Source organism: Heteronotia binoei, chromosome 1, assembly GCF_032191835.1.
Source record: "Heteronotia binoei isolate CCM8104 ecotype False Entrance Well chromosome 1, APGP_CSIRO_Hbin_v1, whole genome shotgun sequence".
Classification (NCBI taxonomy): Eukaryota; Metazoa; Chordata; class Lepidosauria; order Squamata; family Gekkonidae; genus Heteronotia; species Heteronotia binoei.
Genome location: NC_083223.1, coordinates 274,809,106 through 274,880,705, shown reverse-complemented (window position 1 = coordinate 274,880,705; position 71,600 = coordinate 274,809,106). Strand labels below are relative to the sequence as shown.

Below are 71,600 nucleotides of genomic sequence, written 5' to 3'. Positions count from 1 at the left end.
CTGCCATGCAGCTCGGGATCTCTGACTCCTTGCGGCGTAGTGAGCGGCCTTAGCCCTTCCTGCGTCAATCAGCTACCCCCCGCGGAGGTGGTGATCCAGCCACCGGCAGTCATCTTGACGATCCCGGGGCCCATCCTCACTGCCAGCTGCGATCCTGTTTCCGTGGGCGGCTGCACACCTTGCATCCCCAGTTGTCCCCCGCGGTGCATGCCGAGACGGTCATCCTGCAACCCGTGTAAACCTTGCTAAACAGAAGACTCGGATAACCGGCTAGGAAACAACAATGGAAAGTTATCAGGACCGATTCAAAACTCCGTTCCCATTCAGAAATGATGAGCGCCCACAGTCCTGGCAGAAGTTAGCTGGCGCTTCAGGTGCTTGACAATTCTGCAAAACAAACAAAACACTCATAACCATAAATATGTATCTCTCTCTCATGCTTATGCTACATATAGATGTCTATTTTAAAAAACCGCTAGTGACATTGTGGTCTATTCCGGGGAAAAGATTTCTGAAAGATGCAGGGCTTATTTTGTCGCTGGAACTCCTTTGCAGTTTGGTGTAGCGGTTAAGTGTGCGGACTCTTATCTGGGAGAACCGGGTTTGATTCCCCACTCCTCCACTTGCAGCTGCTGCATTGGCCTTGGGTCAGCCATAGCTCTCGCGGGAGTTGCCCTTGAAAGGGCAGCTGCTGTGAGAGCCCTCTCAGCCCCTCACAGGGTGTCTGTTGTAGGGGGAGAAGATATAGGAGATGGTAAGCCGCTCTGGGTCTCTGATTCAGAGAGAAGGGCGGGGTATAAATCTGCAGTCTTCGTCTTCTATTAGACCATAGCACCCTGATGTAGCCAAACCTCCAAGAGCTTAAAGGACTCTTAGTACGGGGCCTACTGTAATCTCTTGGAGGATTGGCTACGTTAGGGGCATGTGGCCTAATATGCAAAGGAGTTCCTGCTACAAATAAAAGCCCTGGTAAAATGTATAGGTGGGCTTGGAAGGACGTTTCTGTCTAGCGCCCACTGAAATATTAAGAACATAAGAGAAGCCATGTTGGATCAGGCCTATGGCCCATCCAGCCCAACACCCTGTATCACACAGTGGCCAAAAATTTTTATATATACACACACACTGTGTCTAATAGCCACTGATGGACCTCTGCTCCATATTTTTATCTAAACCCCTCTTGAAGGTGGCTATGCTTGTGGCCGCCACCACCTCCTGTGGCAGTGAATTCCACACGTTAATCACCCTTTGGGTGAAGAAGTACTTCCTTTTATCCGTTTTAACCTGTCTGCTCAGCAATTTCATCAAATGCCCACGAGTTCTTGTATTGTGAGAAAGGGAGAAAAGTACTTCTTTCTCTACTTTATTTTTTGATTGCTGTAAAGGTCTAGGGAGCTACCAAGAGAGAGAAAAAAGCAATAAAAAAGCTGAGAGGGGATTCAAAAATATGGTAGAACATTGGCTTTGCAAGCACAAGGTCCCCGGCTCAACCTCTGACATCTCTTATTAAAGGACCAAGGAGAGGGTGATGTAAAAGACTGCCACAGACACCCTGGGTTGCTGCTACTGATTTTGATGGATCAGGGGTCTTCATCTATGTAAGGCAGTTTCCTGTATTCTTTTACCAGAAAAGCCTAATTTCACTGGGAACAAAACATCCTGATTCTTTACAGCTGCTATGGTTGGCTTGCTCTAAAGAGCTTCAGTGTTTTGCTCCCATACCAATTTTGAATCCATCCACAGACCTATAGCAACCCCTGTAGAGTTAAAAATAACTTTCACTGTCACTATCTGGGTTATTTCCGTTCAACTCACTCCAGAAGGCTTTCTGCCACACCTTGGTTTATTGCGATCCAATAGAGAAGCTGTTCAATTCTTGAGGTGAATTCTTATTTTGCGAAGTGGGAGAAGTGTACTTTGCCTTTGTCTCTTCTTTCTCAATAAAGTTCTCAGTGCATCATACTTACGCTGTCTTCTGCTTGATTGTGGAGTCCTTTTTCCAGTTCTGAAGGCCACTCAGGTCTGACATGTTGACAGAATTCACAATACCATAGAATCATAGAGTTGGTAGGGACCTCCAGGGTCATCTAGTCCAACCCCCTGCACAATGCAGGAAACTCACAAAACACATCCCCCCTAAATCCACAGGATCTTCATTGCTGTCAGATGGCCATCTAGCCTTTGTTTAAAAATATCCAAGGAAGGAGAGCCCACCACCTCCTGAGCAAGCCTGTTCCACTGAGGAATCACTCTAACGGTCAGGAAGTTCTTTCTAATGTTTAGCTGAAAACTCTTCTGATTTAGTTTCAACCCGTTAGTTCTGGTCCTACCTTCTGGGGCCACAGAAAACAATTCCACACCATCCTCTCAATGACAGTCCTTCAAGTACATGAAGATGGTGATCCTATCACCTCTCAGCCACCTCCTCTCCAGGCTAAACATCCCCAGCTCCTTCAACCTTTCCTCATAGGACTTGGTCTCCAGACCCCTCACAGGGGTAAAAACATATACAGGCTATACGACCTAATCCTGTTGGGTCCAGCCACAACTAGAAGATATAGACATGCACTGCGATGTGCCATGCCTGATGCTCCTCACTTAGAGTAGGGAGGGAGGAACAATCTGGTTACATATTGCTCAGGCACAGAGAGTGAGCATGGCTTTCTCTCTGGTTATAGTATTTTTGGAAAGGAAAAAGTCCTCCCAAAAAGGGGCTGGCTTTTTGGCAGGCAGTATCTAGTCTATTCTGGGTACCAGATTGGATGTCCACCTCTAGCCAATGAGCAGACCTGACTCTGGTCACCTGAATGGATCTCCAGGTATCAATGGGACAGGGGAGGCTCCAAAGTGGCAGTTTGGGCAAAGCATGGGTGGAAGCATGGGTGGAGGGGATTAAACAAGCTATCCAAACTTGTCTAAAGATGACAATAGAGGGCCAGGTTGGTATCTAAGGTGACACCCGATCTATACAAAGATCTTCTGGGGAAGACTCTTCTTGCTCTTCTGGCTAGCACCGTCCTTTGTCTGAAGTTCCGTTTGACAAAGACTCGGGCGGTCTGGCAGGATCCACGCCTAAGCTAAGCTTGATTGCCTTATGTAGATGTAACAGATGTCGAGTACGTGAGCCTCTCGCTTCTCTGCCATGGAATCTGGCACTGCAGGAAGATGGTCTCTGATGATGTTAGCCTACCAACATGGCTTTCCCTGGTCAAGGCTGGAAACCGCTTGCCCGGACAATTTCTGGCGACGCGACTTCTTCCACTGCAACGGCCAAGATGGTGAATGCACGGAGCGACTGGAAACTCATCTGTACTTCTGGCTAGCTCTCTTCCAGAGATATAGAGTGCTGTTGTAACACTGAGGCTGTTGGTATTCACATACGTCTCTTATAAAACGGTGGATAAAACCCAAGTTTCACAGCAGATGCGTGTGAGTTAAATCTCCAGTCACCCTGGCAACCAAACGGGTGATTACGATGTCTGTATATAACTCAAATTAGGGGTCTCTTGCTCACAAGAGTAATGGAAATATTAACTGATGTCTCAGCTTTTGGGGGGAAAGTGTAAAAGACTGGGGAAGGCAATGGCAAACCACCCCGTAAAAAAAAGTCTGCCGTGAAAACATTGTGAAAGCAACGTCACCCCAGAGTCGGAAACGACTGGTGCTTGCACAGGGAGACCTTTCCTTTTCCTTATCTGAAGTACCATGAAGCCATATTTGGAATACTGCAGTGTACACATCACCTGCTTTTAACGTTAGGCTTCAAAGGTATAAGGTGATTTCGAGATGGTACCTAACTCCTGCCCAACTTCCGCATTCGATTCCTGATATGTCCCCTCGCTGTTGGGAACGTTGTGGTTCTAAGGCTGCCTATTACCATGCTTGATGGTCATGACCGGTGATTGTCACCTTCTGGAAACAGGTGGTTAAGGAAATTTTCAGAATTACAGGGCTGAAGACCCCACTCTTTCCAAGTTTGATTCTTTTGAACCTTTGGGAATCTGGATTTGCTTTCATGCTCTAAGAGCCCGGTGGCGCAGAGTGGTAAAGCTGCAGTCCTGCAGTCCAAAGCTCTGCTCACGACCTGAGTTCAATCCCGGGTTGACTCAGCCTTCCATCCTTCCGAGGTTGGTCAAATGAGTCCCCGGCTTGCTGGAGGGAAAGTTGTCGATAACTGGGGAAGGCAATGGCAAACCACCTCGTAAAAAAAGTCTGCCGTGAAAACGTTGTGAAAGCAACGTCACCCCAGAGTCGGAAACGACTGGTGCTTGCACAGGGGACCTTTCATTTCCTCTAATATAATGAGAGCCCCATGGCGCTGAGTAGTAAAGCTGCAGTACTGCAGTCGGAACTCTCTGTTCACGGCCTGAGTTCTATCCCAGCAAAAGCTGGTTCAGGTTGCTGGCTCTAGGTTGACTCAGCCTTCCATCCTTCCGAGATCGGTCAAATGAAGAAGAAGAAGATATTGGATTATATCCCGCCCTCCACTCTGAAGAGTCTCAGAGCAGCTCACAATTTCCTTTACCTTCCTCCCCCACAACAGACACCCTGTGAGGTGGGTGGGGCTGGAGAGGGCTCTCACAGCAGCTGCCCTTTCAAGGACAACCTCTGCCAGGGCTATGGCTGACCCAAGGCCATTCCAGCAGGTGCAAGTGGAGGAGTGGGGAATCAAAGCCGGTTCTCCCAGATAAGAGTCCGCACACTTAACCACTACACCAAACTGGCTCTCCCCAGCTTGCTGGATGGAAAGTTGTCGATAACTGGGTAAGGCAATGGCAAACCACCCCGTAAAAAAAGTCTGCCGTGAAAACGTTGTGAAAGCAACGCCACCCCAGAGTCGGAAACCCTGGAAAAGGCTCTTCTATACTTTTCATACGTGATGTTCGATAAATATGGGGCTGCAGCAAATCCAGACCAAGATTTTAACTTGCTATGCATGCTAGGGGGGAAGCTACAATAAGAGTGGTTCAGCGATGGAGCCAGCTGCCGAGGGAACTGTTGAGCTCTCCCGCACTGGCAGTGTTCAAACAGTAGCTGGACAAGCACTTGTCAGAGATGCTCTAGTCTGATCCATGTTGGATCAGGCCAGTGGCCCCTCCAGTCGAACACTCTGTGTCACATAAGAACATAAGAGAAGGCATGTTGGATCAGGCCAATGACCCATCCAGTCCAACACTCTGTGTCACATAAGAACATAAGAGAAGCCATGTTGGATCAGTCCAATGGCTCATCCAGTCCAACACTCTTTGTCACATAACAACAGAAGAGAAGTCATGTTGGATCAGGCCAATGGCCCATCCAGTCCAACACTCCGTGTCACATAAGAACAGAAGAGAAGCCATGTTGGATCAGGCCAATGACCCATCCAGTCCAACACTATGTGTCACATAAGAACAGAAGAGAAGCCATGTTGGATCAGTCCAATGGCTCATCCAGTCCAACACTCTGTGTCACATAAGAACATAAGAGAAGCCATGTTGGATCAGGCCAATGGCCCATCCAGTCCAACACTCTGTGTCACATAAGAACATAAGAGAAGCCATGTTGGATCAGTCCAATGGCTCATCCAGTCCAACACTCTGTGTCACATAAGAACAGAAGAGAAGCCATGTTGGATCAGGCCAATGGCCCATCCAGTCCAACACTCTGTGTCACATAAGAACATAAGAGAAGCCATGTTGGATCAGGGTTGGAATAGATAACTTGCGTGGCCCTTTCTAACTCTGTGATCCTATGATTCTATGGACCAGAAACTAGTACAGAGACTCTGTTACGATAAAAAAAAAAAAGTGAAACAAATGAACTCACACTTTACATATAAATTAATGTTGTGTATGTGAACTGGAATGCGTATATTTAACGGTGTACTTGCCTGGCTGGTGTAGTGAGCCGGTTTGGTGTTGCGGTGAAGTGGGCGGACTCTTCTCTGGGAGAACCGGGTTAGATTCCCCACTCCTCCACTTGCACCTGCTGGAATGGCCTTGGGTCAGCCATAGCTCTCACAGAGCTATCCTTGAAAGGGCAGCTGCTGCGACAGCCCTCTCCAGCGCCACCCACCTCACAGGGTGTCTGTTGTGGAGGAGGAAGATAAAGAAGATTGTAAGGTGCTCTGAGACTCTGAAATTCGGGGTGGAGGGTGGGATATAAATCCAATATAATCATCATTATATTGGGGCTCTTAAGCTTGGGGCTCTTTAGCTTGGAGAAACGTCGACTGCGGGGGGACATGATAGAGGTTTACAAGATTATGCATGAGATGGAGAAAGTAGAGAAAGAAGTCCTTTTCTTTTTCTCCCTTTCTCACAATACAAGAACTCGTGGGCATTCAATGAAATATCTGAGCAGTCAGGTTGAAATGGAGAGAAGGAAGTACTTCTTCACCCAGAGGGTGATTAACATGTGGAATTCACTGCCACAGGAGGTGGTGGCGGCTACAAGCATAGCATAGCCAGCTTTTAGAGGGGATCGGATAAAAATATGGAGGAGAGGTCCATCAGTGGTTATTAGTCACAGTGTATATATATATTTGGTCACTGTGTGACACAGAGTGTTGGACTGGATGGGCCATTGGCCTGATCCAACATGGCTTCTCTTATGTTCTTATGTGACACAGAGTGTTGGACTGGATGGGCCATTGGCCTGATCCAACATGGCTTCTCTTATGTTCTTATGTGACACAGAGTGTTGGACTGGATGGGTCATTGGCCTGATCCAACATGGCTTCTCTTATGTTCTTATGTGACACAGAGTGTTGGACTGGAGGGGCCACTGGCCTGATCCAACATGGCTTCTCTTATGTTCTTATGTGACACAAAGTGTTGGACTGGATGGGCCACTGGCCTGATCCAATATGGCTTCTCTTATGTTCTTATGTGACATATAGTGTTGGACTGGATGGGCCATTGTCCTGATCCAACATGGCTTCTCTTCTGTTCTTATGTGACACAGTATGTTGGAGTGTATGGGCCACTGGCCTGATCCAACATGGCTCCTCTTATGTTCTTATGTGACACAGAGTGTTGGACTGCAGGGGCCACTGGCCTGATCCAACATGGCTTCTCTTATGTTCTTATGTGACATAGAGTGTTGGACTGGATGGGCCATTGTCCTGATCCAACATGGCTTCTCTTCTGTTCTTATGTGACACAGTATGTTGGAGTGGATGGGCCACTGGCCTGATGCAACATGGCTTCTCTTATGTTCTTATGTGACACAGAGTGTTGGACTGGATGGGCCATTGGCCTGATCCAACATGGCTTCTCTTATGTGACACAGAGTGTTGGACTGGATGGGCCATTGGCCTGATCCAACATGGCTTCTCTTATGTTCTTATCATCATCTTCTTTTTTTCTTCTTCTCATTGGAGCCCGTAGGACTGAGCTTGGGGACTCGGGAACAATGGACAGTAGGATCCAAATCCCTGCTGCCCTGCTCCAATCACGCCCCCCCTGCTGGTTTGAATGGTCCAATAGCATGCTTGCGTGGGAACCCTGAGTGTATATAAGTTGGCCCAGTTCTCCAGCCTTCGAGTTCAGCCCTATACTGTGTTGTATTGCCATAAAGAGCTATGATCACTACCTCCTCGCCTCTTCCTCGCGTTGAACCCGCTATATTAGAATTAAGAAGATATTTGCGTATAGATAAGTTTGTATTCTGCCTGAAGATATAAATGATTAGTCAACCTAGAAGGTGCATCCTTATCAAATGGGGCACAAGCTATTCTTAGGAGATGATCTCTAAAGTCCTATCGATAGGGTAGTCTGAATGGGTTGGAAGCTTCTACTTACAGGGTTCTTAGTACAGGGCCTCTTGTAAGTTCCAGGAGGATTGGCTACATTGGGGGTGTGGCCTAATATGCAAAGGAGTCCCTGCTACAAAAAAGCCGTGATCCTTAACCCTAACCATATATTCAAGGATTTTTAATGTACTCAAGTAATTGCTCTACTTTAATTGATGGGCAGTAATGGATGGCGTCATTTTCTTTCAACCCTTTTCAGTGTTAAAACGATATGGTGATAAAACAAATGGCATAGGGGTATGGAAATAAAAGGGTACAATAGAAACAAGGTTGTAAAATGGAAGCAAGGTTGCATCGCCTGAGTACTATACGCCCATAACAAACTAGAAACAATATTGAGGTGCACCTCTTGTCGGGAATTAAATGTTCTGATATAGAAATGCTGACTAGACATCCAGAATTGCTTAAGTGTTATATGCAGGATGGAATTCTAGCAGGAGCTCCTTTGCATATTAGGTCATACCCCCTCCCGCGATGTAGCCAATCCTCCAAGAGCTTACAAAAGAGAGCCTTGTAAGCTCTTGGAGGATTGGCTACATCAGGGGGTGTGGCCTAATATGCAAAAGAGCTTCTGCTAGAATTCAGCCCCTAGTGGTTACATGTATGCCTAAATCAGGCCAAACAGAGCCATCCATAACCTATGCCTGCCATAATAGTTCTCTCTGTGCACCATGTGCAGCAAGGTTAAGGACTGTATGGTCTTTCTCAGAGCTGTTCAGGCTCATCGGCAAAGAGGACAAACCACAGGAAACCCTTGTGGTGATACAAAGGACGCCGGAACCATCCCTCATTGTTGTTGCCTACACTTCTTCCCTTTAAAGGAGTTATAGGTCTCTTCAAGGCCAAATTAACTGATGAACTTCTAGAAGACCAAAGGAATTCTGTGCATGCTGCATGTAAGAGCCAGCTTGGTGTAGTGGTTAAGTGTGTGGACTCTTATCTGGGAGAACTGGGTTTGATTCCCCACTCCTCCCCTTGCACCTGCTGGAATGGCCTTGGGTTAGCCATAGCTCTAATAGGGAGTCAGTTGAGTGTAGTGGTTAAGTGCATGGACTCTTATCTGGGAGAACCGGGTTTGATTCCCCACTCCTCCACTTACACCTGCTGAAATGGCCTTGGGTTAGCCATAGCTTTTGTAGGCATTATCCTTGAAAGGGCAGCTGCTGTAAGAGCTTTCTCAGCCCACCCACCTCACAGGGTGTCTGTTGTGGAGGAAGGAGATAAAGGAGATTGTAAGCCGCTCTGAGATTCTGATTCAGAGAGGAGGGTGGGGTATAAATCTGCGTCTTCTTTTAAAAGCAAAACCAAGACACAAATGCTAGAATGCAGACTGAGCTTTAATGGGAAAAGAATCAATGGAAACAGTTACACAAGGAGAGAGAAATGAAGATGGCAAAGAATATCAGCATTCTTCACAGACTTGAAGCTTTCAGATGAAACAGTGGAGAGTTCACGCAAACGTTCTTCAGTTCAGTGGTGTTTCTGCAAGCCAAGGTTTTCAGACTTATTGATGGGTCTTATCTTCAGTTCCTGATTGTTGCCGGGACCATGCATAGATTCTCCTCAGATTCAATAGAGGAATCAACAGATGCTGCCACGACGTCCCAGAAGAGACCTTTTCCCAATCCATGAACCCCTCCTCAGGCCTAAACGGGAACCCCAGCCCCAGCCTCCATATTGGCCTCCGAACCCCCCATAGGAGCCTAGTCCTGCCACCCCAGTGCCGCTAATGGCACATGGAGCATTGCCTCCCACAGTAACTGGTTCACCCAGTGGCAGAGAGGATGGGTCCTGGAAGGGTCAGGACAACAGGTGGTGGCTGGACCATGACTTCTGCGGGTGGGATCTGGTTGATGCAGGAAGGGTTGACTCCAGCCAGGGTGCCCAGACTGCCGGAAGTTTCAGCTATGGCAGGACCATGGGCCCAGCCGAGACCGTAACCCAGACCTCCATGTGCAAGGCCGAGACCTCCATAGCCATAGCCAAGACCTCCATACCCACAGCCAAGGTTTCCCCAGCCAAGCCGTGCAGATCCAAAGCCAACTGTTGGGGTGGAGGCAACAGATGGAACAGCGAACTCTGGACCACAGTAGCCAGGCATTTTGGGTGGAGGTGAATCTGAAACAAAAGGTAAGGAAACAGCAGTTGTGATCCTTCTTCTTTTTCCATCCTTAATGCCCACCAAGCAGTCTTTGCTCATCTTCAGTAACTCTCAAAGACAATCCCACATTCCTTGACTTTTTACCGTTCCCTTATCCCATGGAGAACAATCTAATGCAGTAGCTGACTATATAGAGTCATGATAAATGAGTTAGGGTGTCCTCCTTCTCATCTAGCAGCCCCGTGGGCGCACCGTGGTGAAGCAGCAGTACTACAATACTGTGATCTGAACTCTCTGCTCATGACCTGAGTTCTATCCAGCGAAAGCTGGTTCAGGTAGCTGGCCCAAGGTTGACTCAGCCTTTCATCCTTCCGAGGTCGGTCAAATGAGTCCCCAGCTTGCTGGGGGGGGGGAGTGTAAAAGATTGGGGAAGGCAATGGCAAACCACCCCGTAAAAAAATGTCTGCCGTGAAAACGTTGTGAAAGCAACGTCACCCCAGAGTCGGAAATGACTGGTGTTTGCACAGGGGACCTTTCCTTTCCTTTCTATTCATTGCTCTTCTTACTTGAAGGCAGAAACTTTCAACATTCTACCCTGGTATATTATGAAGTTCATCTTCTACCAGTCTCAACCTCCATTTGTACCTTGACCTGGAACTGAGCAGAAAGCTGGGTCCCCAGTTCATGGGTCAAACAGTGGTATACCCAGGTTCTCAAATTCAGCAGGAGCTCACAGGAGCACAGTTCCTGAACCTTTCTGAGGGTTCCCCCCTCCCCACCTTGCCCATATGAATAGTAGGTGCAGCTGCATAACAATTCTGATGAGCTCCACCACGTTAGTTTTCTACAAACGACCTCTGGGTATACCAAACAGTAGGCTGTTCATCTAACACTACTTAACAGCACTATTTATTTCGATAACTCCTTGGTGATGTTTGAAGGAAGCAATTAGCCCATTTCCAACGCTGAATGGGAAATTCCAAGAGATTTGAGAGTGGAAGCTGGGAAGGATGGCGTTTGGGAAGGGTGGAATGCAATAAAAATATGGGTGTGGATGTGGATACCTTTCAGGCCTGCGCAGAGGAATTTTTAGGTGAAGCACAGTGTGCGCAGTACTGGCTCCACCCTTTCACCGTGGGGTCATCTGCCATGGCCCAGTAAGCCGGGACGCCGGCAGCAAGTCCTCCAGGTGGTAGATGTTACATTAACGAGCTCTGTCTGCCCGGGCTTGATGTTAGAGTTTTCCTTCTCTTGGCTGGCGAGGTTGGTGAGCCCAGCCTGCCCATCCGGTTATACCGCCGGACATTCGGTTCGCACCATGACGTGGCAAACTCTGTGAAAACGGGGGGGGGGACCCAGCGAGAAGGTGTTGCCACGGATGCAGTAATGTAGGAGAGCCATTGCAGTGACCATCTGCCAGGCATAGCCAGACAGTGACCACGCAGCGTTCACTACACCGGGAAAGGAGAGGCAATGAATTGCGCATGCACTTTCCCTGGGGGGGCAGGACACCCAGAGGGAGCCTACCCCCCACCCCAAATATGGGTGGAATGCAATAAAATCCGCCCTTGAATGTGACCACTTTCTCCAAGGGAGCTGATCTCTGTTCTAATTCTAAGCAATAACCTTGTCCCTCTTGGAGGTCAGCAGCTCCGGAAAGCATCCTTCCCACTTGTTCAGTAAAAGACATGAGTATAGGAACAGCACAGGCATTGGGTGCCTTCACACTACGCTAAATAATGCGTTTTGCTATCTTACACAGTAAAAATCCCACTTGCAAAACGCACTATTTAGTGTAATGTGAAGGCGTGCTTCGTCTTTACAAACTGAGAAAGCTTCAACATTTAAGAGTAAATATAATTAATTTAGCAGAGCGCTGGAACCCTGATTCGCAGCAGCTCGACAAAGATTTGTGAAATCCTGGCCAGAAGCTTGTCTTCTGATCCACTGTGATCGTTCTCCAAAGGATGACTATGAACCATCAAAACCCATTCATAGATAGTCGACAGCAGGGCTTCTTTTGTGGCAAGAACTCCTTTGCATATTAGGCCACACACCCCTGATGTAGCCAATCCTCCGAGAGCTTATAGGGCTCAGTACATGGACTACTGTAAGCTCCAGGAGGATTGGCTACATCAGGGGTGTGTGGCCTAATATGCAAAGGAGTTTCTGCTACAAAAAAAGCCCTGGTCAAGGGAATTTGAGAGTCATTATGAAGGGCCACTAAACTACCCTTCTTGGTCTCATCAGCAAAAGAAGACCCTTTCTCTTAATGTGTTGGTTATTGAATCAAAAAGCGGATACAAATATGGACTATCTATTAGGAGAAGAATCTGTGATGTTGATCCTACCCCTGTCCTACCACTACCCTGACTGAAAGATGAATCCTTCATCCGGTTTGAGACTTCCTCAAACTCAAGTTGCTCCTCAGTTGGAAAAGGAGCCCCTTAAATTGGAAAAAAAGGATTCTGTGAAGAAGGTTGTTTCCACTGCAATGGATTCCCAGTTAGACTAAGAACATAAGAGAAGCCATGTTGGATCAGGCCAATTGCCCATCCAGTCTGACACGGTGTGTCACACAGTAGCCAAAACAAACCCAATTGCCATCAGGAGGTCCATAAGTGGGGCCAGGACACTAGATGCCCTCCCACTGTGTCCCCCCAAGCACCCAGAATACAGAGCATCACTGCCCCAGACAGAGAGTCCCAACAATAAACTGTGGCTAATAGCCACTGATGGACCTCTGCTTCGTAAGTTTATCCAGTCCCCTCTTGAAGCTGTCTATGCTGGCAGCTGTCACCACCTCCTGTGGCAGTGAATTCCATGTCTTAATCACCCTTTGGGTGAAGAAGGACTTCCTTTTATCGGTTCTAAGCCTATTTCTCAGCAATTTCATTGAATGTCCACGAGTTCTCATATTGTGAGAAAGGGAGAAAAGTCCTCTTTCTCTGCCTTCTGTATCCCATGCATAATCTTGTAAACCTCTAGCAAAGGGGAACTATATTATTGAATCCTCATGTGCAACAGATATACATAGTTTAAGAGAAAGAACCTAGTCATCAAATTTAAGTCACCATGAATTCCACTGGAATTGTATTTTTTTTTAAATGTCACTTACCAACGTCTCTAAAGACCAGAAGTCAAAAAAGGAAGAAGCGTCTGGTGCAGTTGTTGGAAGTTCTGAGCGGAGAAAGCCTTTTTATACCATCAGATCTGTATCCCCAATTGGCCCCTGAACATATTTGTGTCCACCCCTTTGCGCCTGAGGCTTTCAAGAGCAAGCAACGCAAACTAATTCTTTGTATGACATCAAACTACTTTAATAAGTGACGAGCATCAACCCAAATAATGCCTTTTTATAATTCCGAATGCTTTGATGTTCTCATTTGCATTCTTCTGCAAAAAAAATTGGCTTGTTTGCTCCTTCCCAGCAGTTATAGTTGTGGGAATTCCGATGGCATTTGTCCTGCTTCAAAATAACTGAACACAATCTCTTTTCCTGCCCAGGAATTTGATGGATCATCCCATTCACACAGATCTTTTCCACCAATTTATGAGTGGCAAGGTGTTGTGCTGATGTAATTTTACGGCATTTTAGATGGTTATTTAGTGAATATACATACATAGGAAATGTATAAGCAACTGATGTGATAAAATGTTTAAGGCTGCGCATATTCAACCTGGAAATGTTTGCAAGGAGACTGGAAATGGTACAGATCTGAAGACCATGCAGTTTTAATTAACACAAGAAAAAAGGCATGATCATAAGGGGTCTTAAGAATATAAGAGAAGCCATGTTGGATCAGGCCAATGGCCCATCCAATCCAACACTCTGTATCACACAGTGGCCAAAAAACCCAGATGCCATCAGGAGGTCCATGAGTGGGGCCAGGACACTAGAAGCCCTCCCACTGTTGCCCCTCCCAAGCACCAAGAACACAGAGCATCACTTGCCCCAGACATAGTTCCATAAGAACATAAGAGAAGCCATGTTGGATCAGGCCAATGGCCCATCCAGTCCAATGCTCTGTGCCACACAGTAGCCAAAAATCCCAGGTGCCATCAGGAGGTCCATCAGTGGGGCCAGGACATGAGAAGCCCTCCCACTGTTGCCCCTCCCAAGCACCAAGAATACAGAGCATCACTTGCCCCAGACATAGTTCCATAAGAACATAAGAGAAGCCATGTTGGATCAGGCCAATGGCCCATCCAGTCCAACGCTCTGTGCCACACAGTAGCCAAAAATCTCATGTGCCATCAGGAGGTCCATCAGTGGGGCCAGGACACTAGAAGCCCTCCCACTGTTGCCCCTTCCAAACACCAAGAATACAGAGCATCACTTGCCCGAGACAGAGAGTTCCAACAGAGTTCTTCTAGGTGAAATGGTGGGTTGCAAAATTCAGTAGCATCTCTAGACTAGATCTAATGTTCACACCTGTGGATTGGCATTCCAAATATAGAAATGGTTATCAAAAGTTATCATGGATCTTTTCTTTCTTTCTTTTTTTAAAAGGAGGAGAATCACAACATCGTTCCATGTTGTCTCAACATTCATTGTCAGATTTATGAAATAGGTAGAGATGCCAGAGTCCAATTTTTTCAATAACAGCCAGGAACCATCCAAAATAATGAACTGCAATTTCTAGCCGAGGAACTTAAAATCTAAAATTTGATTCAGCGGAAAACTGCCAATGAAGTGAAGGAAGCTAGAGAAAAAGAAGATATTGGATTTATATCCTGCCCTCCACTCCGAAGAGTCTCAGAGCGGCTCACAATCTCCTTTCCCTTCCTCCCCCACAACAGACACTCTGTGAGGTGGATGAAGATATTGGATTTATATCCCGCCCTCCACTCCAAAGGGTCTCAGAGCGGCTCACAATCTCCTTTACCTTCCTCCCCCACAGCAGACACCCTGTGAGGTGGGTGGGGATGGAGAGGGCTCTCACAGCAGCTGCCCTTTCAAGACAACCTCTGCCAGAGCTATGGCTGACCCAAGGCCATTCTAGCAGGTGCAAGTGGAGGAGTGGGGAATCAAACCCGGTTCTCCCAGATAAGAGTCCGCACACTTAACCACTACACCAAACTGGCTCTCCATAGAGTCATAGAGCTGGAAGCAAACTTTAGATTAACTTCCTGCTGAATGCAGGAGTGTGCAACTACAACCTTCACCTGAGAGATGGTCTTTCAATGTCTGCTTCAAGATCTCCAGAAAATGAAAATCTACCACTTTCCACATCAACCTATTCCACTGTTAAATAGCTCTTGCAGTGAAGACATTTTCCTGAACTTTAGCCAACATCTATTTCACAGATGTTTCCTTTCATTAGTTCTACACCTCTCTGCCAGGGTGAGAAGGAACAGTTCTGTACAAATTCTTCAAACCTTTGGCAGTCATCTATCATATTGCCCTTAGTAGTCTCTTCTCCAGACACATCAGACCCAGCCCTTTACATGTTTTGCCCTCCTGCCCAGTCAGAAGAAAGACTCAGAAACAGAAAGTTGGGTAAACTATGGTCACTTTATTTAACTGTAAAATGCTTTAAATGACTATAGCCATAGGCTAAAAGAGAAAAACATGACAAATAGTTGTAATTTTAAGGATAATACTGAAAAAAAAATACATGTATGACTTATAGACTGAAGTCAATGAATACAGAAATAATCTGTGAAAAATAACTAAGACAAGTAATAATCAAATCTCAGCCACAATTAGTTGTAATTTTAAGGATAATACTGAAAAAAAAATACATGTATGACTTATAGACTGAAGTCAATGAATACAGAAATAATCTGTGAAAAATAACTAAGACAAGTAATAGTCAAATCTCAGTCACAATTCATATGAAAGCTCAATAATTTATATAAAAATAATTATTAATTTATGGGGAAAAAAAACAATTTATATATCTTCATAGTGCGCTCAAGCATTTACAGGTAAGTTTTACACATGCTGCAGTACTGTGATCTGAATTCTCTGCTCACAGACCTGAGTTCTATCCCAGCAAAAGCTGGTTCAGGTAGCCAGCCCAAGGTTGACTCGGCCTTCCATCCTTCCAAGGTCAGTAAAATGAGTACCCAGCTTGCTGGGGGGGAAGTGTAAAAAGGCTGGGGAAGGCAATGGCAAACCACCCTGTAAAAAGTCTGCCGTGAAAATGTCGTGAAAGCAACATCACCCCAGAGTCGGAAACGACTGGTGCTTGCACTGGAGACCTTTCCTTTCCTTTCCTTTCCTTTCCTTTTTTCCTTTCCTTTCCTTTCCTTTCCTTTCCTTTCCTTTGCTTTCCTTTGCTTTCCTTTCCGAAGTGCTGGTGCAATATTAGAATACAGTCCTCAACATTTCCAAGTTGCGTGTAGACGTCCTGAAGAGATCCTCAACGTGGATAGCCAGAGGTATTCTTCACGCTTCAGTGAGACCACATCTTCATCGAGGAGGGATATTGGACCATCCACCACAATTTCATACAGGTTTTTCACAGAGTGCCCAGCATAATGTCTCAAAAGTGGAGAAAGCTTGAGCACACTGTGAAGATATATAAGGACTGCTGTCGCCGTTCAGACCCTTTTTCATAAATTATTGAGCTTTCGTATGAATTGTGACTGAGATTTGACTATTACTTGCATTAGTTATTTTTCACGGATTGTTTCTCTATCCATTGACTGTTTTTCCATGATTCGCTTTCTACTTGATTTATAGATTGAGACTGATTCCACAAAGTTTCCATCCCCCCCCCCATTTCTTTCTTTATCTCCATCTCTTGCTCCACACAAAGAAATTTGAATAGGAAGAGGAACAAGCACATTGTTCTCTTTCTATTATTAAAAAATCTCTGTTCTGATTATTGCTGTAATATATTACTAACGTGCTCTAATTTTTTGATTCATAATGGGATTTACTGAATAATGTTACCATTTTCATTGAAACTCTTGCTCTGTTCCTCAACATCCCTTTAATATTTATCTCAGCTAACCCCCCCCCCCCCCGTTAGCTCAACTCATGTTTCAAGATTTGCCAAGTTGATCCACTTAATGAAGGTATTTCCACTGCATCTCTCAAAAAGATATCCAGGTGCAGATGACATACATAGAACATTTAGGCTATCCTGAAAATAAAGGTGTTTGTGTGCGTGTGTTTTGTGGCTAAGGATGGGCAGTGAAAAACAATTGATGCAGGAAATTAATTTATCAAATTCTCCTGGATTTACTTTGAATCCCTAGGAGGGATTCTCATGAGTTACAACATGTTGTCTTGACATGTTGCTTTAGGTCACTTCGACATCCTAACAGACCTGCTGGAACTATCTGAAAATGTATTTGCTACAGAAGACTTGTAAGAAACTTTGTGTCAGTACATGGCTTTCTAATTGTTCATAGATTCAATACATTGTCGAAGGCTTTCATGGCCAGAGTTCATTAGTTGTTGTAGATTTTCTAGGCTGTATAGCCATGGTCTTGGCATCAGGTTCTACAATGCCAAGACCACAGCCATACAGCCCGGAAAATTTACAACAACTAATGTTCATAGATTCCAATATTGTTTTGATTTGTAATTGCTCGTTGTATTGTATATTTAATCAATTGCAAATCTCCTCGGGATTTCAATAGAAGATGTCATAGAAATATACTCAACAAAATTCATCAGCTTCTATATTTCATGAATACTGCTCTAGGTTCTAGCTTGAGATGGGACAGGGTGGAAATTAGACGAAAAGGTGGGTCATCACAAGGACAAAAGAGGGAGAGGCTGAGGTCAAAAAGAAGACAGCCCAGAACTATGGACTCCATCTTGAGGAGCATGGAGCAGTTATTAGTCAGCGGAGTTCATTTTCATTGAGGGGGTAGGTCACATTGTACAAGACCCTGCCATAGATTTTGAGTGGGGAAAGTACTGAATCATGAAGGAGAATTCTATTGGGAACAATGATATAAGATGCGCCTCTGTGTGTCCTTCCTCCCAACCCCAGACTCTCACATGGAAACAAATACACATAGCCAGTCCATTTGATTGATGTCAATATATTTGGCCACGATTTACATATTTTTGATTTAGGTCTCCACTGACGTAATTCAGTTGAATAGTTTCATAAGGTTCTATGTCATATTGGACACCACTGATGAAGATGAGAGAAGTTGTGGAATAGAGCTTTGGATGGGAGTTTGGTTCACTTGGATGTGGACGTTTAGAGAACACAACCAATGGGTTGAAATTAAATCAAAAGAGTTTCCGGCTCAACATTAGGAAGAACTTCCTGGCCGTTAGAGCAGTTCCTCAGTGGAACAGGCTTCCTCGGGAGGTTGTGGGCTCTCCTTCCTTGGAGGTTTCTTAAACAGAGGCTAGATGACCATCTGACAGCAATGAGGATCCTGTGAATTTAGGGGGAAGAACTTCCTGACCATTAGAGCAATTCCTCAGTAGAACAGGCTTCTTCAGGAGGTGGTGGGCTCTCCTTCCTTGGAGGTTTCTTAAACAGAGGCTAGATGACCATCTGACAGCAATGAGGACCCTGTGAATTTAGGGGGAGGTATTTGTGAGTTTCCTACATTGTGTAAGGGGTTGGACTAGATGGCCCTGGAGGCCCCTTCCGACTCTATGATTCTATGATTTATCTTGAGATGTGATGCTATTCAGGAATGTCTGCATGAAAGGAAGCTGTTTAGGATTAGTCTAGTCTCACATAATTGCCCGGAGATTCATTCAGCGTTTAATCTGATAACAGCCGCAACATGATCAAGGTGTTTGCTCGCACCCAACAGAACAAAATGAGTTTCTTCCTCAAAAAGCTGTACGCTGATTTAATTTCTTTGAACACATGCCAGCTATGCAAGATACATATCAGTTTTGTTTTTGTTTTTTTAAATGATGTCCTCTTGTGACATAGAATTATTACCATAGAAGGAAGTGTTTTTGCGGCGTTCACAGAATGTGGTTTCAAAGAATGCCAAAACGGTGGACTCAACCTGCCCTCAGGTTTCCCACTTGAATTTGTGTAGGCATCTTTGCAAATGGTTTGCATGTCCTACATATTTCACTGTCCGGTATTCCATGTTGGAGGCCTTCTAGGAGGGACGGACCTCTCTGAGAGCATTTTTTCCCCAAGACCTTTGGGGTTGCCTCAATAATTCTCAGATTTACTTCCAAAGTGTCAATTCCCCCCCCCCCCCCGATTTCCTTTTAGATGAAATCCCATGCCATCTAATCTCAAATGCTGCCCTTGACTCAACTCCAAAGGCTGCAACTGGTGGAAAATGCAACAGCCAGGTTGTTATTGGAGCTACTTGTACGGGAGTACATCCAACCTGCGCTGGAAACGTTACACTGGTTGCCTGTGGCATTTCAGATTCGTTTCAAGGTGCTGGTCATAACCTTTAAAGCCCTATATGGCCTGGGACCTGTCTACCTTTGGGATCGCCTCTCCCCATATGTGCCCCAGAGAGCACTACATTCAGGGTCCCGAAATCTTCTTCAGATTCCTGGACTGAAAGAAGTTCGATTGTCTACCACTAGAGCCAGAGCATTTTCGACAATAGCCCCCGGTCTGTGGAATGCCCTCCCCGAAAACATCGGGGCCCTGCGGGACCTGCCACAGTCCCGCTGGGCCTGTAAGACTGAACTATTTAAGCTTGCCTTCAAGAAGAAGAAGAAGATATTGGATTTATATCCCGCCCTCCACTCTGAAGAGTCTCAGAGCGGCTCGCAATCTCCTTTACCTTCCTCCCCCACAACAGACACCCTGTGAGGTGGGTGGGGTTGCAGAGGGCTCTCACAGCAGCTGCTCTTTCAAGGACAACCTCTGCCAGAGCTATGGCTGACCCAAGGCCATTCCAGCAGCAGCAAGTGGAGAAGAAGAAGATACTGGATTTATATCCTGCCCTCCACTCCGAGGAGTCTCAGAGCGGCTCGCAATCTCCTTTACCTTCCTCCCCCACAACAGACACCCTGTGAGGCAGGTGGGGCTGCAGAGGGCTCTCACAGCAGCTGCCCTTTAAAGGACAACCTCTGCCAGAGCTATGGCTGACCCAAGACCATCCCAGCAGCTGCAAGTGGAGGAGTGGGGAATCAAACCTGGTTCTCCCAGATAAGAGTCCGCACACTTAACCACTACACCAAACTGGCTCTTCAATAGTTAAGGGGAGGTAGCAAATGCCCCATAGCACTGACAATCCCACTGGACAAATATAGATATTCAGAAACATTGACATGCAACTCGGATTTTATGGTTAAAATGTGTGGATTGATTTTATTGTATATTGTTTTTAATATTCGATGTGTTTTTTAACTGTTGTTAGCCGCCCTGAGCCTGTTAGGGGAAGGCGGGATAGAAATTTGATAAAATAAATAAACCAATAAATAAGTAAACAAATGTTCCATATCATAAGTGCCCGTTGTTTTTCTCACTGATTCCGGACTACAAATATAACATTCACTTTTCGTAAGCAATTGGTGTCATTCGCAAGGGATGTGACAATTGAATCTGAGCTGGAGACCACAGTTGTTGTTTTACTTGTTTTCAATCCCACACAATAATTTTCAGAAGCCCACCTGTGCAAATTCACAAGTCTGGCACATCTATTTATTTATTTTGAAAGGGATTCATGAAAGTTTGCTACAGTTAAATCTAACACGGGAAATCAGGTGCATTCCATGTAGATAGATAGGAGAGCCAGTTTGGTGTAGTGGTTAAGTGTGCGGACTCTTATCTGGGAGAACCAGGTTTGATTCCCCACTCCTCCACTTGCACCTGCTAGCATGGCCTTGGGTCAGCCATAGCTCTGGCAGATGTTGTCCTTGAAAGGGCAGCTGCCGTGAGAGCCCTCTCCAGCCCCATCTACCTCACAGGGTGTCTGTTGTGGGGGAGGAAGGGAAAGGAGATTGTGAGCCGCTCTGAGACTTTTCGGAGTGGAGGGCGGGATATAAATCCAATATCTTCTTCTTCTAGATCCAGGGGGGCAGCCATGTTGGTCTGATGCATTAGAACAAAGCTGAAGTCCAGTAGTGCCTTTAAGACCAACAAAGTTTATTGAAAATGTAAGCTTTCATGTGCTGGAAGCGCACTTCATCCGATGATGAAATGTGGTATTGTTAGCAGTTGCTTACATACAGCTTGTGGGTAGGGCTGTTAAGCGAAATAGCACAAAGTTAGTATCCAGAGTCAAAACAGTGAAATGAACAAATTGAAAGAATAACAGTTTGGTCTGGATAGTATGAATTGTGTGGGAAAACAGCAAAAGGCAATAAACATGTCAGAATGAGAGAATGATAGAAAGGATGGCAGTGAATGTGGAGTCTGTTGAATGCTCTATTTCCCCACACAACTGATACTATCCAGACCAAACGGTTATTCTTTCCGTTTGTTCATTTCACTATTTCGCCACTGGATTCTAACTTTGCTCTATTTTGCATGCTTAACCCTACCCACAAGGTATATGTAGGCACCGCTCGCTGTACCCCATTTCGTTGCCTGATGAAGTGTGCTTCTAGCACATGAAAGCTTACATTCACAATAAAACTTTGTTGGTCTTAAAGGTGCCACTGAACTCCAGCCTTGTTCTACGGGAAATTAGGGTTGTGCTTAGCAAAGGATCATAGACATGTCTGTGGGTCTTCAACAAACAAACTTGCACTCTACAAAAGTTGTGCCAGAATCTGAGGTGAATAATTTATTTCAAAATGTAAATAGCCCTAAGATACAATACGTTTGAACGACCCTGTATCTTCTGAGATCAAAATGATGATTAACTCATGAAAGAACAATACAGCCCCTCATTATGATTGCTTTTCTAATTAGCTCTATAGAATAATGGTAGGAGAACTGGCTCTATATGTAAAGAGGCTGCTTGATTCCCTTTAGAGGGAGATGATTTGTAAAGGTACTTGGCTAGAGAGCAATATAACTATGATCCCCAAAGAAGCGAAAGACCTAAATAATATATCTTCTTATAGACAAATATCACATTTACAAATGTGTGTATGTATTTTTTGTATATCATCTATCTATCTATCTATCTATCTATCTATCTATCTATCTATCTATCTATCTATCTATCTATCTATCTATCTATCTATCTATCTATCTATCTATCTATCATCTCAGCTGTTTCAGTGAAAGAAAGAAAGAAAGAAAGAAAGAAAGAAAGAAAGAAAGAAAGAAAGAAAGAAAGAAAGAAAGAAAGAAAAACTATTTTTCAGAACTATGTATGGAATCAGCCAAAATAGGATTCTCAAAAGGAGGAGATAAATAAATCTCTTGAACGTGGTACATGTAAATAACAGCCTCACAGTTTTTTAACGTTAGGATGGTGAAATAATTTTCAGTTGGATTAGCTGTTCTTCTTGTTTGTTTCATTTGCCACGAGTTTGAGTCTGGAGTGAACGTTCAAGAGTGGATAAATATATGCTAAATTGCCCCTGAAGCTGGTCAACGGATTCCAATGTGCACCATTTGATCTAGAGTGAGAAGTCAGGTGTGGATGCCCATTTTTGCTACTTGTCTTCAATTTAGGCATTGAAGTTCTTGCTTGGGAGTGTAAAAACAAATTACAGGGATTAGGCAACAAAGCCCACAGACAAAGCTCATTATGTATGCTGATGAAGTAGGTTTTTGTTTTGCTTTGTTTTGTGTTTAATTGCAATAACGCCTGGAAGCTTTCTTTGCTGTTCTTCAGGATTTTACTACACTTCAGCTAAATCTCAGGATATAAGTTCAGCTCAGACGAATAAATCATTCCAGGCGCTAATATCCTGTAAGATGAAAAAATACAAATCACTAAAATCACAGGATTGAAATGGAAATCCAGGCACATTAGATCATTCGGGGTTGATTTGGAAGAATCTATTAGAGATCACATCCCTTAGAACATAAGAGAAGCCATGTTGGATCACGCCAATGGCCCATCCAGCCCAACACTCTGTATCACACAGTGGCCAAAAATTTATATATATACACACACTGTGGCTAATAGCCACTGATGGACCTCTGCTCAATATTTTTATCTAAACCCCTCTTGAAGCTGGCTATGCTTGTAGCCGCCACCACCTCCTGTGGCAGTGAATTCCACATGTTAATCACCCTTTGGGTGAAGAAGTACCTCCTTTTATTCGTTCTAACCCGACTGCTCAGCAATTTCATTGAATGCCCACGAGTTCTTGTATTGTGAGAAAGGGAGAAAAGTACTTCTTTCTCTACCTTCTCCATCCCATGCATAATCTTGTAAACCTCTATCATGTCACCCCGCAGTCGACGTTTCTCCAAGCTAAAGAGCCCCAAGCGTTTTAACCTTTGTTCAAAGGGAAAGTGTTCCAAACCTGTAATCATTCTAGTTGCCCTTTTCTGCACTTTTCCCAATGCTATAATATCCTTTTTGAGGTGCGGTGACCAGAATTGCACACAGTATTCCAAATGAGACCGCACCATCAATTTATACAGGAGCATCATAGCTGGTCTTGAGGACAAAAGGAGATTGAGGAAGAATCGCACTGCTACAGCACCAACCCCAAATCAGACTTTTCCCTGCAGCCACTGTGGCCGGACCTGCCTGTCCCGCATTGGTCTTGTCAGCCACCAGCGAGCCTGCAGCAAACGTGGACTATTGCACCCTTCTTAAATCTTCGTTCGCGAAGCCAAGCCGAGAGAGAGAGAGAGAGAGAGATTATGATACTGGCTGATTTGTTTTCAATTCCCTTTCTAATAATACCCAGCATGGTGTTGGCCTTTTTTATTGCAATCGCACACTGTCTTGACATTTTCAGTGAGTTATCTACCACGACTCCAAGATCTCTCTCTTGGTCAGTCTCTGCCAGTTCACACCCCATCAACTTGTATTTGCAGCTGGGATTCTTGGCCCCAATGTGCATTACTTTGCACTTGGCCACATTGAACCTCATCTGTCGCGTTGAAACCCACTCACCCAGCCTCAACAGATCCCTTTGGAGTTCCTCACAATCCTCTCTGGTTCTTACCACCCTGAACAATTTAGTGTCATCTGCAAACTTGGCCACTTCACTGCTCACTCTTAACTCCAAATCATTTATAAACAAGTTAAAGAGCATGGGACCCAGTACTGAGCCCTGCGGCACTCCACTGCTTACCGTCCTCCACTGAGAAGACTGCCCATTTATACTCACTCTCTGCTTCCTATTAATTAGCCAGTTTTTGATCCACAAGAGGACCTGTCCTTTAACTCTCCCATAATCTGCCCTTTCAAAGACAATCAAATCAATTCAAGAAGAGAAGGAGGAGGTGGTTCCCGTCCGTTTTTATCTCCACTTCAGCATTCTTCCAAGAAGAAGAATTGCAGATTTATACCCCGCCCGTCTCTCTGAATCACTCAGAGCGGTTTACAATGTCCTTTATCTCCTTCCTCCACAACAGACACCCTGTGAGGTGGGTGGGGCTAAGAGAGCTCTCCCATAAGCTGCCCTTTCAAGGACAATCAAATCAAGACGAGGAAGAGGAGGTTGTGGTTCTGATCCATTTTTATGTCCACTTCACAAGAAGAAGAAGATAATGATGATATTGGATTTATATTCCGCCCTCCAGTTCAAATCTCAGAGTCCCAAAACAGTTTACAATCTCCTTTACCTTCCTTTCCCACAACAGACACCCTGTGAGGTAAGTACGGCTGAGAGAGCTCTCCCATAAGCTTTCCTTTCAAGGACAACTCTGTGAGAGATATGGTTGAGCCAAAGCCATTCTAGCAGGTGCAAGTGGAGGAGAGGGGAATCAAACCTGATTATCAAAGAAGAGAGTCTGTGCACTTAACCACCACACCGAACTGGAGGAGGAAGAGATTGGATTTATATCCTACCCTTCTCTCGGCTTGGCTTCGCGAACGAAGATTTAAGAAGGGTGCAATAGTCCACGTCTGCTGCAGGCTCGCTGGTGGCTGACAAGACCAATGCGGGACAGGCAGGTCCAGCCACAGTGGCTGCAGGGAAAAGTCTGATTTAGGGTTGGTGCTGTAGCAGTGTGATTCTTCCTCAATCTCCTTTTGTCCTCAAGACCAGCTATGCGTGCGTTCTCAAAGGAAGAGACAGCCTGGTGGATGGTGTGCCTCCATGCTTTGCGATCTGAGGCTAGGTCAGACCACTGGTGATGGTTGATGCGACAGGTGCCTTGATGCGACATCCTACCCTTCAGTATCCAAAGAAATCTCAGAGTGGCTTACAATCTCCTTTCCCATCCTCTCCCCACAACAGACATCCTAGGTAGGTGGGGCTGAGAGAGCTCTGACAGAAATGGTTCTTGGTGTTTTAACAATTTATTGATAGCATATGGTTACACAACTTAATTATTTCTTCACTATTTCAGTATTAACCCATATGACATTTCTACTTCCCCTCCCTCCAATGATGACTTCCCCGAGGTTATAAATTCAAGTTCAATACTAAAGGTACTACTAACTGATCAAAATTCAATATATATATTCTTACTACTAAAAAATTGTCCAATATCTTTTTACTTTCCACTCTTCCTCCATATATCCTTTAAATTTCCTCCACTCCCTTTTGAATATCTCTAAATCATAGTCTCTTAGTGTTCTAGTTAGTTTGTCCATTTCACACCACGATAAATCATTCATGGTCCAGTCCCATTTCTCCGGTATTTTTTCTTGCTTCCAAAGCTGCGCGTATAGTGTCCTAGCAGCTGATAGCAGGTACCAAGTTAGAGTCCTTTGGAAATTTTTCTAATTGTAATCCAAGCAAAAAAGTCTCTGTAATTATCTTAAAATCATAACCCAAAATTTTGGAGATTTCTTGTTGTATCATCTTCCAGTATTCTTTCGCTTTTTCACATGTCCACCACATATTGAAGAAAGAACCTTTATGTTTTTTTACATTTCCAACATCTATCCGACATTTTCTTGCTCATCTTAGCCAGTTTTTTCGGAGTCATATACCACCTATACATCATCTTAAAACAGTTCTCTTTTATACTCTGACAAGTTGATATCTTCATTGAGTTCTTCCAAAGATATTCCCATGCATCCATTTGTATTTCTCTGTTCACATTAATTGCCCATTTGACCATTTGGGACTTTACTACTTCTTCTGTAGACCATTTCAATAATAACTTATATACTTTTGATATCAGTTTTTCATTATCACCAAGCAGAACCCTTTCCAATTCTGTTTATACTTACCTGGCAGGGGAGACACCTTGATCATGACAGAAATGGTTCTTGAGGGAAAAGCTCTGAAAGAACTTGTGACTGACCCAAGATCACTCCAGCAGTTTCATGTAGAGGAGTGGGGAAATCAAACCCGGTTCTCCCAGATAAGAGTCTGCATGCTTAACGACTACACCAAAGTGCAGAGAAGGACAACTAAGATAAGTAGGGGGCTGGAACAACTTCAATGCGGAGACAAATCTGGTCTTCCCGGTTATTTTCTACAAAGTTCCTTAATATTATAGCTCAAGCTTTGAAAGTTTTGTCTAAGCGGTATCTGACACCTGCCCAGTTATCACACTTCACTCCTAATGTTTTCAGTTCTCTGTGTTGGAGGGGATGTGGTGAAAAAGTGATTTACTTTCATATGTGGTGGACATGTCCACTGATTTCTTCATTTTGGTCACAAGTCATTATGGATATTTTTTATATATATTAAGGGAGTAAGGGTTCCATTATCCCCCAAAATTTGTCTCCTAAACATTTGGGATGATTTTAGACTTTCTGAATTAAAGGAGTGGATTTCTTTTGCTGCTCAATGCAGCTAAATATGCTATTGCGTTACACTGGAGACAGAATTCAATTTCTTCATTGGTGGCCTGGTTAAGCCAATGCTGGCAGTATATTGTTTTGGACAAAATTACACATAAATTAAAAGGGGGGCATACTTCATAAGAACATAAGAGAAGCCATGTTGGATCAGGCCAATGGCCCATCTAGTCCAACACTTTGTGTCACACATAAGAGCATAAGAGAAGCCATGTTGGATCAGGCCCGTGGCCCATCCAATCCAACACTCTGTGTCTCATAAGAACATAAGAGAAGCTATGTTGGATCAGGCCAATGGCCCATCCAGTCCAACACTCTGTGTCACATAAGAACATAAGAGAAGCCATGTTGGATCAGGAAATGGTCCATCCAGTCCAACATTCTGTATCACACAGTGGCCAAAATACACACACACTGTGGCTAATAGCCACTGATGGACCTCTGCTCCATATTTTTACCCAACCCCCTCTTAAAGCTGGCTATGCTTGTAGCCGCCGCCACTTCCTGTGGCAGTGAATTCCACGTGTTAAACACCCTTTGGGTGAAGAAGGACTTCCTTTTTTCCGTTTTAACCTGACTGCTCAGCAATTTCATTGAATGCCCATGAGTTCTTGTATTGTATTGCATTGTACTTCACATCGAAGGTCAACTATTTTAGCTAAGTGGTCCCTTTTTCTGGATTATTCTTGTGGGAATTTTGGTTCAACTACACATAATACACTGGTCTGGCATTAATCTGTTTTTAATTTGATTTCACACTGCTTGTACTTGTGGTTCATTTGGATGTTTATCGGTGGCTACCTGACTTTGTTGGATCATACTTTTGATTATTATTTTGACTGTGATCCAGAATGTTAATCCGTTTAATGAAATAAACTTGTTTAAAAAAACAAAACAGAAGGAAACGATTCTTTACACAGATTGGTGAGTGAGGCATCAAGGTGATACCCTTAGCTGTATGCCAGCCCAGTCATACCCACAATATTAACTTAGGAGTCATTCGTTGCCCTCCAGCAAGGAAGCTAACAGATGATTGACGCCGGATGGAGCAAACACCTGGATGTCAGTGGCTACTAGCCACAGCAAATTGTCTGGGGCAGTGATGCTCTGTATTCTTGGTGCCTGGGGGGCACAGTGGGAGGGCTTCTAGCTCCACTGGTGGACCTCCTGATGGCACTTGTTTTTTTTGGCCACTGTGTGACACAGAGTGTTGGACTGGATGGGCCACTGGCCTGATCCAACATGGCTTCTCTTATGTGACACAGAGTGTTGGACTGGATGGGCCATTGGCCTGATCCAACATGGTTCTCTTATTTTCTAATGTGACACAGAGTATTGGACTGGATGGGCCATTGGCCTGATCCAACATGGCTTCTCTTATGTTCTTATGTGACACAGAGTGTTGGACTGGATGGGCCACTGGCCTGATCCAACACGGCTTCTCTTATGTTCTTATGTGACACAGAGTGTTGGACTGGATGGGCCACTGGCCTGATCCAACATGGCTTCTCTTATGTTCTTAGTGCTCATGAGAACATAAGAGAAGCCAAGTTGGATCAGGCCAATGGCCCATCCAGTCCAACACTCCAGTCCAACGCATGGTCTGTACAGGCTGGTGGTTGAGCATGTGAGTGTTACCTTTACCACCACCTTGAGCATCTCCGCCGTGCCTTTTGGTGCATGGCCTCAGAATGTATGTCCATCTTGAGACACGTAGTCTGGATGGAGATGTCAGTTCTGAAGCACTGGTCCTTAGCTCCATGGCCACAGGCTTCTGACTTCCTACAATGCTCCATTTTGTCCCCTATTTTGTCCCTATTTTGGTCCCCCATTTTGTCCCCCAGTTTGGTGTAGTGGTTAAGTCTGTGAACTCTTATCTGGGAGAACTGGATTTGATTCCCCACTCCTCCACTTGCAGCTGCTAGAATGGTCTTGGGTCAGTCATAGCTCTCTGGCAGAGGTGTCCTTGAAAGGGCAGCTTCTGGGAGAGCTCTCTCAGCCCAAACCACCTCACAGGGTGTCTGTTGTGGGGGAGGAAGATAAAGGAGATTGTGAGCCACTCTGAGATTTGGAGTGGAGAGCAGGATATAAATCCAATGTCGTTGTCTTCTTCTTCTTCTTCTTCTTCTTCTTCTTCTTCTTCTTCTTCTTCTTCTTCTTCTTCTTCTTCTTCTTCTTCTTCTTCTTCTTCTTCTTCTTCTTCTTTATATATATATCCTTTATATATATCACCTAGTTTACCTAATGGCAGGGCCAGCCCTGGGTAATACCTCCTCTATCTGAGGTTAGACTCATAGAATCATAGAGTTGGAAGGGACTTCCAGGGTCATCTAGTCCAACACCCTGCACAATGCAGGAAACCCACAAATACCTTCATCACTGTCGGATGGCCATCTAGCCTCTGTTGAAAAGCCTCCAAGGAAGGAGAGCCCACCACCTCCCGAGGAAGCCTGTTCCACTGAGGAACCGCTCTAACGGTCAGGAAGTTCTTCCCCCTAAATTCACAGGATCCTCATTGTTGTTAGAGGGCCATCTAGCCTCTGTTGAAAAGCCTCCAAGGAAGGAGAGCTCACCACCTCCCGAGGAAGCCTGTTCCACTGAGGAACCGCTCTAATGGCCAGGAAGTTCTTCCTAATGTTGTGCCAGAAACTCTTTTGATTTAATGGTGGAGTGGAGAGTGGAGAGCCAGTTTGGTGTAGTGGTTAAGTGTGCGGACTCTTATCTGGGAGAACCGGGTTTGATTCCCCACTCCTCCACTTGCACCTGCTAGCATGGCCTTGGGTCAGCCATAGCTCTGGCAGAGGTTGTCCTTGGAAGGGCAGCTGCTGTGAGAGCCCTCTCCAGCCCCACCCACCTCACAGGGTGTCTGTTGTGGGGGAGGAAGGTAAAGGAGATTGTGAGCCGCTCTGAGACTCTTCGGAGTGGAGGGCGGGATAGAAATCCAATATCTTCTTCTTCTTCTTAATTTCAACCCATTGGTTCTGGTCCCACCTTCCGGGGCCACAGAAAACAATTCCACGCCATCCTCCCTAGGACAGCCCTTCAAGGACTTGAAGATGGGGACCCTATCACCTCTCAGCTATCTCCTCTCCAGGCTAAACATTCCCAGGTTAGAACTGGCTTCTCAGTTGTGGCATCAACATTACAGAATTTCCTTCATGGGGAGATACATTTACCCCCTTTATCATTTTCAACAGAGCATGGAGAACATTCTGTTTTGACATCCCTTGAGTATTCGTCATGGACTGGCCTTCCTGTTTATTGTGCGCACGTGTTTAGCGGAATCATTTTGTTGTGTGTACATATTAAATATGTTTATGTCTTTTACCTGTTCTCCAAACTGATGACCTTGATCCAGATGGGAAAGCAATTGAAAAATGTTTTAATTTTTTTTTTAATGGAGAATTTGATGCTTGCAGCCTGCAGCAATGCCACTAGGCTGCAGTAGCAAGGTTTACCTCCCTGGGAGGGAAGGGAGGATCTACAGCCCGTTTGGGCACGTATTTGAGGGGGTGGGGCCAGGCCATTGTAATGGCCAGACTTCCACTCCCTTCTTCAGTCTTGACGACGATTGGCCCTCCTGCCCGCCCCGTTTGTTATGTAAGCAATTGCTGGTCGTCTCATGTTTGGGGGGCCGGGTAGGAATTTTTTGCTCCCCAGCTGATTGGCAGTTGCTGGGGTGTGTTTTTTGCGTTCCCTACATAGCAAAACAGTGGACTGTGGATTTGGCTATCGGGAGGTGCTGTTAAATAGGCTGGTCCCTTTAGTTGGGCAGGTTTTTTAGTTTTAGTTTAGTTTAGTTTATTTATGATTTATATCCCGCCCTTCCTACCAAGTGGCTCAGGGCGGCTCACAACATAAAATCCAACATAAAAATTAAGTTTAAGCATTTAACACAGTTAAAACATTTTAAACATTAAAACATTAGGAATAACAGAAGTCTAATAGAGCCACACTTAGTTTCTTGTGCCGGTTAGTTATAAGCCAGCTGGAAGAGGGTTGTCTTACAGGCCCTGCGGAACTGAGCAAGGTCCCGCAGGGCCCTCACCTCTTCCGGCAGCTGGTTCCACCAAGAAGGGGCCATAACAGAGAAGGCCCTGTCCCTGGTAGATTTTAAGTGGGCTTCCTTTGGCCCGGGGATAACGAGAAGGTTTTGGGTTCCCGATCTCAGTACTCTCTGGGGAACATGTGGGGAGAGACGGTCCTTCAGGTAGGCAGGTCCTAGGCCATATAGGGCTTTTTCTGGATTAGGGTACTATGCAGCTAAGGGAGGACCATGAAGCATCCCCCTTTTGGGGAATTTGGGGTCTGGCATGATCAACCTTGGGGTCTGATGACCTGGGGTGGGGAGAATGCAGACTGTCCCAGAGGCTCGACTAGAGGGTGCCTTCCATTGAGACGCGCGTTTGGTGATTGGGCCCTCTGGGGCATGCCTCCCAGCTGGGCTGGCCTGGTGGGAGCTGCGTCACACAGCTCCGGCTGGGGGCTGTGTCTCTCGCCCGCGAATGGCAGGGGAGCGGTCTGTTGATACCCCTAGCCCTGACCAGGCTGCAGTTTGGGTGCCCTTGCCATTTTATTATGATGATTAATAAAGTGGCCCATTATTTATACCAATGAATTGTGTCCGACTCTTCATTCTGACTTGGGGGGCAATGATGGAGCAGAATAAGATACCTTGGTTCTAGCTCTGATACATTAATTCCCTCCCCCCCCCCCAGTCGAAATGATGAGGCACACTCAAGAAGATGAAGAAGAAGATATAGGATTTATACCCCGCCCTCCGCTCCGAAGAGTCTCAGAGCAGCTCACAATCTCCTTTCCCTTCCTCCCCCACAACAGACGCCCTGTGAGGTAGATGAAGATATTGGATTTATATCCCGCCCTCCACTCTGAAGAGTCTCAGTGCAGCTCACAATCTTCTTTCCATTCCTCCCCCACAACAGACACCCTGTGAGGTGGGTGGGGCTGGAGAGGGCTCTCACAGCAACTGCCCTTTCAATGACAACCTCTGCCAGAGCTATGGCTGACCCAAGGCCATGCTAGCAGGTGCAAGTGGAGGAGTGGGGAATCAAACCCAATTCTCCCAGATAAGAGTCCGCACACTTAACCACTACACCAAACTGGCTTTAAATCAGGGCCACTTTATAACAGCTTTACAATGACATGGGGCAACCAACGACAGGACCAGCCCAGGGTATTACCATACCCTGCCTGGTCCTGTGTAGGGCGAGCCACCCTGTCCCCGGCATGAGCCGTTTCCATGGCTACTGCCGAGCAGCTGAGTCAGGGTCGCCCTCCGTAGCCCGGCCTCCTAACCAAGGGCGCCCGCAAAGGCGAGGGCACCCAAGAGGCTGACCATCACGACAGAGAGCTATACAGCCCAGCTGCCGATCCGATTATGTTTTGACCACTAGTCTGATCCAGCAGGTGGGGCTGAGAGAGCTCTTTTGAGAACAGCTCTTGAGAGAAGAGTTCTGAGAAATGTGACTGATCTAAGGTCACTTAATTGCTGCAGATTAGAGTCCACCACTCTTAACCACTACACCAAACTGGCTCTCACAGTCATCCATGTGGCCAGCATCCTAGATGCTACCTATCCCCTCCGTGATTGGCTCATTGCCCACTGCCCACAGCCACCTCTTGGTAGGTGATGGCCATGGTAAGAGCATGCTGGGTGAGGTAGGGTGAGGGTTCTGTTGTTTTTCCATGGTGGGATGGCCCTGTGTGTGCAACATCTGGTGGTAGGGACAGCCAAAGTCAGCCAAACTGGGCTAAAGCCGAAAAGGTAGCAGTCTGTACAGGTTTATATCATAAAACCATAGAAACTTAGAGCTGGATGGGACCTCCAGGGTCATATAGTCCAACCCCCTCCACAGTGCAGGAAATGCACAAATACCCCCCCGCCCCCCCGCTCCTAGTGACCCCTGCTCCATAGCCAGAAGACAGGACCGCCTCTCCCCATATTTTTATTTATTTATTTATTTTGTGGGCTTATATTCCGCCCTATCCTGTAGACGGGCTCAAGGCGGATCACAACATATAAAATAACTATAACACTATAGAACACCCCCCCCCTTCCAGGTGCTGAGGTCAGCTGCACAACATCTTCTCACAATACCTGGTCCTAAGGATGCTTGACTGGCTTCAACAAGGCGCAGGGCCTTTTTGGTCCGGGCCCCTACCTGGTGGAATGAGCTCCTGCTGGAAATCCAGGCACTGCGGGACTTATGTACGTTTCACAGGGCCTGTAAGATGGAGCTCTTCCACCAGGCTTTGAATTGATCCAGCAGGTGTCCCCCTGAAATCATCGCTCCCTCCAGCACCTTATGCTTATGTTATGCTGAACATTACCAGCCTATATGTGGTCTAGGACTTGTTGCCAATGATGTGGATCGTGGTTTTTGTCAATTCTGTAATTATGAGAAAAGGCACAAAGATCAATGTTTACAAAGCGGTTGTGATGACAACCTTCATCTACGGCTCCGAATCGTGGGTTTTATACCGTCATCACCTGCGACTCCTCGAGCGCTTTCATCAGCGCTGCCTTCGCACCATCCTCAACATCCACTGGAGTGACTTTGTGACCAACACTGAAGTCCTCAAGCGGGCGGAGGTTACAAGCATTGAGGCACTGCTGTTGAAGACGCAGCTGCCTTGGGCAGGGCATATTTCTAGGATGGAAAACCACCGCCTTCCCAAGATTGCTCTGTATGGCGAACTTTCCACCGGCCATCGAAATAGAGGGGCACCAAAGAAGAGATACAAGGACTCCTTGAAGAAATCCCTTGGCACCTGTTGCATCAACCATCACCAGTGGTCTGACCTAGCCTCAGATCGCAAAGCATGGAGGCACACCATCCACCAGGCTGTCTCTTCCTTTGAGAACGCACGCATAGCTGGTCTTGAGGACAAAAGGAGATTGAGGAAGAATCGCACTGCTACAGCACCAACCCCAAATCAGACTTTGATATGATATGAGATAATCTCGTTTGGCTGTAGTTTGTTTGATGTTTTATAAGGTTTCTTAACTAAGCACTGATGCAACCCTTCCTTCTCTCCTTCTCATGATCTGCCGAAATTCACAGAATCAGCATTGCTGTCAGATGGCCATCTAGCTTCTGTTTAAAAACCTCCAAAGAAGGAGAGCCCACCATCTCCACCAATGAGTTGAAATTAATTCAAAAGAGTTTCTGGCTCAACATTAGGAAGAACTTCCTGACTGATAGAGCGGTTCCTCAGTGGAAAAGGCTTCCTCGGGAGGTGCTGGGCTCTCCTTCCTTGGAGGCTTTTCAACAGAGGCTAGATGGCCATCTGACAGCAATGATGACCCTGTGAATTTAGGGGGAGGTATTTGTGTGTTTCCTGCATTGTGCAGGGGGTTGGACTAGATGACCATGGAGACCTTTCCAACTCTATGATTCCTGAGGAAGCCTATTCCACTGAGGAACCAGTCTAAATGTCAGGAAGTTCTTTCTAATGGTGATACAAAAGGAGACAATACGCTGTGGCTAATAGCCACTGATGGAGCTCTGCTCTATATGCTTATCCATTCCTCTCTTGAAGCTGTCTATGCTTGTAGCAGCCACCACCTCCTGTGGCAGTGAATTCCACATGTACTTCCTTTTATCAGTTCTAACCCGACTGCTCAGCAATTTTATTGTGAGAAAGGGAGAAAAGTATTCCTTCCTCAAGCTTCTCTATCCCAGGCATAATCTTGTAAACCTCTGTCATTTCACCCCGCAGTTGACGTTTCTCCAAGCTAAAGAGCCCCAAGTGTTTTAACCTTTCTTCATAGGGAAAGCGTCCCAACCCTTTAATCATTCTAGTTGCCCTTTTCTGCACTTTTTCCAGTGCTATAATATCTTTTGGAACCTCTTGATGGCACTTGGGTTTTTTGGCCACTGTGTGACACAGAATGTTGGACTGGATGGGCCATTGGCATGATCCAACATGGCTTCTCTTATGTGACACACAGTGTTGGACTGGATGGGCTATTGGCTTGATCCAACATGGCTTCTCTTATGTTCTTATGTGACACAGAGTGTTGGACTGGATGGGCCACTGGCCTGATCCAACATGGCTTCTCTTATGTTCTTAAGCCATCGCTCATTTGGCTTTGCTTCCATTTCTGCGCTTGTCCAAAATACTTGTACGTTTTTCCCCAAAAAACAGAGCCGAAGCTGCACATGTTATAATTAGTGCCTGGAAGAGCCAATTGATGCTATAATTGGTGCTTTGAAAAACCAAGACACAAATACTAGAATGCAGAAAGATTTTTAATGAAATTGGAAAAGCAGTCAGGAATAAAACAATTACAGAAGAATGAAGAGGTGAACAGACAAAGGGTATAAACCAAAGAGGACAATTTTTTTCCTTTGTGTTGCCGAGTTCAGAAAACCAAGTGAAATAGGGGAAAGGGATGAGCCCCTAACGTTTATAGAAAAGCTCTTTGAGTTCACTGATGTTTCTGAAAGCTTAGCTTTTCAAATTCGATGGGCTCATCTTCTAATTCCTGATCATTGCCGAGAGACCACGCAGAGATTCTCCTCAGGTTCAATAGAGGACTCAACAGATGCTGCCACGACGTCCCGGCAGGATTTTTCCTCCAATGATGGAGCCCCTTCTGAAGCCTAAACGGGAACCCCAGCCTCCATAATAGCCTCCGAACCCCCCATAGGAGCCTAGTCCTGCCACCCCAGTGCCGCTAATGGCACATGGAGCATTGCCTCCCACAGTAACTGGTTCCCCAGTGGCAGAGAGGATGGGTCCTGGGAGGGTCATGACCACGGCTGGTGGCTGGACCACGACTTCTGCGGGTGGGATCTGGTTGATGCAGGAAGGGTTGACTCCAGCCAGGGTGCCCAGACTGCCGGAAGTTTCAGCTATGGCAGGACCATGGGCCCATCCAAGGCCATAGCCATGGCCATAACCTAGACCTCCATGTGCCAGGCCAAGACCTCCATAGCCATAGCCAAGACCTCCATATCCATAGCCAAGACCTCCATACCCGCAGCCAAGATTTCCCCAGCCACGCTGTGTAGAGCCAAAGCCAACCGTTGGGGTGGAGGCAACGGATGGGACGGCGAACTGTGGGCCACAGTTGTCAGGCATCTTTGGATGGAGGTGGACCTGAAATTCAATATGAAAATAAAGGAAAGGCATAGAAAACAGTGGAAAATGAGAATATATTGGCCACTGTGTGACACAGAGTGTTGGACTGGATGGGTCATTGACCTGATCCAACATGGCTTCTCTTCTGTTCTTATGTGACACAGAGTGTTGGACTGGATGGGTCATTGGCCTGATCCAACATGGGTTCTTACCCAATGGTGATAATTATGTGGATAATTCTAACTCTCTGTTCTCATACTTGTTCAGCCATCAAATGTACTGGATCAGACTGGGCTAGTCAGTGTTACTTAGACTAAACTAACTCACAGAGACTAAGCTCTTGGAGGATTGACTACATTGGGGGGGCGTGGCCTAATACGCAGAGGAGCTCCTGCCAGAAAAAAGAGCCCTGCTTGTTCAGCCATCAAGCATACTGGAACGGATTGGGCTAGTCACTTTACGTAGACTAATCAACTCATAGATACTTTATGGCTACAATCACACGCATTACATGATGCACTTTCAACCCAATTTCAATGCACTTTCCGACGGGATTTTGCCAGTTCACACAGAACAATCCAGCTGTAAAGTGCACTTTGGGGAGAGGCACTAGATACTATACTATACTGAAAATTTGGTGCCTCTACCCCAAAAAACAGGCCCCCCCCAGAGCCCCAGATACCTGCAGATCAATCCTCCATGATTTTCTATGGGAATAAATCTCCATAGGAAATAACAGAGTTCCCAGCAGACATTTCCCTCCCCTCCCCCCGCTTTCTGACGACCCTGAAGCAGGAGGAGGGCCTCCAAATCGGTGGATCCCCTGCCCCCACCTGGGGATTGGCAACCCTAGCGCAATTGCAGCCTATGAGGATATTCAATGCGAAGCACGTAGTAATCGGCACTTTGAGATGAAGCATGCTGTTTAATAATGCAGTAAAAGAGAGAAGGCCTAAACGAAATATTAACTCACGCACTAAGTTCTCATGCTGAACAGGCCAGATGTTTTGTGGGGGACATTTCTCCAGTTCCTTTCCCCCGATATGGAACATAATTAGTCACTTTTTTTTCAGGTGATTGTTATGATATTTCTGTGAGCTGCAGAAATGTTAGCTGAAGTTCTTTAAGAATCCGTTCAAATTAATGGAGGGTGTGTTTTTTTTTTCACCCATACCATGCGATAAATGGAGCAACGGACTCAAAGGATGAAGATAATAAAATATGGCATCGTTAAAGAGATTATTTAAAGATGTTACGCTGCTCCAAATATGATTTGGCCATGAAGTTGTGTACCCTAGGCTCCCTTTTTATAGTACATGGTGCTTACTTAGGGGAGGAAAAGGAAGTTTTGTGCTTATTTCCCAGTTGAGTTAGGGAAGAACTACCTCTTTTTTTTTTGTCTGCTTCATATGGTTTTGATGAGGCTGTAGTGACCTACATAGACTTGATGCTATGGGCTTTGTAAGACATAGGGTTGCCAGTCCCTAGTTAGGGGTAGGGGAACCCCCTTTCTGGAGGCCCTCCCTCCACTTCAAGGTTATCAGAAAGCAGCATGGAGAGGAGGGAAATATCTGCTGGGCACTCCATTATTCCCTATGGAGATTGGTTCCCATAGGATATAATGGAGAATCGGCCCATGTTATCTGGGGCTCTGGGGGATGTTTCTTGAGATAGAGGCACCAAATTTTCAGCATAGTATCCAATGCCTGTCCTCAAAGCACTCTCCGAGTTTCAAAACTATTGGGAAAACGGGTCCAATTCTATGAGCCCTCAGAGAAGGTGCCCCATCCTCTATTATTTCCAAATGGAAAGAAGGCATTTGAAAGCTATGAGGTCCCTTTAAACGTGATGGCCAGAACTCCCTTTGGAGTTCAGTCATGCTTGTCACAACCTTGGTCCTGCCTCCACCCCCAAAGTCCCCCGATATTTCTTGAGTTGGACTTGGCAACCCTAGGAAGACACGGACAGGAGTTGACAGGGTCCATGGATATTAAGTGCTTGAGCTGAAGCATGATAAGGGAACCATGCCAACTACCCATCCATTGCTGATTGGTCCTCAGTAGAACCCTCCTTGAATTTCATGAACCTCCATGGATGTTCAGGGAGGCTCAGAAAGGAAATGTGGGAGGGACATTCTCCCAAACCGGCCTGGTCCATGTTTGAACTGTGGTTCATGGTTCTGTTCATGCTCATCTCTAGTCCCGACTTTGGGAAATTACCTTTAGATACTGGCAGGGGTCATTTTATAGAAAAAATAGGTGGTGCAGCTCATTAGTATAACTCATTAGCATATGCCACCTTCCTACCAGCCAATAGCAACACAATGCAAGAAAGGAGAGCCCCGGGCAAGCGAGGCCTGCTTGGGCTGGGTAAAGATCCACCCAGTCCAAGCAGGCCTCACTCACCTGGGGTTCTCCTTGGCTGCTCCCCCCTCCAGTCAAAAGGCCAGCAAGGCCCCTGCCACTCAAAATTACATAAGAAGTGGAGAAAAGGGTGGCGTGGGCTTCTCCAGGAGTTAATGAGGGCTGCTGGGGGTGTGGCAAAGCTCCTGGTGGCTGGCTGGCTGCCCGCTCATTTAATCCAGGGATTGTTATGCAGCTGCAACTACTATTCAATGGGAAAGGTAGTTGGGGAGGAAGAGGAGGAACCCTCAGAAAGATTCAGGAGCTGAGCTCCTGCTGAATTCAAGGCCTGGATACTAGCGTGGAATGATGGGGCAGCTGGACAACAATTTTATACACAAGGTTCATAAAAGCATGGAGAAACGAGAGATGGTCATCTGGAACGCCAGATCCCAAGAGGACATTAGACAATGGAGAATTTGGAAAGCTTTCCTATTAGAGGCAATACCCGTAGAGAATTTGTAAAAGAAACGAGTACTCCAGCATGGGAGAACTTACCTGCTTCTCGAAGGAGAACTGCAGAGAAGTTGAGTTAAGGGAAGTGGTTGGAAAAGTTCAGGGCACTCTGGGCTTTTATACAACGTTGAGAGCGTCCCTCGTGGTTAAAATATACCCCTCTAGGCCTGGATTTTTAATTACGTACTCAACCAGTCAACTTAGCAGGATATTCGACTCAAATTAGTTTAATGAATACAGCGACTCAGGCGCAGAACGCCGTTGTCGTCAGCTTGTGAAAGAAAACGAAAAATTCGATGGGGGAATGTTATCCACAATAGAGAGGGCACGAACTTTTGCCCCGAGTAGAACTCAGTGTTGGTTTTGGAGGTTTCATGAAAGCAAACTATTCCTGCTTTGCTTGCTGTTTGTTCCCAGGTGTGGTAGGCACGGGTAGAAAAACCTCTCCAGACACAGGTTGCCAAGCTTAAAATCAGTTCAGAGTCCAGACAGTGTCCGCTTCCCAGGCATGAAAGGAAGGGGTAGATGGAAGCAGGAAGGAGGGAGGATGCCAGCTGGCATGGGATCAAGGCAAAATTTGGCTTCCTCTTCCCTCCCTGTTATGGCATCTGTGGTGACACAGAAAACTGCACAGGCCAAGTCTTTAAACTTTGTGGAGACGAGACATTTCTGATGACAAGCTCTCTCAACGGCGCTGTCCCTTGAAGCATAAATCAGGGGCCCTCGTTCAACAGGGGAAATGGTCTGAACATCAAGAACTAAAGTAGTCAACTTGGCACTTATCTACATTGCTGGCTATGTAGGCTTCCCAATCCCCAGGTCCCAGCGGGGGATTTCCTGGTTTTACAGACTTCCCCCCTGCCCCCAGCCAGCTGGCCATCGGGGGGGAGCTCCTCCCCCACAGCCACCCTGTACCTCTAGATCCCCCAGAGAGCACTGAGATCTAGCTCCCAAAATCACTTAAAAATCCCTGGACCAAGGGAGGCCAAATTGAAAACAACCCGAGAGCAGGCCTTCTCAGTAACGGCTCCTCATTGGTGGAACCAATTACCAGCGGAGGTTCGAGCCCTGCGGGACTATAATCAGTTCTGCAGGGGCTGCAAAACTAGTCTTTTTTCAAATAGCTTACAAGATTGAATCCTGAAATGACATCTAGCCATCTGATATACATCTGATGTCTTGTATTATAGCACCTTAAATTGTAATGGTTTTAATTAATTAATTAATTAATTAATGTAATGTATTTTAATGTATTTTACCATATAATGTATTAACTGTAATCATGGCACTTTCCATGTTTGTAAGCCGCCCTGAGCCTGCCTCAGCGAGGAGGGCGGGATATAAATAAAAATTATTATTATTATTATTATTATTATTATTATTATTATTATTATTATTATTAATTAGATCTTGGGCAGGACCTGCAAACAGGTCCGGTTTTAAAATGTGTGTGTGCCTTTAAATTGGAGCAGGAAGCACTTCACGGGGAAGGGTTAGCAAAAGCAGACCTCGTGAGAGTGCAGCCCCTCTGTTGGTTTGGCTTTCCTTTCGGACAAGCGCGTGTGTGTGTCAAAGAGCAGCGTAGCCCCTGGACTTTCCAGACCTTGTTGTGATGGCACCAGAGACTCCTGCTTTGTTCTACTGCTTTAGACCAACAGGCTGCCCACTTGCACCAGAGACAGTTAAGTGTGTGTGTGAGTGAGAGAGAGAAAACGGGGGGAGGGAACTCTATTATTCCCTATGGAGACTTATTCTCATAGGAAATAATGGAGAATTGATCCGCGGGTATCTGGGGCTCTGGGGGAGGCTGTTTTTTGAGGTTGAGGCACCAGATTTGCAGCATAGCATCCAGTATCTCTCTCCAAAATACCTCCCAAGTTTCAAAAAGATCCTTTAAATGTAATGGCCAGAACTCCATAAGAACGTAAGAGAAGCCATGTTAGATCAGGCCAATGGCCCATCCAGTCCAACACTCTGTGTCACATAAGAGAAGCCATGTTGGATCAGACCAATGGCCCATCCAGTCCAACACTCTGTGTCACACAGTGGCAAAAAATTGTGTGTGTGTGTGTGTGTATATATATATATATATATATATATATATATATATATATATATATATATATATATATATATATATATATATATATATATATATATATATATATATATATATAGCCGCTCTGTGACTCTTCGGAGTGGAGGGCGGGATATAAATCCAATATCATCATCATCATACACACACACACACTGTGTCTAATAGCCACTGATGGACCTCTGTTCCATATTTTTATCTAAACCCCTCTTGAAGGTGGCTATGCTTGTGGCCGCCACCACCTCCTGTGGCAGTGAATTCCACATGTTAATCACCCTTTGGGTGAAGAAGTACTTCCTTTTATCCGTTTTAACCTGTCTGCTCAGCAATTTCATCGAATGCCCATGAGTTCTTGTATTGTGAGAAAGGGAGAAAAGTACTTCTTTCTCTACTTTCTCCATCCCATGCATTATCTTGTAAACCTCTATCATGTCACCCCGCAGTGCAGGTGAGTGGGTTAGAAATCTAATAATTAAATTAATCTAAAGGAGGGCTGCCAAGTTCCTGAGCCGGGTGAGGGTTCCCATGCCCCCTGCATTAGGCCAGCATGGAGGATCCTCCCTGGATGTCAACAGGGTGATGACATCGCTCACAGTGATGTCATCACACTGGCGATGTCACGCACGGCCGCTCTAGGAGCTTCCAGGAAAACTCTATGGTTTTCCCTGGATGCTCTAGCAATTTGGGAGGGAAAACTTTATTAAACCTGGAGAAGCGTGCATGCGCATGAAAGTTCATACTTTGTATTAAACTTTGTTGTTCTTAAAGGTGCCGCTAGGCTTAAAACGTAATAAAAGCCGTTGCCCACCCAGTCGGAATGAAGAGGCTGACACAGTATGTTGGATAAACGGGGCTCCTTTATTTAAATAACTTGAACGAACCAAAACTGGCAAGGGGTAAGGCCTAACAAGACAAGCCCTGGGGTCAGCCCCATGACCCCGCCTTGTCCTGAAAAGGGGCGAGCCACCCTGCCCCCAGCACGAGCCCAATATATTAAGGGTGTTGCTAAGCAGCTAGGCCCCAACTCCACCTCCACCTAGGCCGGCATCGATCCCACTGGAAAGATCCTCCCGGCGAGGCTTTATCGTGATCTGCACTCCTGGCATTGAGCCGTAAAGCCCATCTGCAGTTCATGCAGACCACCTGCACCAACAGGTGCTGAGCCATAGGTGTTCCCCAAAAACACTGTGGCCAATACCTCATCCCGCCAAGCGACCAACTAACAACTCCTCCCCATCTTCCTAAGGCCATAAGGCAGTACAAGGTAGGCAGAAAACAAATTCACCTAGGCCAATTCAGTGAAAATGAAAAAATTCCTACCTGGCCCCTAATAAGGCGACCGGTAAATAACCTGTACTGCCAAGGGGTGGGCCGAGAACTAAAACCGACTGCACAACGCTGGGAGGGGCTGGGGCTTTTATAGCCCCGACTTCCCGCCCAGCAGCCGATTTCCGGTTGGCTGGGACGTCAAGCAGCCTCCCTCCATGCGGGTATGCAACAGCGTCCCTCCCATCCTATCGCTGGCAAAGCCAGCTGTCTGGGAGGGGCCGGTTAACTGTGACATTAACTAAAGTATTCAATATATCATTATACACTTTGTTCCGAAGAAGAAGAAGAAGAAGAAGAAGAAGAAGAAGAAGAAGAAGAAGAAGAAGAAGAAGAAGAAGAAGAAGAAGAAGAAGAAGAAGAAGAAGAAGATGATGATGATGATGATATTGGATTTATATCCTGCCCTCCACTCCAAAGAGTCTCAGAGCGGCTCACAATCTCCTTTACCTTCCTCCCCCACAACAGACACCCTGTGAGGTGGGTGGGGCTGGAGAGGGCTCTCACAGCAGCTGCCCTTTCAAGGACAACTCTGCCAGAGCTATGGCTCACAATCTCCTTTACCTTTCTCCCCCACAACAAACACCCTGTGAGGTGGGTGGGGCTGGAGAGGGCTCTCACAGCAGCTGCCCTTTCAAGGACAACCTCTGCCAGAGCTCTGGCTGACCCAAGGCCATGCTAGCAGGTGCAAGTGGAGGAGTGGGGAATCAAACCTGGTTCTCCCAGATAAGAGTCCGCACACTTAACCACTACACCAAACTGGCTCTCCAGTTTGAATTTGTGATTTCTTTTGAATGATCACATTTTCCTTTCACTTTATAGACATGTTCTGTGTACTCAAACTCCAACAAGATCTCATAAAATTCAAACATTTTTTTATGTCTTAAAGTGCACGATTATATGCTCAAACATGTTCAGAGGCTTAAATATAACAGTGTGCACTCATCATTTTCCATTTGCTAAAACTGAGATCTTGACAAAGGTTTCTCTTCCATTGTTAGCCTGACCTGCTCCTAGTACATAAGAACATAAGAGAAGCCATGTTGGATCAGGCCAACGGCCCATCAAGTCCAACACTCTGTGTCACACAGTGGCAAAAATTTTTATATATACACACACACTGTGGCTAATAGCCACTGATGGACCTGTGCTCCATATTTTTTATCTAAACCCCTCTTGAAGGTGGCCATGCTTGTGGCCGCCACCACCTCCTGTGGCAGTGAATTCCACATGTTAATCACCCTTTGGGTGAAGAAGTACTTCCTTTTATCCGTTTTAACCTGTCTGCTCAGCAATTTCATCGAATGCCCACGAGTTCTTGTATTGTGAGAAAGGGAGAAAAGTATATTCACCTTCTTTTAAGGTCAGCTTAAACCACCCTGTCTCCGTCTTGCAAGATTACCGGATAATTTAGCATATCCAAATTGGTTATTAAAAATAAGTGTCAATAATGAAGAAAAAATGGGTGTTAACTTCTTTTCAAATTTGTACCATGAAGTCATCACTGCAGTTTTGATCTTCTCCTACATAATCTGTTTCCGGAGAGCACAACCATACTGTCAAGTTTATTTACTCGGTTTTCCAGATCTCCTTATCCTGTTTATACTGGTACCAAATATTTATTAGTCTAGAAGCTTGATAACTTTTTTTTTCCCCGTATAAGGTGAGGGCGACTGCCCTGTGGCGCAGAGCGGTAAAGCAGCAGTACTGCAGTACTGCGATCTGAACTCTCTGCTCATGACCTGAGTTCGATCCCAGCGGAAGCTGGTTCAGGTAGCCGACTCAGGTTGACTCAGCCTTCCATCCTTCTGAAGCTGGTAAAACGAGTCCCCAGCTTGCTGGGGGGAAAGCGTAGAAAGACTGGGGAAGGCAATGGCAAACCACCCCGTAAAAAGTCTGTCGTGAAAATGTTGTGAAAGCAACGTCACCCCAGTGTTGGAAATGACTGGTGCTTGCACAGGGGACTACCTTTTTAACTCGTGGGCATTCGATGAAATTGCTGAGCAGACAGGTTAAAATGGATAAAAGGAAGTACTTCTTCACCCAAAGGGTGATTAACATGTGGAATTCACTGCCACAGGAGGTGGTGGTGGCCACAAGTATAGCCACCTTCAAGAGGGGTTTAGATAAAAATATGGAGCACAGGTCCATCAGTGGCTATTAGCCACAGTGTGTGTGTATATATAAATTTTTTTGCCACTGTGTGACACAGAGCGTTGGACTGGATGGGCCGTTGGCCTGATCCAACATGGCTTCTCTTATGTTCTTATGTGACAGAGTGTTGGACTGGATGGGCCGTTGGCCTGATCCAACATGGCTTCTCTTATGTTCTTGTGCTTTTATGTGAGGGCAGACCACGTTTCTTTCTTGTGGCTTACTTTATTCCTCTTTGAAATCCAGCTTTTCTTTTCTTTTTTTTGTATTTCCACCCCAAAATTGGCAACAATTTTCTGAATTTTAACTATTTTTTTTGTGGGGGGGGGGGAGCAATACATTTGGCAATATTTTTTAAAAAAACTGCTATTCAGCCTAGACAAAAGAAATGTAGTTTGACTATCTTTTTAAAACTAGTTCTGCATTCCATATTACTGTTGTTGAACGGATAAAAGGAAGTACTTCATCACCCAAAGAGTGATTACCACATGGAATTCACTGCCACGGGAGGTGGTGGTGGTGGCTGCAAGCATTGCAAGCTTCAAGAGGGGATTGGATAAACATATGGAGCAGAGGTCCATCAGTGGCTATTAGCCACAGAGTATTGTTGGAACTCTCTCTCTGGGGCAAGTGGTGCTCTGCATTCTTGGCGCTTTGGAGGGGCAACTGTGTGAGGGCATCTAGTGTCCTGGCCTCACTGATGGACCTCCTGATGGCATCTGTTTGGTTTTTTTTTTTGGGGGGGGGGTTGGCCACTGTGTGACACATAGTGTTGGACTGGATGGGCCACTGGCCTGATTCAACATGGCTTCACTTATGTTCTTATGTGACACAGAGTGTTGGACTGGAGGGGCCATTGGCCTGATTCAACATGGCTTCACTTATGTTCTTATGTGACACAGAGTATTGGACTGGAGGGGCCATTGGCTTGATCCAACATGACTTCTCTTATGTTCTTATTCAGTACCATATCTCCAGCTAGTATTATGGGATTTCCATTTCAGTCCTGTGAGCGGTGGCAGAGCAGTTTCAAGCTTTCTTGGATGATACATCTATCCTTGATCCCTTCCAGTCTGGCTTCCATCCTGGTTATGGGGTGGAAACTGCTCTGGTCACCCTCACAGATGACCTTAGAAGGCACCTGGACCAAGGCAGATCAGCGCTGCTACTATTTTTAGATCTTTCTGCAGCGTTTGATACGGTCGACTATGATCTAATGACGCACCGCCTTGCCAACATTGGAGTCCAGGGGGTTGCCTTACAGTGGTTTTTCTCCTTCCTCCATGGTCGGGGACAAAGGGTGGTGAATGGTGAGAAGACCTCCCTGCGTCAGTCACTAGAGTGTGGTGTGCCGCAGGGAGCTGTTCTCTCACCAATGATGTTTAACATCTATATGCACCCCCTTGCTGGGATTGCCAGAGGTTTTGGGCTGGGTTGTCACCAGTATGCAGATGACACCCAGCTCTATCTGCTGATGGACGGCCACCCAGACTCTGCCCCGGATCATCTAACCAGGGTGCTGGAAGCAGTGGCCGATTGGCTGCAATTGAGCCGGCTGAAGCTTAATCCAACTAAGACGGACGTCCTGTACCTGGATCGGGGGGGGGGGGGGGCAAGATCAGGGATCTGACTTTCCACCCTGTATGGCACATCTCTTGTGCCAATCCAGAAGGTGAGGAGCTTGGGTGTGATACTGGATGCCACCCTCTCTATGGAGGCCCAGGTCACAGCTGCTGCACCATCTGCCTTTTATCATCTCCAGCAAGCCAAACAACTAGCACCCTATTTTCTCCCTCAGAACTTGGCTACAGTGATCCGTGCAGCAGTCACTTCCAGGCTAGACTACTGTAACTCGCTCTACGCAGGCTTACCCTTGAGGCTGATCCGGAAGCTACAGATCGTGCAGAATGCGGCAGCACGATTGCTGTCTGAATCAGCCGTACGGGCGAGCAGTTGGCCGATGCCGCGCAGTTTGCACTGGCTACCAATTGAGTACCGGATCTGCTTTAAAGATTTATTATTGACATTCAAAGCCTTGCGCGGCCTGGGACCAGGATACCTGCGGGATCGTCTCTCCCCATATGAGCCTCGGAGGTTGCTACGATCGACCGGCCAACACCTTCTGACCATCCCCGGCCCAAAGGACGTCTGGCTTGGCCAGAGCTTTTTCAGCCCTGGCTCTGACCTGGTGGAATCAGCTCCTGCTGGAGCTTCAGGCCCTCCAGGATCTGTTACCATTCTGGAGTGCCTGTAAGATGGAGCTGTTCCATCGGGCCTATGGCTGAGGCAGACGGGCATCCCCTGCACCGACTGCATTGTACCGATTCTTGGAAACCAAGGTATCTTTTTAATTTGCAGCCCCCTGCAGAAGGTCCCCCTGTGCAAGCACCAGTCGTTTCCGACTCTGGGGTGTCGTTGCTTTCACGACATTTTCATGGCAAACAAGTCAAATTGATCTGTTAATACCATCTTTGCCGCCCGACCTAGTTGTGAGTTATGGCAGAATTGTTTTAATGTTCAACTGTTTTTAACTATTTTAATTGTTTTAAATTGATTTGATTGTTTTAACGCGTTGGAAGCCACCCTGAGCCCACTATGGGAAAGGGCGGCCTATGAATCTACAAAAATAAATAAATACATGCAGTTATTTATCACTTTCCTGGATATCAACTAGATAAAAAATCAGTCGGAGCTGAACTTGTATCCTGAAATTCAGCTGAAGTTCAGTGAGATTCTGAACAAAACCAAGAACACTCAGGCTCAGGCAGGGGTGGAAATCTAGCAGTAGCTCCTTTGCATATTAGGCCATAAGAACATAAGAACATAAGAGAAGCCATGTTAGATCAGGCCAATGGCCCATCCAGTCCAACATTCTGTGTCACACAGCGGCCAATATATATATATACACACACACACACACACACACTGTGGCTAATAGCCACTGATGGACCTCTGCTCCATATTTTTATCTAACCCCCTCTTGAAGGTGGCCATGCTTGTGGCTGCCACCACCTCCTGTGGCAGTGAATTCTACATGTTAATCACCCTTTGGGTGAAGAAGTACTTCCTTTTATCCGTTTTAACCTGTCTGCTCAGCAATTTCATCAAATGCCCACGAGTTCTTGTATTGTGAGAAAAGAAGAAGAAGATTGTGAGAAAGGGAGAAAAGTACTTCTTTCTCTACTTTCTCCATCCCATGCATTATCTTGTAAACCTCTATCATGTCACCCCTCAGTCGACGTTTCTCCAAGCTAAAGAGCCCTAAGCGTTTCAACCTTTCTTCATAGGGAAGGTGTTCCAGCCCTTTAATCATTCTAGTTGCCCTTTTCTGAACTTTCTCCAATGCTATAATATCCTTTTTGAGGTGCGGCGACCAGAACTGCACACAGTACTCCAAATGAGACCGCACCATCGATTTATACAGGGGCATTATGATACTGGCTGATTTGTTTTCAATTCCCTTCCTAATAATTCCCAGCATGGCGTTGGCCTTTTTTATTGCAAACGCACACTGTCTTGACAAGGGCCATGCACCCCTTATGTAGCCAGTCCTCCAAGGGCTTACAAAAAGGAGCCCTGTAAGCTCTTGCAGGATCGGCTACATCAGGAGGATGTGGCCTAATATGCAAAGGAGCTCCTGCTAGAATTCTATCCCTGAGCCCAGGGGTTATTGCAACTGGGAAAAACAAAGCAAAAAGCTGCATCATCAACATATGAGTTCTCTCTGCATGCTTTGGTGCCTAATCCCTGTAATTTGTCCTAATACTCCTGGCAAGAACTTTAATACATAAATTGAAGACAAGTGGTTAAAATGAGCATCCTTGCCTGACTCCTCACTCTACATCAAACGACGCAGTTTAAAATTCATTGACCGGCTTTAGAGGCAATATAATAGATGTTTATCCGCTCTTGGGATTTCATTTCAGAGCAAAACCTTTACCAATTGCTGGTCCAGGAAAAAAAAAAAAAAGCAGAACAATTAATTCAGTCAAATACTAGGGATGGGCGCAAACAACTAACCGAACCGCAAACCAACTCAACCCAGGCATTAGTTCACGAACCGAACCATTTTGTAGCATTTCATCACCCCAGCTTTCTGCTCCCTGCCACTTTTTGTGGGGACAGAATGGCCGTTTTCCCACTGACCCTACTCCGGAGCGACGTCCTTCTTCACCGCACAGCATCTGCGCGGATTTCCCACCAACTGCTGCGCACAACCAGGAATTGCCATGGCTTTTGCGTCGCAGATGTAAACCACTAAAAACCAGTTTACATCTGCGACGCAAAAGCCGCGGTTCTTCCTGGTTGTGCGCAGCAGTTGGTGGGAAATCTGCGCAGAAGCTGCACGGTGAAGAGGGACATCGCTCCGGAGTAAGGTCAGTGGGAAAATGGCCAATGACAATTTTCTCCCCACGAAAAGTGGTGGAGAACCCCCGCTTTCTGCTTCCAGTGAAAAATAGCTGTGCAGTTGGGAGCAGAAAGCAGGGGTTTAAATGGCTCCGATACGTTTAAACCCCTGCTTTCGGCTCTTCACAAATTGCCATGAACTGCCTAAAACTTAATGGAAGCTCGCAGCACCTCTTCACTTTGCAAACCATGAACCAGTCAAAATTAATCATGAACTTATGTTTGTTAGCTGATTTGTGCCCATCCTCTTTAGACACTTTTTTCAGCAAACTAAAAAAAAAAGGGGGGGGGAGATTTGTGGTTCTTATCTACATGCACCAGATCTTCCCCTCTGAGAATCCTATTTTTGGATGTTCTATATAAAGTTCTAGAAACAATTTAATCCTTTTTTTTTTTTTTTGCTGGAACAACTGTAAATATATGTATATTATAAGTATTTTAAAATGACATTTGTTCATAAGAAGATGTGTTACTGAAAACCCCTTTTTTGAGAATCAAAGCTAATTTCCCCCCTCTGTGCTTTTACAAATCATCTCCCTTTGAAGTAAATCATGCAACCTCTATAAATATGGACCCAATTCATCTATCAGTATTCTATTTAGTTTATTAGAAAAAGCAATTATAACCAGGAGTTGCATTTTTATTAAAAAACATTTTTGTCGTTTTTTTTTTTCCTCTATTCAACAGAGCTAGGATTGTTCAAGTGCATTTCTTGTTCAGGGTTCTTTTGAAATAAATTATTCATCTCAGATTCTGACACAATTTGCGAAGAGTACAAGTTTGTTTGTTTAAAATGTGTAAATTTCTCTATGCTCTATTGCTAATCAGAAACCTGACTTCCCATCTTAGACTTAACTGTAGCAAACTTGCACAAATCCATTTGGTTTCCAGAGAATAAGTTTGCCAGACTTGTAAACTTGTACAGGTGAGAAGAAAGAAAGAAAGAAAGAAAGAAAGAAAGAAAGAAAGAAAGAAAGAAAGAAAGAAAGAAAGAAAGAAAGAAAGAAAGAAAGAGAGAGAGAAAGAGAAAGATGTTTAAGAGCTCCAAGACAGGAAGAAGGAAGGGAGGGAGGAAAAGAAAGAAAGAAAGAAAGAAAGAAAGAAAGAAAGAAAGAAAGAAAGAAAGAAAGATGTTTAAGAGCTCCAAGACAGGAAGAAGGAAGAGTGGAAGAAAGGGAGGAAGGGAGGGAGGAAAAGAAAGAAAGAAAGAAAGAAAGAAAGAAAGAAAGAAAGAAAGAAAGAAAGAAAGAAAGAAAGAAAGAAAGAAGGAAGGAAAGATCCAATTGGCACACCCTTTGTGAGTGACACTGGTTACTTACAAAAACTGATCATTTCATTTGTAGTCCAGGATTGGTGAGAAATGGGCACGTGACATGAAATATTTGGGATTAGATGACATGAGATTTCATCTAAAAGCAAGCAAGGGGGAAAAACTTGACACTTTGGAAAGATAATTCCAGGATAATTGAAGTAATCCAAAATGGCTTCAAACAACACTCTCAGATATGTCCATCCCTCCCCCCCAGCAGGCTTCCATCACGGAATACTGGACATTGGGGAGGGATGGTGGCTCAGTGGTAGAGTATCTGCTTGGTAAGCAGGTCCCAAATTCAATCCCCGTCATCTCCAACTAAAAAGAGTCCAGGAAAGTAGGTGTGAAAAATCTTAGCTTGAGACCCTGGACAGCTGCTGCCAGTCTGAGTAGACAATACTGACTTCGATTGAACAAGGATCTGACTCAGTATAAGACAGTTTCATAAGTTCATATATGTTCATATGACAGTGAAATATGTAGGACATGCAAACCATTTGCAAACGATGCCTACACAAATTCAAAACGGGAAACTTGTGGGCAGGCTGAGATTCAGTTCAACAATATTTTGGCATTATTTGAAACCATTTTTTCCCCTTCTGTGAATTTCTTGGAAACACTGCCTTCTGATGGCAATAATTCAAGGTCACGAGAGGACACCATTACAAAAAGCCTGATATATATCTTGCGTGGCTGGCATATATTCAAAGACATCAAATCAGCATACATCTTTTTGAGGAAGAAATTCATTTCGCTCCGTTGAGCACAAGCAAACACCTTGATCGCGTTGATGCTATTATCAGATTAAATACTGAATGAATCTTCAGGCTATTACGTGAGACTAGACTAATCCTAAACAACTACGTTTCAGGCAGATATTCCTAAATGGCATCAACCCTTAAGGTAAATGTGGGTGTTTGGAGAAATATAAGGGAAATGACTCCCACCCAAAGCACATTCTCTGTCCCACAACTGCCTTTGTGTACATCAGCAATGCTCAGTATGCCATAGAACCATATGAAGAAGAAGAAGAAGATATTGGATTTATATCCTGCCCTCCACTCTGAAGAGTCTCAGAGCGCCTCACAATCTCCTTTACCTTCCTCCCCCACAACAGACACCCTGTGAGGTAGATGAAAATATTGGATTTATATCCCGCCCTCCACTCCGAAGAGTCTCAGAGCGGTTCACAAGCTCCTTTACCTTCCTTGGACCTTCTGCTTACCAAGCAGATGCCCTACCACTGAGCCACCGTCCCTCCCCAGTGCCTTCTCCATGATGGCTGACAGGGCAGTGGGGGCTTTGAGAGCCACACAAAATGTGTGAAGGAGCCACATGTGGCTCCTGAACCACAGTTTGGCCACCCTGGGTCTAATGATGTCCAAGCTTGCTTCCAACTCTATAATGAAGAAGAAGAAGAAGAAGAAGAAGAAGAAGAAGAAGAAGAAGAAGAAGAAGAAGAAGAAGAAGAAGAAGAAGAAGATGATATTGGATTTATATCCTGCCCTCCACTCTGAAGAGTCTCAGAGCGGCTCACAATCTCCTTTACCTTCCTCCCCCACAACAGTCACCCTGTGAGGTGGGTGGGGCTGGAGAGGGCTCTCACAGCAGCTGCCCTTTCAAGGACAACCTCTGCCAGAGCTATGGCTGACTCAAGGCCATGCTAGCAGGTGCAAGTGGAGGAGTGGGGAATCAAACCCGGTTCTCCCAGATAAGAGTCCTCACACTTAACCACTACACCAAACTGGCTCTCCATGCTAGCTTCCTTCCCTTCCTCCGCACTTTCCCACTGGATCAGAGTTTAGATTTTATGTTCCTTGGCTGGTTTCTTGTGATTGTTTGTTTCTTTATCTTGCATGGTTCCTGGCTGTTGTCTAAAAGACTGCACTCTGGCATCTATACCGAGTTCACAAATCTGAAAATGAATGTTGTGACAACTTGGACCAATGTTATAACCCACCCCCGCCTTCCATTTTTTAAAAAGATCCGTGACAACTTTTGAGAACTATTCCTGCATTTGGAATGCCAATCCTCTCTGAGAAAGAACGGTTCTCGAGAAGCTACTGAATTTTGCAAACCGTCATTTCACCACGACGACTCCTTTTATGATCGCGTTAATTAAATTTTAATGGATTACGATCAAGTTAATTAAAACTGCATCTATTCTTAAACATGCCTAAAATGGCATAACATTATATCTGCACAACACTTTGCCACTTACAAGTGGAGGAGGGGGGGAGATCTGTACGAATGTCATTATCAATTAGAATCTTGGGCCGAAAAGAGATTGTGTTCGATTCTTTTGAAGCAAAAAACAAACAAACATCAGAATTCCCATGACTGTAACAGCTGGGAGCGAACCAACAGGCCAAATATTTCGCAGCAGAATGAAAATGAGAAGATCAAAGTGTTCAAAATTATAAGAGGCATTTTGTGGAGCTGATGTGACGCTAAACTTTTTGATGCTTGTCGCTTATTAAAGCAATTTTGATGCTGTACACAAATTAGTTTGGGGCGCTTGGAGTGTTAAAGCCTCCCGGCACAAAGGGGTGGATACAAACGAGTCGAAGAGCCAAGTAGGGGATACAGAGAAAAATAGTATAAAAAGGCTTCCTGTGCTGGGATCTTCCAAAAGCTTCACAAGACGCTTCTTTCTTCTCTTGACTTCTGGTCTTTGGAGACGTTGGTAAGTGACATTAAGGGGGGGGGGAAATGATGTCGTTCCAGTGCAATTCAGGGTGACTTAAATTTGATGTCAAGCTTCTTTTTTATATATAAATTATATATATCATGCACTTGGAGATTCAATAATATACTTGTCATTGGTTAGGTAATACGGCCTAATTGGGCTTCCATTAAGGTGGGTCCAGTCATTTTCTTTCCAGGATCCAATTCGGTGTTGTGGTTAAGTGTGCGGACTCTTATCTGGGAGAACCAGGTCTGATTCCCCAGTCCTCCACTTGCACCTGCTGGAATGGCCTTGGGTCAGCCATTGCAATTGCAGGAGTTGTTCTTGAAAGGGCAGCTGCTGTGAGAGCCCTCTCAGCCCCACCCACCTCACAGGATGTCTGTTGTTGGGAGGAGAAGATAGAGGAGATTGTAAGCCGCTCTGAGTCTCTGATTCAAGAAGGACGGGGTATAAATTTGCAATTCTTCTTCTTCCTTCTTCCAATTTAAAGGGCTCTTTCTCCAAATGAATGCCCCATGGCGAAGCACTGCAGTCCAAACTCTCTGCTCATGACCTGAGTTCAATCCCGGCAGAAGTTGGGTTTAGGTAGCCAGCTCAAGGTTGACTCAGCCTTCCATCCTTCCGAGGTTGTTAAAATGAGTACCCAGTTTGCTGGGGGGAAAGTGTAGATGACTGGGGAAGACAATGGCAAACCCGTAAAAAGTCTGCCGTGAAAACATAGTGATGTGATGTCCCCCAAAGTCAGAAATGACTGGTGCTTGCATAGGGGACTACCTTTTTTTTCTCTCCAAATGAGGAGCAACGTATGTTGGAGGAAGTCTCCTTCAACTGGATGAAGGATTCAACTTTAGCTCAGCAGATTGGCAGGACAGGGGTAGAATCAACTCCACTGATTCTTCACTTAATGCATGGTCCGAGCTATTCTCCACCTTTTTGACATAATGATAATAACCAACACATTTTTTTCTTCTCCTATCTGCCATTCAAGAGTCCTCAGCTCTCACTTATACCCAGAATTATGCTTGGTTGGTCTTAAGGCCGCTGGAGTCAAAACCTAGCTCTCGCATCCGTTTGCAGATCTGTATGCAGATGTGCTGTTGTTCAAAGGTCTTACTAAAAATTTTAATCCAACCTTCATAGAACCATAGAGCTGGAAGGGGCCATACAGCCCATCTAGTCCAACCCTCTGCTCCAAGCAGGATCAGCCTAAAGCCTCTCTGACAAATAATCATCCAGACTTGTTTTGAAGACTGCCAATGATGGGGAGCTCACCCCCTTCCTAGGCAGCTGGTTCCACCTCTGAACTACTTTGGCTGTAATTCCCCCCACCCCCACCCAATATCCAGCCGGTACTTTTCTGTTTGTAATTTGAGCTCATTGCTTCAGGTCCTATCCTCAGCTGCCAAATAGAACAGCTCCTTCCTCTCCTCTAAATGGCAGCCTTTCAAATCTTTGGATGCATTCACACTGTACTAAAAAACGTGTTTTCCGACAGGATTTTTGCTGTGTATATATTGGCCCCTGTGTGACACAGAGTGTTGGACTGGATGGCCCATTGGCCTGATCCAACATGGCTTCTCTTCTGTTCTTATGTGACACAGAGTGTTGGACTGGATGGGCCATTGGCCTGACCCAACATGGGTTCTCTTATGTTCTTCTGTGACACAGAGTGTTGGACTGGATGGGCCATTGGCCTGATCCAACATGGCTTCTCTTATGTTCTTATGTGACACAGAGTGTTGGACTGCAGGGGCCATTAGCCTGATGCAACATGGCTTCTCTTCTGTTCTTATGTGACACAGAGTGTTGGACTGGATGGGCCACTGGCCTGATCCAACATGGCTTCTCTTATGTTCTTATGTGACACAGAGTGTTGGACTGGAAGGGCCATTGGCCTGATCCAACATGGCTTCTCTTCTGTTCTTATGTGACACAGAGTGTTGGACTGGATGGGCCATTGGCCTGATCCAACATGGCTTCTCTTCTGTTCTTATGTGACACAGAGTGTTGGGCTGCAGGGGCTATTACCCTGATGCAACATGGCTTCTCTTATGTTCTTATGTGACAAAGAGAGTTGGACTGGAGGGTCCATTGGCCTGCTCCAACATGGCTTCTCTTATGTTCTTTTGTGTGACACAGAGTGTTGGACTGGATGGGCCATTGCCCTGATCCAACATGGCTTCTCTTATGTTTTTGTGTTCTTAAATCTAGTTACAAAATGCATTATTTAGTGTAGTGTGGAAGCACCCTTAGCTGTATTCACCACTGAGTTACTTATACATCTTGAATCTAACTACCCCTTCCTGGCAATGACCCTCTCACCCTCTCCCTACTTATATGTAATAGTTAAGGAGGTCAATGCATTTGTAGAAGTGAGCATGCACACAAAAACTGATACCTAGAATTAAATGTTAATGGTCTTGAAGATGTCATTGAACTCAAACTTTATTCTATTGCTTCAGAACAAAATGAATACTCACCTAAGTCTGTAAGAGGAGGGACAATTTCTAAGGAAGGTCATACTTTGCATAGCTTGAAACAAAGCATGACCTTTTGGTTCAGGCTGCTGCGGCTGATATTGGATTTATATCCTGCCCTCCACTCTGAATTTCAGAGTCTCAGAGTGGCTGACAATCTCCTTTATCTCCCTCCCCCACAAAAGACACCCTATGAGGTGGATGGGATTGAACCGGTTTGGTGTAGTGGTTAAGTGTGCGGACTCTTATCTGGGGGAACTGGGTTTGATTCCCCACTCCTCCACTTGCACCTGCTGGAATGGACTTGGGTCAGCCATAGCTCTGGCAGAGGTTGTCCTTGAAAGGGCAGCTGCTGTGAGAGCCCTCTCTAGCCCCACCTACCTCACAAGGTGTCTGTTGTGGGGGAGAAAGGTAAAGGAGATTGTGAGCCGCTCTGAGACTCTTCGGAGTGGAGGGCGGGATATAAATCCAATATCTTCTATCTTCAATATCTTCTTGAGAAGACTCTCGCAGCAGCTGCCCTTTCAAAGACAACCTCTGCCAGAGCTATGGTTGACCCAAGGCCATTCCAGCAGCTGCAAGTGGAGGAGTGGGGAATCAAACCCGGTTCTCCCACACAAGAGTCCGCACACTTAACCACTACACCAAACTGGCTGCAATGGAACGGAGGTCTGAGACGTACCTTAACTATATATTTATTAGTTCATATGGGTTTGAGAAGAAGGTGAATGATGGGGGTTAACCCATTATGCGAAAAAGCTATTTTGTTGATGAGCCCAGGAAAGGTAGTTTGGTGGCCCTTCGTAATAACCACAACTGCTGTCTCCTTATGTTTTGTTTCAGATTCACCTCCACCCCAAAATGCCTGGCTACTGTGGTCCAGAGTTCGCTATCCCATCTGTTGCCTCCACCCCAACAGTTGGCTTTGGATCAGCACACCGCGGCTGGGGAAATCTTGGCTGTGGATATGGAGGTCTTGGCTATGGATATGGAGGTCTTGGCCTGGCACACGGAGGTCTTGGTTACGGTCATGGCTACGGCCTTGGCTGGGGCCATGGTCCTGCCATAGCTGAAACTTCCGGCAGTCTGGGCACCCTGGCTGGAGTCAACCCTTCCTGCATCAACCAGATCCCACCAGCAGAAGTCGTGGTCCAGCCACCTGCCACCGTTTTGACCCTCCCAGGACCCATCCTCTCTGCTACTGGGGAACCAGTTGCTGTGGGTGGCAATACTCCATGTGCCATTAGTGGCACCGGGGTGGCAGGAACAGGATTCTATGGGGGGTTCGGTGGCCACCATGGAGGCTGGGGCTGGGGTTCCCATTTAGGCCTGGGGAGGGGTTCATGGATTGGAAAAAGGTCTCTCCTGGGACGTCGTAGCAGCATCTGTTGATTCCCTTATTGAACCTGAGGAGAATCTATGCATGGTCCCAGTAACAATTAAGAATTGGAAGATTAGACCCATCAATGTTTTTTCTATTTTTTAAAAAAGCTAGGCTTGCAGGAACAACATTGAACTGAATAACTTTTGTACGGACTTTCCATCTTTTCTTCTAAAAGCTACAAGTCTGTGAAGAACATTGAGATTCTTTGCTTTCTTCATTTCCCTCTCCTTGTGTAACTGTTTTCCTTCATTCTTTTTTTCATTAAAGCACAGACTGCATCCTAACAGTTGTGTCTTGGTTTTGCTTGCAAAAGGATTTTGTTTGGTCTTCCAAGAAATTCATCTGATATTTTCAGGGGTCGTTTTGTAGGAAAAAAGGTGGCAGAGCTCATTAGCATCACTCATTAGCATATGCCCCCCCAGCCCAAAGAAACCCAATGCAAGAAAGGAGAGCCCCAGGCGAGTGAGGCCTCCTTGCGCTGGCTAGAGATCCAGCCAGCCCAAACAGGCCTCGCTCACCTGGGGCTCTCCTGGGCTGCCTCCCCACCTGTCAAAAGGCCAGCAAGCCACCCATCACCCAAAATCCAATAAGAAGTGGAGAAAGGGTGGCATGGGCTTCTTAGGGGTTAATGAGGGCTGCTGGGGCTCCTGGTGGCTGGCTGGCTGCCCTCTCTCCTAATCCATGGATTGTTATGCAGTTACACCTGCTATTCAATGGACAAAGTAGATAGGGGGGAATAGGGAGGACCCTCAGAAAGGTTCAGGAGATGTCTCCTGTGAGCTCCTGCTGAATCTGAGACCTGAGTATTTTGGCCTTGAAGAGACCTGTGACTCTTGTGAAGGGGATGAAGTGTAGGCGACAGCAATGAGGGGTGGTTCCAGCATCCTTTCCATCACCCCAAGGGATGCTTGTGGTTTGTCCTCTTTGCTGATGAGCCTGAACAGCTCTGAGAAAGAACCCACCATCCCAGACCTTGCTACACAAGGTGCATAGAGAGAACTATTATGGCAGGTGTATGCTCCGGATGACTCTGGTTTGGCTTGATTCAGACATTAATGTACATTTAATCAGTTCTGGATGTCTGGTCAGCTTTTCCATATCGGAACATTTAATTCCTGACAATAGGTGCACCTTAACAATGTGTCTGGTTTGTCATGGCTATAGTACACAGCTGATATCGCTAAACAATCTTTGCTTCGGTTTTACCCTTTATTACCATACGCTAGGGCTGCCTATTCCCAAGTGAGGACAGGGGATCCCTAGGGTGGCCAGATCGTCCCACCCACCCGGGAAAGTCCTGCCCCTGCCCCCAAATTCCCGCCTCACGGGTTGGCTAACCCGGGACCAATCAAATCCCGGGTTCACCAAAATCCCGCCGAGGGGCGGCGGCTGCAGTGTCCTTCTCCTCGCAATGCTCATCAGCTGCGGCAGGCGAGAGGGAGGCTCGTTGGTGGGCTGCATCAAGCCGTTCTCCTGCAGGTGCAGCTGGCAGGGTGTGCGCGGGCACTCGTGCTCTCCTCGGGGAATTGTTGCCAAGGAGAAAGCTCCTGCTGCCAAAACGCGCCCGCCGGCAGGCCCTGCTTTGGGGTTTGTTTTGAAAGAGAGCCCTGCAAACCTTTGCAGGCTTCCGGAAGGGGAAGCCAGGGAGGGAGAGCTCAGGCAGGCCTCATTCAGGCCCATGGCGGCCACTCATCTCCCGAAGGGGAGGCAAAGTCCAGGCTCCAGATCCCTGGGGCCTGGGGTGTGGGGAAGAGCTCGCCCGCGGCTGCCCAAAGCCTGCGCTGGACTCGGAAGGGGAAGGCAAGCCGGGTGGCATGACGTTACCGGAAGTGACGTCACCGGAAGTGACGTCACTTCCTGTTTGCGGCGGCGCGCGCTTCGCGCACACACACACACATTCATTCCCCCCTCAAGGTGTCCCTGGCTGGCCTGCAGATATTATGGCCACCCTAGGATCCCCCAGGCTTCAAACTGGGGGATCCCCTGTCCTCACTTGGGAATTTGAAGCCCCTCCTCCCACTTCAGAGTCATCAGAAAGCAGGGGGGGTGGAAATGTCTGCTGAGCACTCCATTATTCCCTATGGAGACCGATTCTCATAGGGTATAACGGAGAATTGATCTGCGGGTATCTGGGGGTCTGGAGGGGGGTCCTGTTGTTTGAGGTGGAGGCACCAAATAGTCAGCATAGCATCCAGTACCTCTCCCCAAAATACCCACCAAGCTTCAAAATGATTGGACCAGGGGGTCCAATTCTACGAGCCCCCAAAGAAAGGAAAAGGAAAGGTCCCCCTGTGCAAGCACCAGTCGTTTCCGACTCTGGGGTGACGTTGCTTTCACGACATTTTCATGGCAAGGTACCCCTGTATTTCATTATTTCCAATGGAGGGGAGGCATTTAAAAGATGTCCAGTGCAATCCCTTTAAATGTGATGACCAAAACTCCCTTTGGAGTGCAATCATGCTTGTCCCAACCTTGTTCCTGGCTCCACCCCCAAAGTCTCTTGGCTCCATCTCCAAAGTCCCCAGGTACTTCTTGAATTGAACTTGACAACCCTACCATACACCGATACCAGTTCAGTTTGCTTTATTACCGTCCATGACCAAATACACAGCACAATGCAGGCCAACAACAACCACATAAAAATTGTAATTTGGTACTTGCTATCAGCTGCTAGGACATTGTATGCGCAGCTTTGGAAGCAAGAAAAAATACCTGAGAAATGGGACTGGATTATGAAAGTTTTATCGTGGAGTGAAATGGACAAACTAACTAGAACGCTAAGAGACTATGATTTGGAGATATTCAAAAACGAGTGAAAGAAATTTAAACGATATATGGAGAAAGAGTGGAATGTAAAAAGACATTGGACAATTTTTTAGCATCAATGAGGGAAAATATATATATATATATATATATATATATATATATATATATATATTGAATTTAGATCAGTTAGTAGTAGATTTTGAAATCAGAAAACCCGAGACATCCCTCCAACAAAGAATGAATGCACCTGGCTCGTATGCCAGGGTATAGGCCACACCCAAACAAAACATGGTCAATCGTTTCAACTTTATCTGCGCCACAAGGACAAACCCGCTCAGCCATAGGCACCTTTCTAAAGCGGCCCTCCACGACTTCTGAAGGAAAGATATTACAACGGGCCATAGGAAAGGCCAACTTACGCCAATACCTTTTTCTTTTGTACCATACATCTTTAACGTGAACGAAGTTGAAAGAAAAGTATAGCATCCGTCACCGGCACTTCAATTAAAGTACAGCAATTACTTGAGTACATAAAAATACCTTAAGATATGGTCAGGGCTACAGCCACCTACAGATAAACGGATTGCAAGCAAGGTGTTCCTTCTAAGTTGAAGCTTCTGATCAATTCAGACTACCATATTGATAGATTATAACTAGTGCCCCTCTGATAAGGATGCATCTTCTAGGCTGACTAATCATCTCCATCTTCAAATAGACTGCAAAGGCCTTCAACAACCTAATGCCCCTGTATAAATCGATGGTGCAGTCTCATTTGGAGTACTGTGTGCAGTTCTGGTCGCCGCACCTCAAAAAGGATATTATAGCATTGGAGAAAGTCCAGAAAAGGGCAACTAGAATGATTAAAGGGCTGGAATACTTTCCCTACGAAGAAAGGTTGAAACGCTTGGGGCTCTTTAGCTTGGAGAAACGTCGACTGCGGGGTGACATGATAGAGGTTGACAAGACAATGCATGGGATGGAGAAGGTAGAGAAAGAAGTACTTTTCTCCCTTTCTCACAATACAAGAACTCGTGGGCATTCGATGAAATTGCTGAGCAGATGGGTTAAAACGGATAAAAGGAAGTACTTCTTCACCCAAAGGGTGATTAACATGTGGAATTCACTGCCACAGGAGGTGGTGGCGGCCACAAGTATAGCCACGTTCAAGAGGGGTTTAGATAAAAATATGGAGCACAGGTCCATCAGTGGCTATTAGCCACAGTGTGTGTGTATATATAAAAATTTTTGACACTGTGTGACACAGAGTGTTGGACTGGATGGGCCGTTGGCCTGATCCAACATGGCTTCTCTTATGTTCTTAACCTATTAGAATACAAAGGTATTGAATACCTCGAATAGCTTTTTAATTCGGACTCTTATCCAGGAGAACCGGGTTTGATTCCCCACTCCTCCGCTTGCACCTGCTGGAATGGCCTGGGGTCAGCCAGAGCTATCGCAGGACTTGTCCTTGAAAGGGCAGCTGCTGTGAGAGCCCTCTCAGTCCCACCCACCTCACAGGGTGTCTGCCGTGGGGGGGGGGGGGGAGAAGACATAGGAGATTGTAAGCCGCTTTGAGTCTCTGATTCAGGGAGAAGGGTGGGGTATAAATCTGCAATTCTTCTTCTTCTTCCCTTGAATTCAGTAGGAGCTCTCAGGAGCACAGCTCCTGAACCTTTCTGACACCCCCCTCCTCCCCTCCTACCAACCTTGTCCATTGAATAGTAGGTGCACCTGCATAACAATCCCTGGATGAGCTTCACCACCTATTTTTCTACAAAATGACCCCTGGTCCTACCATATTATTATTCCAATCTTAGCTGTATTTATTGCTCGGTTACTTATGCTTCTTGACTCCACTTAGCTCTTCCTAATAACTAAACCCCCACCACCACCTGCATGTCATATTTGAGGAAATCTGTTTCAATGTATGTGAAGAAGTGTGTACATGCTGAGTTTCTGGTTTCACATAAAGTTTGAGCTTGGTTTGTCTTTGGGGTACTGCTGCATTCTAACTTTGTTCTCACATATCTTTGTTAGCTCTTGCATTTATGTGCTAATTTGCTACTATTCATTGATCTTATTGGCCACCTGATCTTATTTTAGCTTAACTCATACAACTTGGCCCTTTCTACTCCCAACCATCTCTTTTCCTGTAAGTAGGACTTGAAGAGATTCTATTCATTGTTTGTATCTGGTGAACATAAGAACATAAGAGAAACCATGTTGGATCAGGCCAATGACCCATCCAGTCCAACACTCTGGGCGTTTTCGCACTCACCTTCAAGTGGTGCGACCACCCTCCTCACGCCGGCGGATCTGCAGGGATTTCGCACCAGAAGCGCCGGCGCACCCAAAAGAGCGGCGACTTCCGTCGCGAAACCAGCTCAAACGTTTTCCTGCTTCTTGGCGGTTTCCGTTTGAGCTGGTTTCGCGACGGAAGTCGCCGGCTCTTTTGGGTGCGCCGGCGCTTCTGGTGCGAAATCCCTGCAGATCCGCCGGCGTGAGGAGGGTGGTCGCACCACTTGAAGGTGAGTGCGAAAACGCCCTCTGTGTCACATAAGAACATAAGAGAAGCCATGTTAGATCAGGTCAATGGCCCATCCAGTCCAACACTCTGTGTCACATAAGAACATAAGAGAAGCCATGTTAGATCAGGCCAATGGCCCATCCAGTCCAACACTCTGTGTCACATAAGAACAGAAGAGAAGCCTTGTTGAATCAGGCCAATGGCCCATCCAGTCCAACACTCTGTGTCACATAAGAACATAAGAGAAGCCATGTTGGATCAGGCCAATGGCCCATCCAGTCCAACACTGTGTCACATAAGAACATCAGAGAAGCCATGCAGGATCAGGCCAATGACCCATCCAGTCCAACAATCTGTGTCACACAGTGGCCAAAAAACCAGGTGCCATCAGGAGCAGAGGTCTTTCAGTGGCTATTAGTCACAGGTTATAGATGGAACTCTCTGTCTGGGGAAAGTGATGATGCTCTGTATTCTTGGTCCTGGGAGGCCAGCAGTGGGAGGGCTTCGAGTGTCTTGGCTCCACTTGTGGACCTCCTGATGGCTTCTGTGTGTGTGTGTGGGGGGTTTTACCACAGTGTGACACAGAGTGTTGGACTGGATGGACCATTGGCCTGATCCAACATGACTTCTCTTATGTGACACAGAGTGTTGGACTGGCTGGGCCACTGGCCTGATCCAACATGGCTTCTCTTATGTGACACAGAGTGTTGGACTGGATGGACCATTGGCCTGATCCAACATGGCTTCTCTTTTGTTCTTAGGAGGTCCACTAGCATTGCCAGGACACTAGAAGCCCTCCCGCTGTTGCTTGTACGTAAAAAACTTATACTCTGAGCAAAATTTTATTGGTCTCAAAGATGCCACTGGACTCAATGTTGTTCTGCTGCTTCAGACCAACCCAGGTTTCCACCTGAATCTACCTGCAGCAGAACAGTTAGGTTCAGGTCCAGTAGCCCCTTAGAGACCAACAAGAAGACCGTAGAACAGGGGTGGCCAACGGTAGCTCTCTAGATGTTTTTTGCCTACAACCCATCAGCCCCAGCCAGCATGGCCAATGACTGGGGCTGATAGGAGTTGTAGGCAAAAAAACATCTGGAGAGGTACTGTTGGCCACCCCTGCCATAGAAGAAGACTGTATATTTATACCCCACCCTTCTCTCTGAATCAGAGTCTCAGAGCAGTTTACAATCTCCTTTTATCTTCTTCCCCCCACCACAAACACACTGTGAGGTGGGTGGGGCTGAGAAAGCTCTCCCAGAAGCTGCCCTTTCAAGGACAACCTCTGCCAGAGCTATGGTTGACCCAAGGCCATTCCAGCAGCCGCAAGTAGAGGAGTGGGGAATCAAACCCAGTTCTCCCAGATAAGAGTCCGCACACTTAACCACTACACCAAACTGAAAGAAGAATTTCAGGATATAATATTTCAGTAGAACAAGGGGTTCTGCCCTGCCTACTCTGCTAAATCCCCTTTATTTTTAGCACTGCTGGTCCCATTCAAGGCTGTATCCTCAAGTCTCCAAGAATTCCTAAAGAAAAGGTTTTATTTTCATGTGTGCTATTACTCTGCTAAGCACAAGGATATAAGGCAGTACTCCATAGTTGTGCTTCAGTATGAATCTCTCCACAACTGTTTCCCCCACCATCGCCACCAATCTCTGTTTTGTTTTGCTTTTGTTTCATTGCTCTTAAGTCACTTCTATTTGCCTGCTGTTTAGAGAAGAAAAACTATAATGAAGGGACTGGGTATCGTTAAAGCACTCCACAGTGTGACACAGAGTGTTGGACTGGATGGACCACTGGCCTGATCCAACAGGGCTCCTCTTATGTTCTTATGAGACACAGAATGTTGGACTGGAGGGGCCATTGGCCTGATCCAACATGGCTTCTCTTATGTTCTTATGTGACACAGAGTGTTGGACTGGAGGGGCCATTGGCCTGATCCAACATGGCTTCTCTTATGTTCTTATGAGACAAAGAATGTTGGACTGGAGGGGCCATTGGCCTGATCCAACAGGGCTTCTCTTATGTTCTTATGAGACACAGAATGTTGGACTGGAGGGGCCATTGGCCTGATCCAACATGGCTTCTCTTATGTTCTTATGTGACACAGAGTGTTGGACTGGAGGGGCCATTGACCTGACCCAACATGGCTTCTCTTATGTTCTTATGTGACACAGAGTGTTGGACTGGAGGGGCCATTGGCCTGACCCAACATGGCTTCTCTTCTGTTCTTATGTGACACAGAGTGTTGGACTGGAGGAGCCACTGTCCTGATCCAACATGGCTTCTCTTCTGTTCTTATGTGACACAGAGTGTTGGATTGGAGGGGCCATTGGCCTGATCCAACATGGCTTCTCTTATGTTCTTAAGTGACACAGAGTGTTGGACTGGATGGGCCACTGGCCTGATGCCAGTGCCAGATGCACAAAATAGATGCCAGATGCACAAAATAGCCGTTACCATCTCCGTGGGACTAAATGTTCATCCTTTCCCAGCAACTGAGTTTAACAGTCCTTATTATGTAGGCTTGCTGGTTCCCAGGTCTGAGCAGGGGATCCCCCTGTTTTGCAGGCTCCTCCCCATGTTGCATTTAGAAGCCCCACTCCAGCAGCCATGTTGTGCCTTTAAGTCTCTGTAGGTTTAGAAGGAGCTTGGAAACTGCATTTTGGCTCAGTGTGTGTGCCTTTAAATCTCAGCGGAAGGAAAGGGGGTGGGGCAAGCAGGCAGAGCCAGGTGGCTCTTCCCAGTGCATCTGTGAAGCCTGTGAGAAGGGAAAAGAGCAGAGTCTGTTTTGCATTCATTTCAGAAGTCATTTGTACAGTTAACTAGAACCTGATGACAAGAACGAGGGGCCACCCCCTAGACTGCTGTGTTCTTGACATTGGTTTTCCTGTGTTAGTTTGAAGAAGTTGCCTGAAATACAGCAGATGGTTACATTCAGGAAGTCCTGTGTGTAAATTGCCACAGTGTGATCACAAAAATGTGGGCTTGCAAACTGTTCGTGTTTATTTTAGCTGCTTTGTGTGTGCGTCCTGGCAAGAACTAGTGCAGATATGACAAATTTCACTTTCATTCAGTGAAAGTGCAGCTGCCTTTGAAGGCAGAGAGAGAGAGGATTAGGAAATTAAGACTGTATTCAGGGAATCCGTACTGCTGTGTTTTTATTTATTTTTAGGGGATAGAAAAGTCCAGGCTCTACTCCAAAAGTCTTCAGACTCTACCCCCCAAATCCCCGGGTATTTCCTGAATTGGACTTCTTGGAAATCCAATCATTATGGAAGGATGAAGCTTTAAAAAATTATCATTCATTTAGAAAAAATGCTTTGCACATGAGGTTGTGGAATACCCTAGGACAAGGGCCCCTAATCTCTTTGAGGCTATGAGCACCTTTTGAATTCCAATGCAGAGTGATAGGTGCAGCCACAAAATGGCTGCCACAAAATGGCTATTGCAGGAGACACAGCCAACTACAAAATGGTTCCCATAGCTTACTTTCTGCTATACAGTGAATATTTTATTCCTCATGGAATGTACACAAGCCCACTGGAACTTTGAAAAGAGAGACTGGTGAATACAAGACTTCACTCAGCCTCTCCCCTCTTCCCCAGTTACTGGCTTACTGGGAGAGCCAGTTTGGTGTAGTGGTTAAGTGTATGGACTCTTATCTGGGAGAACCGGGTTTGATTCCCCACTCCTCCACTTGCACCTGCTAGCATGGTCTTGGGTCAGCCATAGTTCTGGCAGAGGTTGCCCTTGAAAGGGCAGCTGCTGTGAGAGCCCTCTCCATCCCCACCCACCTCACAAGGTGTCTGTTGTGGGGGAGGAAGGTAAAGGAGATTGTGAGGTGCTCTGAGACTCTTCAGAGTGGAGGGCAGGGTTTAAATCCAATATCTTAATCTACCTCACAGGGTGTCTGTTGTGGGAGAGGAAGGGAAAGGAGATTGTGAGCCGCTCTGAGACTCTTCGGAGTGGAGGGCGGGATATAAATCCAATATCTTCAACTACCTCACAGGGTGTCTGTTGCGGGGGAGGAAGGTAAAGGAGATTGTGAGCCGCTCTGAGCCTCTTTGTCCTTGGAAGGGCAGCTGCTGTGAGAGCCCTCTCAGCTCCACCCACCTCACAGGGTGTCTGTTGTGGGGGAAGGAAGGTAAAGGAGATTGTGAGGCGCCCTGAGACTCTTTGGAGTGGAGGACGGGATATAAATCCAATATCTTCATTTACCTCACAGGCCGTCTGTTGTGGGGGAGGAAGGGAAAGGAGATTGTGAGCCGCTCTGAGACTCTTCGGAGTGGAGGGCGGGATATAAATCCAATATCTTCATTTACCTCACAGGGTGTCTGTTGTGGGGGAGGAAAGGAAAGGAGATTGTGAGCCACTCTGAGACTCTTTGGAGTGGAGGGCGGGATATAAATCCAATATCTTCATCTACCTCACAGGCCGTCTGTTGTGGGGGAGGAAGGGAAAGGAGATTGTGAGCTGCTCTGAGACTCTTCAGAGTGGAGGGCGGGGTATAAATCCAATATCTTCAACTACCTCACAGGGTGTCTGTTGCGGGGGAGGAAGGGAAAAGAGATTGTGAGCCGCTCTGAGCCTCTTTGTCCTTGAAAGGGCAGCTGCTGTGAGAGCCCTCTCCAGCCCCACCCACCTCCCAGGGTGTCTGTTGTGGGGAAGGAAGGTAAAGGAGATTGTGAGACTCTGAGACTCTTCAGAATGGAGGGTTGTCAAGCTCTGTTCATTAATGATATTAAGTAATGCTGTTACTAACCGTATTCAATGCTGCATAGAAATGCTAACTAACATAGAAGCTGGGAACAACCAGGAGGGCAGGGGGAAGAGTAGAGGCCGCTTCCCATGAATATCAAAGTTTGCCAAGATCCCTTTGAAGCCTACAGTACATGCCAAATTCTCACCTCCTCTCCGGAGGCCCAAGGACATTGCATCTGGGAATTGTAACCACCAACGGACAAGATAAGGGGAGGGGGGGGAAGCGTTGGGAAAAGTCGCACATGCAAAGCAACGTTTTGTTTTGGGAATCAGGGGGCAGAAACAATTGCTTTGATGTAGAAGGTTAAATGCCAATAGTTCGAGCTGATCTCCATCAGTTCCAATAACCGCCATGCTGGAGTAACTCTGAAGTATCCAATAAAGACAACTTTGTCTCAAAATACCAAAATCTGCTTACTTGTGATCTTCAATGAACCTACGCCTGACAAGTGCGGGACATAAATCCAATTTCTTCTTCTTCTTCTTCTTCTTCTTCTTCTTCTTCTTCTTCTTCTTCTTCTTCTTCTTCTTCTTCTTCTTTTTCTTCTTCTTCTTCTTCCATCTTTCTCACTTGATGTCCAAATCTTTAAAATGTCTTCTGCCCCACTTTGATCTGTCATGAAACTGAGTTTAATTCCCAGTATGTATTGCTCAGTGTTCTCTCTAAGCTGAGATACCGTGAGCTAGCTCGCGGATTTTTAGCCTCCAGCTCACACATTTTTGTCTTAGCTCAGGAAAAAAAATGGCCCCAGAGCTATCTAATTTATGCAGTCGCTCAGAACTTGAATGTCAGTAGCTCACAACTTTAATACCAAGTAGCTCACAAAGTGGAATTTTTGCTCACTAGATTCTGCAGCTTAGAGGGTACACTGGACTATTGCTTTGCATGTTTTCTGCAATTAAGTCAAGGCGTCCCGAAATCTTTATGACCCAATCAAGATTTCTCAATAGCCATCAATAGCCAATTTGTCTCCAAAAGGACTGTGGCTCAGTGGTAGAGCATCTGCTTGGGAAGCAGAAGGTCCCAGGTTCAATCCCCGGCATCTCCAAAAAAGGGTCCAGGCAAATAGGTGTGAAAAAACTCAGCTTGAGACCCTGGAGAGCCGCTGCCAGTCTGAGAAGACAAGACTGACTTTGATGGACCAATGGTCTGATTCAGTATAAGGCAGCTTCATATGTTCAAAGAAGGAAACTCATTTCCTGTTTGCTTGAAATCTAATGAATTTATTGATTCACTCCCCCCAAATAATATATTTTTTAACTTTCTTAAAACCAATTAGATGTGGTAAAGTGGAGCGGCCAATGAAACCCCCACAGATAGAGATGATTCTAGGCATGCGATAAACAATTGGTACTTTGAGGAACAAAACCAAGACACCAGTGCTAGGATGCAGATTGAGCTTTAATGAAAATCGGAGAATAACTAAGTAAAACAATAGAACAAGAAGCAGGAAAAGAACAAGACAAAGAATATCAACATTCTTCTTAGACTTATAGCATTCAGAAATTAAAGAGGGGATAGGGATTAATGTCCAATTTCCATGCAGAAGTTCTTGAGTTCAATGACGTTTCTTCAAGTTTAACCTTTTTTTGAACTCATCATTGGATCTCATCTTCAAATTCCTGAACATGACCATGACGATGGATACGTTTCCCTCAGATTCAATAACTGGATCAACAGATACTGGCACGACGTCCCAGCAGAGCCCTGTTCCCAAGGAATCTACCCTGTCTTAGCCCTAAACGAGAACCCCAGCCACCATAAAGGCCTCCTAGCCCCCCGTAGAAGCCTGCTCCTCCCACTCCACTACCACTAATGGCACATGGAGCATTGCCTCCAACAGAAACTGGTTCCCCCGTAGCAGAGAGGATGGGTCCTGGGAGGGTCATGACCACGGCTGGTGGCTGGACCACAACTTCCGCGGGTGGGATCTGGTTGATGCAGGAAGGGTTGACTCCAGCCAGGGTGCCCAGACTGTCGGAACTTTCAGCTATGGCAGGACCATGGGCCCAGCCAAGGCCATAGCCATGACCATAACCTAGACTTCCATGTGCCAGGCCAAGACCTCCATAGCCATAGCCAAGACCTCCATAGCCATAGCCAAGACCTCCATATCCACAGCCGAGATTTCCCCAGCCGCGGTGTGCTGATCCAAAGCCAACTGTTGGGGTGGAGGCAACAGATGGGACAGCGAACTCTGGACCACAGTAGCCAGGCATTTTTGGATGAAGGTGAATCTGAAATATAATATTAAAGAAATAAGCAAAGGGAAGGAAGAGAAAACTGCGGGCAATGAAAGGGAATAACTAAACTACAGTGATGAGAATTAGTCTTTAATACTCTGACTTTGGACTTGAGTCTCACTGTCCTCAAGGTGCTTTTTGAGCAGAAAGTTCTACCTGGCTTGGCATCAGAGGGTATGACCTAATCTGCATATGAGTTCCTGATGGGCTTTCTCTGCAAAAAAAAAAAAAAAAGCCCTGTGTGGGAAAATAAGAACATAAGAGAAGCCATGTTGGATCAGGCCAATGCCCCATCCAGTCCAACACTCTGTGTCACACAGTGGCCCAAAAAATTTATATATATATATATATATATATATATATATATATACATATATATATACACACACACACACACTGTGGATAATAGCCACTGATGGACCTCTGCTCCATATTTTTATCTAAACTCCTCTTGAAGGTGGCTATGCTTGTGGCCGCCACCACCTCCTGTGGCAGGGATTCCACATGTTAATCACCCTTTGGGTGAAGAAGGACTTCCTTTTATCCATTTTAACCTGCCTGCTCAGCAATTTTATCGAATGCCCACGAGTTCTTGTATTGTGAGAAAGGGAGAAAATGACTTCTTTCTCTACTTTCTCCATCCCATGCATTATCTTGTAAACCTCTATCATGTCACCTCGCAGTCGACATTTCTCCAAGCTAAAGAGTACCAAGCGTTTCAACCTTTCTTCATAGGAAAGTGTTCCAGCCCTTTAATCATTCTAGTTGCCCTTTTCTGGACTTTCTCCAATGCCATAATATCCTTTTTGAGGTGCGGCGACCAGAACTGCACACAGTACTCCAAATGAGACCGCACCATCGATTTATACAGGGGCATTATGATACTGGCTGATTGTTTTCAATTCTCTTCCTAATAATTCCCAGCATGGCATTGGCCTTTTTTATTGCAATCGCACACTGTCTGGACATTTTCAGTGAGTTATCTATCACGACCCCAAGATCTCTCTCTTGGTCAGTCTTTGCCAGTTCACACCCCATCAACTTGTATTTGTAGCTGGGATTCTTGGCCCCAATGTGCATTACTTTGCCCTTGGCCACATTGAACCGCATCTGCCACGTTGACACCCACTCACCCAGCCTCAACAAATCCCTTTGGAGTTCCTCACAATCCTCTCTGGTTCTCACCACCCTGAACAATTTAGTGTCATCTGCAAACTTGGCCACTTCACTGCTCATTCCCAACTCTAAATCATTTATGAACAAGTTAAAGAGCATGGGACCCAGTACCGAGCCCTGCGGCACCCCACTGCTTACCGTCCTCCACTGCGAAGACTGCCCATTTATACTCACTCTCTGCTTCCTATTACTCAGCCAGTTTGTGATCCACAAGAGGACCTGTCCTTTTACTCCATGACTCTCAAGCTTTCTAAGGAGCCTTTGATGAGGAACTTTATAAAAAATGGTGGTTAGGGGTGTGGCCTAATATGGAAATGAATTCCTGCTGGGTTTTTTTCTGTAAAAGAAGCCTGACTGTTCTTATAGTTGATCAGCCATAAAATGTTCTAGATCAGCTTGGGCTTGTCATGGTTGCTTAGCCTAAAATAACTGGCGACGGTGTTATGAGGATAGCATAACATTATCAATCCCATGGAAGAGAGAGGGATGAACATAAATAGGGTTGCCGAGTCCAATTCAAGAAATATCTGGGGACTTTGGAGGTGAGCCAGGAGATTCTGGGGGTGAAGCCAGAAGCAAGGGTGTGACAAGCATCATTGAACTCCAAAGGGAGTTCTGGTCATTTCATTTAAAGGGACCACATACCTTTTAATGCAATAAACCCAAGTGCCATTGGAAATCAGGAAGGAGAGGGGCACCTTCTTTAGGGGCTCATAGAGTTGGACTGCCTGGTCCAATCTTTTTGAAACGTTGGGGGTATTTTGGGGCGAGGCACTGGATTCTATACTAAAAGTTTGGTACCTCTACCTCAAAAAAACAGGGGCCCTTCCCAGAGCCCCAGATACCCGCGGATCAATTCTCCATTATTTTCTATGGGAATAAGCCTCCCTAGGGAGTACTGGAGTTCCCAGCAGACATTTCCCTCCCCTCCCCCCGCTTTCTGATGACCCTGAAGTGGGGGGGAGGGCCTCCAAACCGGGGGATCCCCTGCCCCCACCTGGGGATTGGGAACTCTAAACATAAAAGAAAGAGTCATGCAACATGTCCTCGGTGAGAGAAACGAAGAAGAGGAATGTTGCATTTGAATAGTTAGGTGTAATGTTTATAAGCATTATAAGGGGGTATAAAATGTATGTTCTATAATTAATGTTACCTGCTGCTTACAGGATATGAAACTAGACTTGTGGTCAGTGTTGCTAAAGACCAGTCGACAGTAAAACAGGAAGCTCTCTTGCACGTAGTTAAAACAAGAACCGCTGTGTGCTGATGTGTGTTGCAAAACTTTGCTGAGGTTTGCTGAAGTAGCCAGACTAAGCAGGATGGTATACCAAATTAGGATATAAGTAAATAAGGGGCTGGGGGCATCTTAATTAGGGCAACGGGAGACGTAAGCAAAGGTAGGACTTCCTGCGGCACGTTTAGGCGCCTCGTGATAGGCTGTACACTCCACGGTATCCTAACCAATGGGAGAAATGGAGGAGGGACCCTACTCCTGCACAATACAGGAAACTCACAAATACCTCCCCCTAAATTCAAATGGCCCACTCGCGCTTCATGCTCTGGAAAGCTAGGGACTTGGCAACCCTACCCCTGCACAATGGAGGAAACTCACAAATATCTCCCCCTAAATTCACAGAATCCGCATTGCTATCAGGGAGTCATCTAGCCTCTGTTTAAAAAGCGCCAAGGAAGGAGAGC

At 45.9% G+C, this 71,600-nt stretch overlaps 4 protein-coding genes and 1 pseudogene across 4 annotated transcripts in view; 2 read left to right on the top strand and 3 right to left on the bottom strand.

Annotated features, from left to right (window-relative positions):
• Positions 1-249, top strand: part of LOC132584768 (feather keratin Cos1-1/Cos1-3/Cos2-1-like) — a 267-nt gene extending 18 nt beyond the window's left edge. Inside the window, exon 1 of the mRNA XM_060256721.1 lies at positions 1-249. This exon is cut by the window's left edge and continues 18 nt beyond it. Within this exon, the coding sequence (XP_060112704.1) occupies positions 1-249 (249 nt within the window).
• A 9,117-nt stretch (positions 250-9,366) lies between these two features.
• LOC132584678 (shematrin-like protein 2) lies at positions 9,367-9,998 on the bottom strand (annotated as a pseudogene).
• Positions 9,999-35,177: 25,179 nt separating this feature from the next.
• On the bottom strand, positions 35,178-35,723 carry LOC132588666 (shematrin-like protein 2). The gene has a single exon (XM_060261058.1). The coding sequence runs from the start codon at positions 35,721-35,723 to the stop codon at positions 35,178-35,180; it is 546 nt and encodes a 181-aa protein (XP_060117041.1).
• A 20,172-nt stretch (positions 35,724-55,895) lies between these two features.
• On the top strand, positions 55,896-56,433 carry LOC132588650 (claw keratin-like). The gene has a single exon (XM_060261057.1). The coding sequence runs from the start codon at positions 55,903-55,905 to the stop codon at positions 56,431-56,433; it is 531 nt and encodes a 176-aa protein (XP_060117040.1). The 5' UTR covers positions 55,896-55,902.
• Positions 56,434-67,926: 11,493 nt separating this feature from the next.
• Positions 67,927-68,715, bottom strand: LOC132588633 (cuticle protein 64-like). The gene has a single exon (XM_060261056.1). It carries the CDS (start codon positions 68,700-68,702, stop codon positions 68,157-68,159), a length of 546 nt encoding a protein of 181 aa, XP_060117039.1. The 5' UTR covers positions 68,703-68,715; the 3' UTR covers positions 67,927-68,156.
• Positions 68,716-71,600: the final 2,885 nt, after the last annotated feature.

Excerpts from the sequence above, each read along its gene's own strand:
- LOC132588650 (XM_060261057.1), top strand. The coding sequence starts at position 55,903 with ATGCCTGGCTACTGTGGTCCAGAGTTCGCTATCCCATCTGTTGCCTCC.
- LOC132588666 (XM_060261058.1), bottom strand. The coding sequence starts at position 35,723 with ATGCCTGACAACTGTGGCCCACAGTTCGCCGTCCCATCCGTTGCCTCC.
- LOC132588633 (XM_060261056.1), bottom strand. The coding sequence starts at position 68,702 with ATGCCTGGCTACTGTGGTCCAGAGTTCGCTGTCCCATCTGTTGCCTCC.